Genomic DNA, 70,388 nt, shown 5'->3' with positions numbered 1-70,388 from the left:
GGGGGGGGGGAGTGACTAGCACTGGGTGGCGTCCCGGTGCCGGGTCAGGATGCACATCCTCATGGCACCGTGGGAGGCAGATTTCCTCAATTCTGTGATGCAACCCGGCAGCAGAATTAACCCACATTGCCAGGGCAGAGTTAATGGAGTGGCTGGGCGCTTTGTAGAAAAATGCACAAACATCAGCACAGAACAGGGCACAGCACCCCTTCCTGAGTCACCCATCCCACTCTCTGCCCCCCAGCACCATGCTGGGGCATTTGGGTCAGCTCTGATTCCAAGGGTGGAATGCCCCCTACTGCATCCCCTCTCACCCTCTGCCAAGGCGCACCCCTTAGGGTTACTGATCCAAATTTGGGGTCATTTGACCCAGAGGTTCCTGAGATACAGGCTGCCTGGAAAAAAATACCAGCTTTTCTCACCGTTGATGTATTTTTGCAACTTATTCTTTTTTTGCCCAGACCTGGGGGGTTGAACCACAGCTCTGGTGCTGGCATGGTGGTCTCGCTCCTTTGAGGAATACCCCCTGTGAGTGCATGGCACCCCCCGCAGGTCTTTGGGGGAGCAGGAATCAAAGCCTAACCTGCGTGAGAGTTTCGTTCTCCGGGGAGGCTGGTCCCTTAACTCGTCAGAGGTGCCGGTTTTGCTGCAAGCGGTGTTCCGGAAGGGCGCCGTATACTGCCACGCAGCCGGAACGCTGCATTGCTGTCGGTTTTTTGTCAGTGAATATTTATCCTCTTCCCTGGCAGCTGCATCACCCCAGCGCAGGGAGAGGCTGAACTCTGGAGGGGCATCGGCATCCCCAAAGGAGCATGTCCTCCAGGGGCCATGTCGGTGATTAACTGATTGACACCGATCACCCGGACCCAACTGGGGAGTCCAACCCCGACCTCCAGGGCAGAGAAGAGTTTGGCTTTAGAAAACCTGAGCTCCTTTGCCGCGTAGATTCCAAGGCCAGACGGGACCATTGCGATCCTCTGGTCTGACCTCCTGTAGAGCACAGGATGGCGAGCTGCCCCAAATTGATTCCTGTTTGAACGAGGGCAGAGCTTTTCAAAAACCAGCTGCCAGGGACTGAGCTGCCACCGCAGCCCTTGGCAAGTGTATCCCTGGAGCTAAGTCCCACCAAGTTGTCTGTGGTCTACTAGAAGTTGCCAGGTCCCGTTAGGTTTTGGGTTGGACTATTCAAAGTACAGTGACACTCCTGTATAACTCTCCTGTCCAAGAGCCTATCCAGTGTCTTTTGTACAGCCCCGTAAGCAGCCCGGTACCCTGTACTGGCCCCCAAAACAGGCGGCGCGCCTGGTACTTGGGTTCTCTACAGCCAGAAGCGTCTTTTGCTGAGATCTCCTGGAATCGCAAGAGCAGCTGCTTGAACTCTTCCCTTTGCCGATCGTTTCCCAGGGCATCTGCCCGCTGAAGCGTGTGACAATGTAGGAATATTCTGTAATATGTTTATGAGGCCTGGCTGTGCCTCAGTTTCCCCTATGTGCTGTGTTGTTGCACCATGAGTGAAAGGGGACTGCTGGCTCCCTGGGCAGACTGAGACACATAAGTGTGGGTGTCCCCTAGCCATCTGACCCTAAGTCTCCATCTCAGGGGAGCATCTGAGAAGACAACCCCGAGGAGCCAACACCTAGCACCCAAGGACCGCGAGGGGCATGGACTGCCCCACCTCTCTGCAGGGAAGTTGAACAACCCCCCAGCAGGAGAAGAAAGGACTGGGAGGTGTGAGGTGGAGGATGAGAGCTGGGGCCTGGGAGAAGTCGGGGCTCTCACCTGGAGGTCAGGCAGCGCTTGAACCAAGGGGTTCCCTTCAGCTTGGCAGGGCTCTGGACTACCCAGCACGGTCTACACTTCACCCTTCATCTCTCTGTGCTACCCTAAGGACGTCCTAGTCTGTGTCCAGGTGACTCATGAACCCGACTGTTCTGACAGCGCCGTGTGACCGTCACTGCCAATGCTGGGCTAGGCGCGTTCATCCCGGCAGCGCGGCCAAGTCTCCGTCGGGGGCTGTCTCTCATGGACTTGCTGGGCAGAGCTCATGGGTTGCAGCAGGGGGGCTTCAGGCCCAGGGGTCCAGTCTAAGGAGATGGCGAAGCCACGTGGATTACCCTGGAGTAAGAGCTAGAGTCTGCGGGGGCCCTCAAATACACAGAGTTACTGGCCCAGCCATGAATGTGAAAGAAAAACCAGCTCTGTGTGCTTTTTATGGGGGTTATTAAAAATCAGTAAACAAGGAAGCCTTTAAAAGCAATTAAACTTCTCATTAAGGCTGGCTCCTTTTCAGCTTTATGAAACTAACCCAATATTAGAAGATACATTGCTCAAATTGGGAAAACAACTGGGGCTGAGCCAGTCAATGAACAAATGGACAGTCCTGTTATATTGAATCAGCAATTGAACAAGTCAGGAAGGGGCAGATTTTTAAAGGAATTTTATTGCCTAGTGGGATTTTCAAATGCACTCATTGAAATCAATCAGAATGAAGCATCCACATGCTTTTGAAAATCCTACTACAAGCCTAAATACCTTTAAAAATCTGGCTCTTAACGGACAGAGCAAGTGATCGAGCCATGAGGTTTGTGCAGGTCGTGGTTACTTCTTAGAGTTACTCATCCAGGAAATGTAAGGAGGCCTCATTTAGCTCCGAGCCCTTCGAAGTTACTGTACAATTGGGATCTGTCCAGAGAGCAATCGGGATGCAGCGTGTGGAGACACTAGCTTTGATCGAACCCGCTCGCTAAAGATAGCAGTGTAGCCAGGGCGCCATGGGCAGCCCCTGGCACAATCCCAGCTGGGACCCTGAAGACATACGCAGGGGGATAACCTCTCTGGCCGTGGCTACACTGATCTTTGCAGGGGCCCAGCTCAACCACAGCTCTACACGTACTGCCCCGACACAGGGCGGACGTCCCCTTGTACAGCTGGCTCCCTGCCCGGACTAATGCCCCTACTTTTGAAACAACAGCCGTGAGCAGCAATAAGTCCCCCGTTTCCAGAGGAGAGCGGGTTCCCCAGCAGGTGAGGATGCTCCGGTGCTCTGATGTGCACTAATAAAGGGCATGCAGGGAACGGCACCAGGCACACAGGGCTGCGAGCGGGGGAAGGAGCTGAGAACAGGCGTCATCGGTGCATGGAACAGGCCCTGCAGCAGTGCCACTGGGGGTGGGGAATGGGAACAACCGCTGAGCAGAATGGAGCCGTTCACATGTCTCAGAGCTATTGCTCCAGGCCGGATTATCGACATGGGGTGTCCACTCTGTGCTGCCCAATATACAGTATAGCCGTCCCTTCCCCACCCCCACCCTCTGCTGCCTCTCGTGCCCAATATATAATATAGCCGCCCCTTCCCCACCCCCACACTCTGCTGCCCCTTGTGCCCATTATACAGTATAGCCGCCCCTTCCCCACCCCCACACTCTGTTGCCCCTCGTGCCCATTATACAGTATAGCCGCCCCTTCCCCATCCCCACCCCCACCCTCTGCTGCCCTCTGCACCGTCCGGCCCTCTGCTGGTGAGTCCCCTGGCAAGGAGACCCCTGTACTCCTCTGCTGACGACACCTACGCAACACTGTGCTGGGACAAGGGGTTCCGGGTCCCTGGCGCTGCACATGCGCCTCTGTCCTGTGATCATGCACATGGCGAGGGACCTGAGGCCAGCCAAGATGGGCAGGGCCCCTCCATATTTTCTCCATCACCAAGCTCTGCCCCACTCCTCAAACTGATCTCCAGATCTCCTCATATCACAACCACCGCTCTGCCAAGCCGCTCCGTCTTACCTCCTCACCGTTCGGCTGCACCCAACCCAGGGACTGCAGCTGCCATGCACACGGCTAATTCCCTGTGGTGCTTGCCGATTCCAGGGGGGCAGCGGTAAAGTTGTGTGGGTGTCACAATTTGTGTCCCCCACTCCGTGGTCCAACAAGGACACCCACCCTCAGCCTTCTGGCTCCTCAGCTGTTGCCTCCCTTGGGCGGAGACCCACATCTCTCTCCCTCCTTTGCTAGCTCTATCCCCAGGAATGTCAGCCTACTTCACTGTGCTCCTCAGAGAGGGTGAAGTGTATAATTACCACAGTCAAACTACCGCTCCCTTCTTTCTAAGAAGCACCTTTATCCTTAAGGTCAAAGCATTCCAGAGAAAACAGATCGGAAACCCAAAACCTGCCCCACCAGCAGGTAGGCAGCAGCAGGTCCTGAGTAGCTGCACCCACCCGATGCTGTTAGGATGACCGGATGTCCAGATATTATTGGTGCCATCCCGCTATTCGGGCTGTGTCTTATATATGTCATTATTCCCCCGCCAGGAAAAACAAGTGTCCCGGCTTTGCACACATGCTTTCTGGGCCCCCTAAACATTACGTACACACCCTTTTCCCCTGCTGAAAGATACGAACCGCAACACTGAGTTCGGGGGTGGGAATCATAGAATCACTGAATCATAGAATATCAGGGTTGGAAGGGACCTCAGGAGGTCATCTAGTCCAACCCCCTGCTGAAAAGCAGGACCCATCCCCAATTAAATCATCCCAGCCAGGGCTTTGTCAAGCCTGACCTTAAAAACTTCTAAGGAAGGAGATTCCACCACCTCCCTAGGCAACGCATTCCAGTGTTTCACCACGCTCCTAGTGAAAAAGTTTTTCCTAATATCCAACCTAAACCTCCCCCACTGCAACCTGAGACCATTACTCCTTGTCCTGTCCTCTTCCACCACTGAGAATAGTCTAGAACCATCCTCTCTGGAACCACCTCTCAGGTAGTTGAAAGCAGCTCTCAAATCCCCCCTCATTCTTCTCTTCCGCAGACTAAACAATCCCAGTTCCCTCAGCCTCTCCTCATAAGTCATGTGTTCCAGACCCCTAATCATTTTTGTTGCCCTTCGCTGGACTCTCTCCAATTTATCCACATCCTTCTTGTAGTGTGGGGCCCAAAACTGGACACAGTACTCCAGATGAGGCCTCACCAATGTCGAATAGAGGGGGACGATCACGTCCCTCGATCTGCTCGCTATGCCCCTACTTATACATCCCAAAATGCCATTCGCCTTCTTGGCAACAAGGGCACACCGCTGACTCATATCCAGCTTCTCGTCCACTGTCACCCCTAGGTCCTTTTCCGCAGAACTGCTGCCTAGCCATTCGGTCCCTAGTCCGTAGCTGTGCATTGGGTTCTTCCGTCCTAAGTGCAGGACCCTGCACTTATCCTTATTGAACCTCATCAGATTTCTTTTGGCCCAGTCCCCCAATTTGTCTAGGTCCCTCTGTATCGTATCCCTGCCCTCCAGCTATCTACCACTCCTCCCAGTTTAGTATCATCCGCAAATTTGCTGAGAGTGCAATGCACACCATCCTCCAGATCATTTATGAATATATTGAACAAAACCGGCCCCAGGACCGACCCATGGGGCACTCCACTTGATACCGGCTGCCAACTAGACATGGAGCCATTGATTACTACCCGTTGAGCCCGACAATCTAGCCAGCTTTCTACCCACCTTATAGTGCCTCCACGGTGAATCCTGCCACTTGCAAAGCTGCTGAAGGAATTTGAAGGCCCAATGAGAATTGAGATTTTCAAATCCCTTTGAAAATCACAACCTGTAAATGGGAGGAGGAAGAAAAGTGCTTGTGAGCTGATGTTTCCAGGTAAGGAGGGAAGATGGATGCTTCAGGCACCAGGGCACAGGAGAGGGGCCGCTGGTCATGCCATGAAAAGGTTGTTGTTGGGGAGCCAGGGGAGGGGTGGGGGATTAGAGGGGTGAGGGAATGAGTGGCTGAGTACACTGGGGTGCAGTGCGGAGAAAAAAGAGGTGTGTTTGCAGGTGCCTGTGGGTCAGGATTGCATTAGCAGGAGCGTTGCCAGCAGATTGAGGGAAGTGATTATTCCCCACTCTTTGGCACTGGTGAGGCCACACCTGGAGTATTGCGTCCAGTTTTGGGCCCCCCCACTACAGAAAGGATGTGGACAAATTGGAGAGAGTCCAGCGGAAGGCAATGAAAATGATTAGGGGGCTGGGGCACATGGCTTATGAGGAGAGGCTGAGGGAACTGGGCTTATTTAGTCTGCAGAAGAGAAGAGTTAGGGGGGATTTGCTTGCAGCCTTCAACTCCCTGAAGCGGGGTTCCAGAGAGGATGGAGCTCGGCTGTTCTCAGTGGAGGCAGACGCCAGAACAAGGAGCAATGGTCTCAAGTTGCGGGGGTCGGTGTTGGGGGGAGGCCTAGGTTGGATATTAGGAAACACTATTTCTCTAGGAGGGTGGTGAAGCACTGGAATGGGGTTACCTAGGGTGGTGGTGGAATCTCCTTCCTTAGAGGTTTTTAAGGCCAGGCGTGACCAGGGCCGTCCCTACCCATACAGAAAATATGCAGCTGTGTAGGGCACCAAATTTCCTGGTGCCCTACGCAGCTGCATGCGGCTGCAGCCCTTGCTCCGCCTCTTCCCCATGGCCCTGGCCCCTGCTCTGCCCCAGCCCCACCTCTTCCCACCTCTGCTCCGCCCCAGCCCCGCCGCCACTCCACCCCTTGCACTGAGGACTGCAGCAGGGGTCGTGCCTGCCCTGCACTCGCTGGGCGGCGGTAATTGGAGCGACCCGGCCCCAGCCTGCTCTGTGCCGCTGGCTCCCAGCCGAGCTGCTGGTGAGTGCTGGGGGGCGGTTCCGTCTGCCCCCCAAACCCGAAGGCTGGGAACCAGGGGAGCAGATCGGAGCGGCCTGGGGCTGGGTCACTCCACTTCCCGCCGCCCCGTGAGTGTGGGGTCAGGCCCGCCCTGTACTCACCAGGTGGCAAGAAGTGGAGCCACCCGACCACAACCCGCTCCATTCTGCCAGCCCTGGGCTTGACAAGCCCTGGCTGGGATGATTTAGTTGGGGTTGGTCCTGCCTTGAGCAGGGGGTTGGACTAGATGACCTCCTGAGGTCCCTTCCAACCCTAATCTTCTATGATTCTATGATCTAGGGAATGACGGGGAAGAAGAGCGTTATGAAATAGTTTGGGTAGTGTTGCTTTTAAAAATGAGTACAGTGTGATTTGCTAATGCTTTGTGATGCATGCTGCATTTTTATGTGTGTCCAGAAAGGCAACGAGGCTGGAGCTAGCGTTCCTCTGTTTGTTTGTTAATTATGTGGTAGGGCTATATTTGTGTAATTATGTCTGTAGCTGTTATGGTTCAGAAGGAAACCTTCCAAATGTGACCTGAGAGCAACTGAGGCAGCCAAGTCTACTTGAGTTTGCAGAGAGCCTGAAACGATAGCTTGACGTGGGAACTCCCCGATTTATTTTAATGGGCCACAGCTGCAATATTAGCGAAGCACTCAGGGCAAAAGGAGCAACAGCTGCACATGCCATTCCTCAGTCCCCTCTGAGCTAGCCAATGCCACTAACACAGGGCCAGGTTGGAAGTGGTGCCTGTAAGAGGGAAGGCTCTGTATCCCATTCCTTGACACAAACGCTCCGCTGAGCCAGCACATCCTCAGCTGGGCTGGATTTCACTTGGCATCCTAGAGGTGAAAGGCTGCATAGTCTGCTGCCCAGTCTCTCTGGAGGAGCCTTTCACCCTGATCTGGAGCTAGGTTGGGGACCTAGAGATGAAAGGCTCCATATTCCATTCCCCAGATGCCCTGAGCTCTGAAGCTCATTGGAAAGAACCCCAAACTTGTCCTTCGTCCTGATCTCATTTCTCTTGCCTAGTGGACAGTTTTGCCCCACGTGCTGCAACGCATTGTCCAGTTTTTAGGAACGGAATTTATGAAGCCGGCTGGGCAATGAGTCCCGATCCCTCCCCTCCAGCACACCTCCCGTTAAGTAACATGCACACGAACAAAAGGAAGAAACACGGCAGGAGTCACTTTATTTTACGCTTCGGATAATTTTGTTGATACAAAGTTATTTATGTGAAATTGGAGTCTTTGGTCGCAGCTTCTAGTAAAGACGAGCCCTTGAGAAAACTGACTTGGCTAATTCATAGCCAGAAGTAACAACAGGCACAAAATAAAACTACACACAATCCTATGTGACTGAGAAAACACACTGAGGCTCTTCCCCCACCCTTTTCACCTGTGATCTGTGCAGATCACTGAAGGGTGGTGATCTCTGCCTGCTGTGTAAGGGTTACTTCCCAATCCCAGAGCTGATTTTATGTCTGGGAGTGAGCCATCGAACTCCTGCCTAAAATCCCAGCTTGCAGAGGCGTAATCACAGCGCTCCCTGAGCAAACCTCTTGATCCCATGTGACAGGAGAGTGGAACCAGAGCGACGGCAGCACTATGAGGTAGGGGTGTCATTTGCTCATGCACATATACTCCTGCGAGTGCAAATAGCAATGCACCTGTGTTAGCGCGGGGAGTAGCAGCGGAGGCACGGTGGAGCCCTGTTAAGTACAAACCCGCCTGAAACTGGTGTGTATGTTACTCCTGGGGGAATTCTGCACCACTGTGCAATGCAGAATTTGCACAAAAATTAATGTTGTGCACACAGAATTTCCTTTCCTCCCCCCGAGTAGAAATGGGCTGCAGAGCTGCTGGCCACCACTACGGGCTTCTGGACCCGGCAGAGCCCAGCTCGCACATAGAGGACATTGCTGGTAAGAGGTGGGGGAGGAACTGGAGGGTTCCCAGCAGCAGCAGTTCCCCGCACCCCATGTAAGAAGGAGGCAGCGTGCAGGAAACTCCACACAAGCTCGGGACCCAGCATCAGGCTGTTTGTTCCTCTGGATTCCTGGGCTCTGCGGGGAGGGGGTGCGAGTGTCTGGCCCCTCTCCTTGGCTCTGCCGGGAAGGGGGCAGAGAAACGGGGAATTTTTTGTGTGTCTGTGTTGTTACAGGTATTTTGAAATAAATTATGAAAATAATTGAAACTGGTGTGATTAAATCGTGTTATTTTGATAAATAATATATGTGATATTTTGCAGAATTTTAAAATATTCTGCCCAGAATTTTAAATTTTTTGGTGCAGAATTTTTAATTTTTTGGTGCAGAATCCCCCTGGGAGTAATAGTATGTGCTCAGCATGGCTCGGCTGGGTGGGGATGCTGCAGCGTTGATCCTTCTAGTCAAAGAGTGAAAAAATGCTCTGTCCATGCTGGCTCAGGAAATGCTTTTCCAGCCATGTTAGCTGCAAACCCGTTGGCAACCGGTTTTCTGGAAGCCCATGGTACGATCATTATGGTAGATTGCAGGGTTGTGTCTCTGTATCTTAATCCTAGTTGCTATTCCTAAGGGCAGACTGGGCCTCACTAAACACCCTGCACTGCAAAGCCACTACGACTACTGTAAAATACTAACCCTAAATATACCCCCGACAACCCCAATTCTTAGCAATACTGCAAGGCAGCGAGCGGGCCCTTAGGTATTCCTGGGAGCTCCCTATTTCAGATCACTGGTTAGAAGGCGGCAGGGGGACTTCAGTAGGTGGGTTTGGATTGTCGTTGAATTTCATGTCACGGCAGAACAAGACGCTTTTCTTGCCCAGGCCCAGCTGGTACTGCCATATGTAGATCTTCTCTCTTGGCTGCAGGGTCAGGCTGACAGACTCTTCCACGTCGGTGGCCTCGCTCCAGTTCTCCTTCTCCGTGTTGACGCTTTTCCCGCCGTATTGAGTAGTGAGGGAGAACTGGTACTTGGCAATGGCTTCGGTGAGGGCTCCTGACTGGTATGATGCTGAGATGCTCACGTTCCAGTTGTGCTCTATGCTGCTCATCTTCTCCTTGGCATAGCCCACCTTCCTGGTGATCTTCTTGTTCCAGGTGATGGGCGTGTTGGAATCATTGGAGATGGTCTTGATGGCCTCCCAGGTGCCGAAAGCTGAACCCTGGGTGATAGCCAACCCACCAGGGAGGAAGTTGACCACATCCGGGTGGAAGGAATAGGTTACGGCATCCACGTTCTCGTGAAAATTGGTGGTTCGATAATACTGGATCCCCCATTCGTCATGGGGCTTGACAAAATAATAATAGCCCCTGACACCCCAGTAATAGAGGCCATCTCTGCAGGACGGGTGGAGGCTGTATTCGACAGCATCAGAATCGGTGTTCATGTTGGTGACCTTGCGGTAGACACCTTTGCTCTGGAAGACAATGTAGAAGTGCCCAAAGGCTGAGAGATAGTGGTCTCCTCCCTGGCAATTGGGGTGGAGATTGTAGACTACGGCTGCTGTGTCCATGTTCATGTTGGACACACGGCGATAAGACCCTCCTTTGATGATGTAGAAGAGGTCATCCTGGTAGGCGAGATAGTGCTCCCCGCCCTGGCAGGAGGGGTGCAGACTATACACGTTCAGATCTTTTCCTTGGTTGAAATTGGTCGACCTCATGTAGCAGCCCAGGTCTGAGCGGACGATGTAGTAATACTCGCCCACTCCGCAGAAATCGACCCCCGGGGCTTTGCTCTTGGGGACTATTGCAGGCATGGTGTTCAGCACTAGAAGATAAAATAGTTTCTTCCCATTAATTATTTTGTATTGGAGTGGCACCTAGAGCCCGCAGCTGGGATCACAGCCCTGTTCTGCTAGGCATTTTACATACATGTGGTAAGAGAGGGTCCCAGCTGAGAAGAGATTACAATCTCCATAAGACAGCATGGTGGGGCCTATGGCTAGGGTGACCAGATGAAACGGAGAAAATATCGGGACACATGGGGGAAGCAAAAAAAAAAAAAATAATGGCCGGAGTTCCCGAAGCAAAAAACACCCAAAAAAACACCGGAACGGCCAAAGCCACAATATCGGGACAAATGGCATCCCGACCGTGCGTCGGTCGGGATGTGGGACAAAGACCTAAAAATCGGGACAATCCCGATTTTATTGGGATGTCTGGTCACCCTACCTACGGCTGTGATGAACAGGACCCTATCCCGGGATAAGGGCTGGGGAGCTGAGATCAGGGTGGGGAGGAGCAGCTCTAAACGATACCGTTAAGAACAAGACTTTGCCCTTCTTCAGTCCCTGACGCTTTAGGCTCCCAAACCCGCTGCAACATTCAAACCAAAGTTTTCAGAAATGGCCTCTGGGTGTGGGGGGGCCAGCTCAGAACTTGATTTTTGGAGGATAGTTGCACTCAAGGCTTCCCGATGCTAGCTGGAGAATGGGGGATCAGCGCTCCGAGAAAGCAAGCCAGGGTACTTAGAGCACCCCAATGGTCAGGAGTCAGGCTGGCAAATGTTCCCAATGAGATAAAGGAGCATTTTTCCCATGGTACAGGGCGATATGGGCAGCATGGGCTATGGCTTAACCTTTGTTCCCCCCTCTCTTGGGACCCCCCTACCCCCAGTCCCCTCAGGATCCCTGTTCCCCGGGAACCCCTTCCCCCAATCCCCTGAGGATCCCCCTTCCTGGGGACCGCCCTTCCCCCAATCTCCTTAGGGTCACCCCTTCCCAGGGACCACCCTTCGCCCATCTCCTCAGGATCCCCCTTCGCAGGAACTCCCCTTCCCCGTATCCTCTCAGGATCCCCCTTCCAAGGGACCCCCCCTTCCTCTCATGATCCCCCTTCCCGGGGAACCACCCTTCCCCCATTCCCTCAGGATCACCGTTCCCAGGGACTCTCCTTCCCCCCCATCCCATCAGGATCCCCCTTTCTCAGGGGGAGAAGGGGGTCCCAGGACAGAGGGGATCCTGAGGGGATTGGGGGAAATGCAGCCCCTGGGAACGGGGGATTCTCAGGAGGAGAAGGGGGACCCAGGAATCCCCCGTTCCCAGGGGCTGCACTTCCCCCAATCCCCTCAGGATCCCCTCTGTCCTGGGACCCCCTTCTCCCCCAGTCCCCTCAGGATGACTGACAGATATATAGCCAGTTGCTCTTGTGGATCAATATTAAAAATGTTCATGAGCCCAAACAGCCATGCTAACCAGCTAACCAGATGAGCTAAAGGAAAGCAGCACAGGGCAGGACGGAGACATACATACCCCCCTTCTTGGGAAGCAATTAATATGGTGGCGTGTGCACCGTCCACAGCAAATCTGCTGCACACACATTCATCTAGGAGGCCCTGTATTTATATCCACTAGCTGGAGGGAATGGCACATATCCCCCACCAGCCGTTACTTGTTGCATGCCTTTTTTGGCTCTGATTTGGTAACCACATTCCATACCAGTCTGGACGTGACAGCACTCCCTGCCTGTACCAGGACACAACCCCAGTGTATCTTGTCTTTGTTCCCTCCCGCCTTGTGAAATAGCTCAATGTGAGAGAACAGCACGGTGGGGGAAAGCAGACCAAAACAATGAGGTCAGCACAGCATTAAGGTTCCTTGGTGCTTTGTCGTCCTCTCGCAGTGACATCGCCTCTTTGTTCTACTGCCTGGGGACACACCGGGTAATAACCTCAGTCCCAATGGCCCGCCACTCCCACAGCTTGCGGCTATGCAATTCTCCATCGGGGTTCTCCCATCGCTGAAATTCATCCACCTCCCCAAAGGGCACAGCTAGGGTAGCGGAAGAATTCAGAATCCTCCCTGTTCCATCTGGGGATTTCGATTTGTGTGCAAATGCAAAGTCTTTGAGATTGCAATTCCATGGCATGGACAGGCGGAGTCAGACCAGTCCAACGAGGCAAACGAGGCCACTGCCTCATGCCTGTCAGGTTTAGAAAAGGGAGCCAACCAGCGGCGAGGGAAACCTGTAACGGAGGAGCAGCACTGCGTTGTTTCTAGTCACAACATCTATGTACATGTGACATCGCCTCTTTGTTCTACTGCCTGGAGACACACCGGGTAATAACCCCAGTCCCAATCTTTGACAATGACTCTACAGTAGACAGGAAACCAGATCCCCAGGAGAAGCTAGGAGAGTCTGTCTTTAGCAATCTTTAGTATACATATCAGCCCCTTAACTAGGCCCCGCTGACAGGGCGGGGCAAAGGGGGCAACTGCCCAGAGGCCCAGGCAATTTAAAAGGGCATGGGGGACCCCGGCTCAAGTCGGTGCAGAAGGAGCCAGGAATGGGCTGGGGGAACGAGGACCGGCAGGAAGAAAGGAAGCAGGAAAAAGAATGAACAGAGACACGGGGGTGGAGCTTTGTAGCCTCCAGGGGGAGCTGGGAGCCCAGGCTCAGCAGCTTCTCCTTCCCCAGCTGTGGCCTGCACCAGGGACAGACTTTCATTGAAAGTCTTTGTGTGCCCACCCCGGGGGGACTTTCTCCAGCTGGACCCAGCCCCGGGCTCTGCTGCCCCTGGCCCAGAGCTATAGGCCCAGCTGAGATCATGGCCCTATTCTGCTAGGCATTTTACAAACATGTAGTAAGAGAGGGTCCCAGCCGAGAAGAGATTACAATCTCCATAAACCAGCATGAACCTGCGATGAACAGGACTCTATTCCAGGAGGAGGGCTGGGGAGCTGAGATCAGGGTGGGGAGGAGCAGCTCTAAAAGATACCTTTAAGAACAAGACTTTGCCCTTCTTCAGTCCCTGATGTTTTAGCTCCCAAACCCACTGCAACGACAAACCAAAGTTTTCAGAAATGGCCTCTGGGTTTGGGGGGGCCAGCTCAAAACTTGAATTTGGGGGGGATAGTCGCACTCAAGGCTCCCCGATGCTAGCTGGAGAATGGGGGATCAGCGCTCCAAGAAAGCAAGCCAAGGTACTGAGAGCACCCCAACGATCAGGAGTCAGGCTGGTAAATGTTCCCAACAAGATAAAGGAGCATTGTTCCCATGGTACAGGGGGATATGGGCAGCATGGGCTATGGCTTAACCTTCGTTCCCCCCTCATGTGGGACCCCCCCTCCCCATTCCCTCAGGATCCCCCTTCCTGGGGACTGCCCTTCCCCCAATCCCCTGAGGATCCCCCTTCCTGGGGACTGCCCTTCCCCCAATCCCCTCAGGATCCCACTTCCAGAGGACCCCCTTCCCCCAATCCCTTCAGCATCCCCCTTCCCAGGGACCTCCCCTTTCCCCAATCCTTCAGGATCCCCCCTTCTTGGGGACCACCCTTCCCCCATTCCCTCAGGATCCCAAGTAGTCTTGAACAAGGGATGGGGGGGACCCCGGCTGGGATTCATGAGCCCTAGATTCTCATCCTGGCTCAACCACTGACCTCTTGTAGGCAGCTTCAGTTTTGTTTGCCTCAGTTTTCCCCCCTGTAAAACAACACCCACCTTCTTTGTACAAACCTTTGGAACGTATAGGAGAGAAGAGCCTTGTCTGAACTCCTCTTTGGTGCATTTCCTACCATTCCTCTCTACTAGCTAAACTGCTGAACAATCCTGCCTGGATTATACCAGTGCCCTTCTCCCATGCTCTCCCACTCACCCTAGTGCTGGTGCCTCTGTTTCCCCCGGAGAATTGATCCAGCTGTCTGCAGAGCTGGCCTCCCCCTGGCTGCATAAGAGTTAAAAGAAGAGGGAACTGGTGGCAGAGAAATATCTGATGTTAAGTATTTCATAATCCAGGCCCACAAGAAGCGGCAACGCCCCATCGAAAGGGGAAGCTTTGCCCTGACCCATGGCAGGGTGGTTGGGACATACTCTGCTCACACTTATCACAAAGACCTGCCCCTCGCTGTGCACTAGGGTCCCCATCCCAGTGCCCTCCGGGGTGCTGGGGGGGGGGAGTGACTAGCACTGGGTGGCGTCCCGGTGCCGGGTCAGGATGCACATCCTCATGGCACCGTGGGAGGCAGATTTCCTCAATTCTGTGATGCAACCCGGCAGCAGAATTAACCCACATTGCCAGGGCAGAGTTAATGGAGTGGCTGGGCGCTTTGTAGAAAAATGCACAAACATCAGCACAGAACAGGGCACAGCACCCCTTCCTGAGTCACCCATCCCACTCTCTGCCCCCCAGCACCACGCTGGGGCATTTGGGTCAGCTCTGATTCCAAGGGTGGAATGCCCCCTACTGCATCCCCTCTCACCCTCTGCCAAGGCGCACCCCTTAGGGTTACTGATCCAAATTTGGGGTTATTTGACCCAGAGGTTCCTGAGATACAGGCTGCCTGGAAAAAAATACCAGCTTTTCTCACCGTTGATGTATTTTTGCAACTTATTCTTTTTTTGCCCAGACCTGGGGGGTTGAACCACAGCTCTGGTGCTGGCATGGTGGTCTCGCTCCTTTGAGGAATACCCCCTGTGAGTGCATGGCACCCCCTGCAGGTCTTTGGGGGAGCAGGAATCAAAGCCTAACCTGCGTGAGAGTTTCGTTCTCCGGGGAGGCAGGTCCCTTAACTCGTCAGAGGTGCCGGTTTTGCTGCAAGCGGTGTTCCGGAAGGGCGCCGTATACTGCCACGCAGCCGGAACGCTGCATTGCTGTCGGTTTTTTGTCAGTGAATATTTATCCTCTTCCCTGGCAGCTGCATCACCCCAGCGCAGGGAGAGGCTGAACTCTGGAGGGGCATCGGCATCCCCAAAGGAGCATGTCCTCCAGGGGCCATGTCGGTGATTAACTGATTGACACCGATCACCCGGACCCAACTGGGGAGTCCAACCCCGACCTCCAGGGCAGAGAAGAGTTTGGCTTTAGAAAACCTGAGCTCCTTTGCCGCGTAGATTCCAAGGCCAGACGGGACCATTGCGATCCTCTGGTCTGACCTCCTGTAGAGCACAGGATGGCGAGCTGCCCCAAATTGATTCCTGTTTGAACGAGGGCAGAGCTTTTCAAAAACCAGCTGCCAGGGACTGAGCTGCCACCGCAGCCCTTGGCAAGTGTATCCCTGGAGCTAAGTCCCACCAAGTTGTCTGTGGTCTACTAGAAGTTGCCAGGTCCCGTTAGGTTTTGGGTTGGACTATTCAAAGTACAGTGACACTCCTGTATAACTCTCCTGTCCAAGAGCCTATCCAGTGTCTTTTGTACAGCCCCGTAAGCAGCCCGGTACCCTGTACTGGCCCCCAAAACAGGCGGCGCGCCTGGTACTTGGGTTCTCTACAGCCAGAAGCGTCTTTTGCTGAGATCTCCTGGAATCGCAAGAGCAGCTGCTTGAACTCTTCCCTTTGCCGATCGTTTCCCAGGGCATCTGCCCGCTGAAGCGTGTGACAATGTAGGAATATTCTGTAATATGTTTATGAGGCCTGGCTGTGCCTCAGTTTCCCCTATGTGCTGTGTTGTTGCACCATGAGTGAAAGGGGACTGCTGGCTCCCTGGGCAGACTGAGACACATAAGTGTGGGTGTCCCCTAGCCATCTGACCCTAAGTCTCCATCTCAGGGGAGCATCTGAGAAGACAACCCCGAGGAGCCAACACCTAGCACCCAAGGACCGCGAGGGGCATGGACTGCCCCACCTCTCTGCAGGGAAGTTGAACAACCCCCCAGCAGGAGAAGAAAGGACTGGGAGGTGTGAGGTGGAGGATGAGAGCTGGGGCCTGGGAGAAGTCGGGGCTCTCACCTGGAGGTCAGGCAGCGCTTGAACCAAGGGGTTCCCTTCAGCTTGGCAGGGCTCTGGACTACCCAGCACGGTCTACACTTCACCCTTCATCTCTCTGTGCTACCCTAAGGACGTCCTAGTCTGTGTCCAGGTGACTCATGAACCCGACTGTTCTGACAGCGCCGTGTGACCGTCACTGCCAATGCTGGGCTAGGCGCGTTCATCCCGGCAGCGCGGCCAAGTCTCCGTCGGGGGCTGTCTCTCATGGACTTGCTGGGCAGAGCTCATGGGTTGCAGCAGGGGGGCTTCAGGCCCAGGGGTCCAGTCTAAGGAGATGGCGAAGCCACGTGGATTACCCTGGAGTAAGAGCTAGAGTCTGCGGGGGCCCTCAAATACACAGAGTTACTGGCCCAGCCATGAATGTGAAAGAAAAACCAGCTCTGTGTGCTTTTTATGGGGGTTATTAAAAATCAGTAAACAAGGAAGCCTTTAAAAGCAATTAAACTTCTCATTAAGGCTGGCTCCTTTTCAGCTTTATGAAACTAACCCAATATTAGAAGATACATTGCTCAAATTGGGAAAACAACTGGGGCTGAGCCAGTCAATGAACAAATGGACAGTCCTGTTATATTGTATCAGCAATTGAACAAGTCAGGAAGGGGCAGATTTTTAAAGGAATTTTATTGCCTAGTGGGATTTTCAAATGCACTCATTGAAATCAATCAGAATGAAGCATCCACATGCTTTTGAAAATCCTACTACAAGCCTAAATACCTTTAAAAATCTGGCTCTTAACGGACAGAGCAAGTGATCGAGCCATGAGGTTTGTGCAGGTCGTGGTTACTTCTTAGAGTTACTTATCCAGGAAATGTAAGGAGGCCTCATTTAGCTCCGAGCCCTTCGAAGTTACTGTACAATTGGGATCTGTCCAGAGAGCAATTGGGATGCAGCGTGTGGAGACACTAGCTTTGATCGAACCCGCTCGCTAAAGATAGCAGTGTAGCCAGGGCGCCATGGGCAGCCCCTGGCATAATCCCAGCTGGGACCCTGAAGACATACGCAGGGGGATAACCTCTCTGGCCGTGGCTACACTGATCTTTGCAGGGGCCCAGCTCAACCACAGCTCTACACGTACTGCCCCGACACAGGGCGGACGTCCCCTTGTACAGCTGGCTCCCTGCCCGGACTAATGCCCCTACTTTTGAAACAACAGCCGTGAGCAGCAATAAGTCCCCCGTTTCCAGAGGAGAGCGGGTTCCCCAGCAGGTGAGGATGCTCCGGTGCTCTGATGTGCACTAATAAAGGGCATGCAGGGAACGGCACCAGGCACACAGGGCTGCGAGCGGGGGAAGGAGCTGAGAACAGGCGTCATCGGTGCATGGAACAGGCCCTGCAGCAGTGCCACTGGGGGTGGGGAATGGGAACAACCGCTGAGCAGAATGGAGCCGTTCACATGTCTCAGAGCTATTGCTCCAGGCCGGCTTATCGACATGGGGTGTCCACTCTGTGCTGCCCAATATACAGTATAGCCATCCCTTCCCCACCCCCACCCTCTGTTCCCCCTCGTGCCCATTATACAGTATAGCCATCCCTTCCCCACCCCCACCATCTGCTGCCTCTCGTGCCCAATATATAGTATAGCCGCCCCTTCCCCACCCCCACACTCTGCTGCCCCTTGTGCCCATTATACAGTATAGCCGCCCCTTCCCCACCCCCACACTCTGTTGCCCCTCGTGCCCATTATACAGTATAGCCGCCCCTTCCCCATCCCCACCCCCACCCTCTGCTGCCCTCTGCACCGTCCGGCCCTCTGCTGGTGAGTCCCCTGGCAAGGAGACCCCTGTACTCCTCTGCTGACGACACCTACGCAACACTGTGCTGGGACAAGGGGTTCCGGGTCCCTGGCGCTGCACATGCGCCTCTGTCCTGTGATCATGCACATGGCGAGGGACCTGAGGCCAGCCAAGATGGGCAGGGCCCCTCCATATTTTCTCCATCACCAAGCTCTGCCCCACTCCTCAAACTGATCTCCAGATCTCCTCATATCACAACCACCGCTCTGCCAAGCCGCTCCGTCTTACCTCCTCACCGTTCGGCTGCACCCAACCCAGGGACTGCAGCTGCCATGCACACGGCTAATTCCCTGTGGTGCTTGCCGATTCCAGGGGGGCAGCGGTAAAGTTGTGTGGGTGTCACAATTTGTGTCCCCCACTCCGTGGTCCAACAAGGACACCCACCCTCAGCCTTCTGGCTCCTCAGCTGTTGCCTCCCTTGGGCGGAGACCCACATCTCTCTCCCTCCTTTGCTAGCTCTATCCCCAGGAATGTCAGCCTACTTCACTGTGCTCCTCAGAGAGGGTGAAGTGTATAATTACCACAGTCAAACTACCGCTCCCTTCTTTCTAAGAAGCACCTTTATCCTTAAGGTCAAAGCATTCCAGAGAAAACAGATCGGAAACCCAAAACCTGCCCCACCAGCAGGTAGGCAGCAGCAGGTCCTGAGTAGCTGCACCCACCCGATGCTGTTAGGATGACCGGATGTCCAGATATTATTGGTGCCATCCCGCTATTCGGGCTGTGTCTTATATATGTCATTATTCCCCCGCCAGGAAAAACAAGTGTCCCGGCTTTGCACACATGCTTTCTGGGCCCCCTAAACATTACGTACACACCCTTTTCCCCTGCTGAAAGATACGAACCGCAACACTGAGTTCAGGGGGCAGGAATCAGCCAAGAAACAGGAACAGGAAGGTAAGACGTGCACCAGTTCACGTCTTGCTCCGACCACGATGTGAGCCGGGGAACAATCTTTGGATTCCCTCCTGGGGGTTTCTGTGCTCACCGCTTTTGCTGAGAACCAGCACACTCGTGCTGCTGAGAGTCCCTCCTTTGTCCAGGGTGAGTCTGGGAAGTGCCTGTGAGGCTGTGATCAGCCAGACCTTGCGTAGCCAGAGCAGGTGCATTTGCTTCCATCGCCTGGAACCAGAGCGACGTCTGCACCACCAGGAAAAAGTGCTTCACTTATCACTCTTATCTTAGACCATTGGTGGTCTTTGCCACTCCTAGTGCTTCTCAAGGTTTGCAAGCTCACCCCAGAGTGAGGCACTGCACAGACCCTGACCAGAAGAGGGCCCCCCCCTTGTGCTGGGTGTTGCTATGATGACCAGATGGCAAGTGTGGAAAATCAGTATGTGTGTGGAGGGGTACTAAGTACCTATATAAGTCAAAGCTCTGAATAGTGGGATGGTCCCAATAATATCTGGGACCCTAGGTGCTGAGTGAGTTTAGGGCCTATAGGGTTTGGAGGCAGCTGAGTGGGGGTTTTGTGCCTGATTTTGGGGCCTGATTTTGGGATTCAGGCACCTGACTACCTCTGATGTACCTAAGTCCCTTTGTGACTCTAGCCCCAGGAGACCAGCCTAACCAGGGGCTTTGTTCTGGGGCCTTTAAGTTTTGGATATGAGCTGAGGTGAGGACCTTATGACCTGTTCATCATTACTCCACTCCGGAAGCTGAATTACCCGGGGGACATGTTAGTTTGTTTGTACGTGTTGGTCCTTCCTTGCCCCGGGCTGTGAAAGTGACCCTATTACTGCCCCAATTGGCAGAGATTAAAGCGTGTCACACTTGGAGCACCATGCCTGGCTACAACGGGGTGCACAGAGATGGCTCACACCTTACTCCGGAGAGGGAACGCCGTCCCTCAGAAATTGCAAGCAATTATACCCTCTACGGTTGGTAACACCGCCCTCACCCATGTCCAAAGTCCAATCCCCTAATTTGAGTAGGGGTCTCTGCTCTTTTCCATTGGACAGTTCTGTTGCTGAGTGGACAGTCCATTGTCGGGTGCTGGATTTGCTCCGGGAGACAGTTAGTTCTACTCCTTGCATTTTTCTTTATTTTCAATGATAACGGGCAATTTCAACTGGTTTTGCAGCTGCTTTTTTAGCCTTCCTTTCAGGTCAGCTTGACCTTGGCCTAAGGCTTCAACTACTTTAATTACTTATGCTAAGCTAGTAACTTATGCTAAATTATAAGAACAAACTTATTAAACATTCATATAAAATAGCATATAAGCCCTTTCTTGTAACAGTCCCCCCTTTGATTTTGTAGGCATCCCTGCCTACTTATTCTACAATTTATTTTGCATAAGCATTTTGCGATAGCCTTGAAAAGAATGGATTAACATATTCTGCAAAAGCTCCCTAATACATGACACTGTATAGCATAATATTATTAGTACAATTAATACAGGAAGGAGAATCTTAAGTAGTAAACTGAATAAACTACTAAGGCATGATGATAAACCTCACCCCGAAAATAGAGTTTGCAACCAATCACTTTCAGGAGCGGTGTAGGCAGCTTGTGCCCCGACTTGGGCATGGGCCTCTGCCCGTACCACTTCCTTATAGACTTTATAGCTATTATTATTTACATACACATAACAACGGGACCCAATGAGAGCGCAGACCCCTCCCTGGGATGCTAAAAGGTAGTCTAAGGCCAACCTGTTTTGGAGGGAATACGTTCTGAGTTGTTGCACTTTCTTATTTAATGTTTTTACCGCTGATTCCAAACCACTAATTGAGTCTTTTAACTCCAAGGCAACCTTTTTAAGTACCATTTGAAGTCTCACGGTGTAACGGCCTATGCATGTCATGTCTGGCCCTGTTAGTAGTGGTACTATCCCCAGAATGGAACACCCTATGAGCTTCCCTGTCGTGAGGGGATTCTTTGCGTTGCCCTCCAACGCAGCATTTAGCTGTTGAAGAGTTTCCCCCCGTGATTCAATAGGGGTATTCCGGATGTTTCTAATTTTGCCTTTAGGTAACTAGTAGTAACATAAAGATGGGGAATTCCATGGGCTATATAACAGCTACCAGTTAGCTGGTAACACCTTATAAGCTTTCTGGCCACACCCAAAATAATGACCCTGTAGGGCCCAATAAGGACTGGTTCTCAGGGAAATTCCTTCACTGTTTAATGCTGCTTTTCCAAACAGCTTATATGCTCCCAATGGGGCTTCCCATCCTCCTTGTTGACTATGGGTAGGGGTGTTTTTGGTTGTACCATTTAAATTATACTCTTTATAGGGACTACTACAAACCCACTATTGGCCTGATATATCAGAGACATTAACCAAACGACAAGTTATACCTGTCCGACTCCCTATTGTGGAGAGGTCATTTGTAAGAGTCTCTTTGAAAGGGGAAGAATCACTACTCCCACATTGCCAGCCTCCTCCCTCGGTCTTTATTTAATACCCATTTGCCCACTGAATGATAATACAAGAACTCTTCCCTACAGGACGCGCATACTGGTCAGATTGATTCCAGGTAAAACAAAATACTCCCTTAGTTAGTATTGCAATTGAATACTCCCGATCCTGATAGGTGGCTTGCTGTAAAGACGTTCTATCCCAAAAGGGCGAGTCTGTTTGATTAAGAGGGATAGGTACCCCTATCAACGGGACCCCCTGACCCAAATCTGTGGGGGTATGAATACAAATCCAACACTGTGTTCGATTTACACCCTGTTTTATGGCGCGGGTTAAATTCAAAAAGCTATTGCCCTCCCATCCTTGTACTGGACTTGGGAATAGGGAGAGGACCCCCCAGGCAAACCATACCAATGTCGGCATTCTCCTCTATACCATACAAAAAACAAAACCACCAATGTAAGTCCAATAAACAGGAACACAAGAAGTCCTGGTGGGCTGTAAAGGTCCCAATAACTGGAAAGCTCAGTCCATGGGTTGGTAGTGGCGTTCATTCCTGAAGTGGCTTGTCCGATGGCTTGTCTGGGTCAGGTGGGGGTCCCAGCGCCAACTTAATGTAGCTATGATGGATCCAGGAACCTTTACCTGCAAAGGAGTGGTGGCAGATGGTGGGAGTAATGTTCGTGGCTGTAAGGTGTTTTTGGTATTCATTATCCGGAAAACAGTTAGGGAGGACAGTGCATTCTGATGGTACTTGCCCACAAGCACAGATTCCAGCTCCTGGAATAAACTCACCCCACCACTTCACTCCACATTCGCAAGAATACATCCCGCAGCTCCCTCCCTGCCAGTGTACAATGCTCCGTCTTTGCCACCAAGGCCAATTCTTAGTGTCTTTTTCAGTCAGGAATCCTTGGATCTTGGTGGTTTCAGCAGAGCAGGCGTTCCTTCTTCTCTCTTGGAACAGGCATGATTTTGTATTATACAGGGGAGAGGTTACTAGCATGTCACCCTGTAGTGCTTTGGTTTCTTTAGCAAATACTGAATGCAGGTTAGCTCTGTCAGTGGACAAGGGAGAGGTTACTAGCACTTCACCTTGTCCTTTCCCCTGCTGTCCAAAAGGAGGAAAGAAAAATCCCAGAAGGAGGGACAGGTTGATCAGTAGTCGAAGTGAAGTCATCTCGAGGCGGAGGGGTCTTTTTGCAGTAAGAAGAATGGGTCCAGGCAGTCAGTCCTTGGCACTTCACAGCAGTGTTGGTAGTTAGCAGGACTTAATAAGGGCCTTTCCAGCGTGGGGCCAAAGTAGCCTTTTGTTGATGGACCTTTATGTAGACCCAGTCACCTGGTTTTAACAAATGGCAGGTTTGCTCAGGATCCTTGGAGCGGGACTTCTTTCACCTGTAAATACAGAGACCTAACACATTTCGTTACTGTCTGGCAGTGTTTTGCAGATTTCACAGGTGCTTGGGCATATTCAAGCCCCCCTCTTTCTTGGCTGTCAGCCAAATCCTAGCTGTGAGTAGTGTCCTTGGGCAGGCCAGCATCTTATCTTTGGACCGAGCCTGCCAGCTACAGAGTTAAATTAGCTCATTTTTTGTTCTTTTTCTTTTCTCTTCTTGGCTTCTATTAACCTGCAAAGGAAACTTTTACTTTTTACTTACACACCTTTTTTTAAAAATGAACACATATACATTGCCCATTATACAGCACTTTAGTCTTATTGTTTAATGTATGCCACATACACCCTTCTAGGAAAATGACTTTATTACGGAGCTTTGGAGCAACAAGCCAGGACAAGCACACTCACTTTTGAGGAGTCCACTTGGTACAATCTCTGGTGTCCAATAGCTTTCCTCCCTCTTCAGCCCTCTGGCTAGAAATTTGAGGTAGCCAGAAGGATCTCATGTATAATATGGGGAGTGGGTTAACCTTTCATGTCCTTGCTTCCAAAGACTGTTGGTGTGCAAATTTTAACAACAATTTTTTAATTAAAAGATCTGACCAATGAAATTTCTTTTTTTTTACTTAAGCAAATGTATTAAACTTTAGTATATCACATTTTCCTGATATTATCCAAACACTTTGTAGTCCAAGTTGAATAAAACAAGTATTTGCATTTTGATTTAACCCTTTTATTTAATTTTAAATTAAACTGTCCTATGAAAAATTATACACAGCAATTCTGGCCACAAGACAAACACAAGACAGAACATAGAACATAGAACATAATTCCTATTGTGCCAGTAAATTCATGATATGTTGAATTGCTTTTTAGCTGGCATCAGTTTTCTCTGATTTTTTGAAAGACAAAAAGAACACAGATTTACCCCTTCTGGGCAGTCAGTCATTGCTTAAAATATTTCCTTTTTATACAAATACCCTTGTTAATTGCAGGCAAAACAGAGGAATTACACATATTTTCTTGTATTTGTTTCATAGGCAGCTCAGGTTTCAGTGGCTTTTACCTTATCAGTGAGCTATAGCTCACGAAAGCTTATGCTCAAATAAATTGGTTAGTCTCTAAGGTGCCACAAGTACTCCTTTTCTTTTTGCGAATACAGACTAACACGGCTGTTACTCTGAAACCTACATTAAAACAAATGCTTTCCAGCTTGCTTTTGGATCTACAGCTTGGATCTATTTTTGGATCTATCAGTAAAGATTTTTACTTTAAAAAGGGCACAATAAACTTTACCAAACTTTTGATTGACTTTTACTTTTAACTCCAGCTGTTAAACATGCAGCGACCTTTTCTTTCACTATGGCCTCCAAGTTTCCAACCTGTTTTTCAATCTCTCTATTTGTTGCCTGCCCGCTTGGGCCCGATCCTGTTTTTCTCTCTGAACTGTCCCTTCCATGAGCACTAGCTTTGTCCCACTACCAATTTAACAAGGAGGGTGGGCTTCTTAACTAGCCCCCAGCCCTACTGGTCTCTTCTCTTAAATATTCTCACTTACAAGGGCTACCCGAGTCCTCCCCCGTGAGGCTTGTCACCTGGACAGAATGCATGGCCAATTGGCAAGCAAGGAGGTGAGGGGCATAAGTCAGAAAGTCGAGGGTAAGCCAGAGGAGGGGCAGAATCAGGCATAGCACAGAGTGGAGCTGGAGACCCCGGAGATGAATAAGAAAAGGAGGAGGAAAGAGGACGTCCTTTCACACGCGCATAAGCCCAGTTGTCCCACACATACCAATAATCCATCCGTTTAGGAAACCTATCTTCCAATTGTTGGCATAAAAAGGTTAATTCTTGTAAATCAAAAGTCCCTACGCCTGGCCATCGCTCCGCAGGATTACCGCCGTTGGTTAAAAGCGGCCAGTCCTCCTGACACAGGTGTACCAATTTCTTTTTCCCTAGCCCCTTGGTACCATCAATCCTCCTCCAATTTTCCAGCACTTCAGACAAGGGCATCCCCTTTTCTACGCCTGAAGAATTACCCATCCTATATTTTCTCCTTGGGCTGCGCCTTATGCTGATCAGGCCACACACCCTTCCCAAGTGCACTTTAACCAGAAACCAGATTTTGGAATTTAGAATGTGGGAAATTAAGGCTCACCCTTCGGTGCCTCCTGCTGCCAAAGGTCCCAGGTGAACTCACCCGTTGGCGCCAAGTGGATGTTTGGAGGCGAGAGGCCCCGACGATGGTCGCCTAGAGTCCTGCCGTGGTTGCCAAACTGTTAGGGAAAAAAAACAATTAGCCCCCTCTCATACCACTTTAGGTGCTTGATTCGACTCTAGGATCCCACAGAATTCTAGATTCAGAGTCCAGTTTATACAGGCATCTTTTATTGGTGTACAGAAATACAGCTCGAGCTGGGTGCCTCTGGAGAGGGAACCCCGCCCCTCAGAAATTGCAAGGAATTATACCCTCTACAGTTGGTAACACCGCCCTCACCCATGTCCAAAGTCCAATCCCCTAATTTGAGTAGGGGTCTCTGCTCTTTTCCATTGGACAGTTCTGTTGCTGAGTGGACAGTCTATTTGTCGGGTGCTGGATTTGCTCCGGGAGACAGTTAGTTCTACTCCTTGCATTCTTCCTTATTTTCAGTGATAACAGGCAGTTTCAACTGGCTTTGCAGCTGCTTTTTCAGCCTTCCTCTCAGGTCAGCTTAACCTTGGCCTAAGGCTTCAACTACTTTAATTACTTATGCTAAGCTAGTAACTTATGCTAAGTTATAAGAACAAACTTATTAAACATTCATATAAAATAGCATATAAGCCCTTTCTTATAAAAGATGTCAGTTTCCACCCTATGGTGCTGATTTACAAATACACAACAGCTTGAGTTAACCAGAGCACAAACCCCGCCCTGGTTTGCAAGGAGATAATCCAGGGCTAGGCGGTTTTGCAATGTAGTTTGGGATAGCTGATTTAGTTCAATTTGAAGGGCAGATAAGGCGTCTGCAGTAGCATTTGCCATTAATTCCAAAGCAGCTGGAATGTTAACTATGGCTTTTTCTAGCTCGCTTACTCCTAACCATGGCAGAAACCAATGCACAAAAGAGTGAAAGCCTGTGGGCCGTTGAGAAAGAGGGTTTAAAGGAATACTTCGTCGGTTTCTCCCTACTAGATTGCGGATCTCTTCCTGGGTCAGGGTTTGGTGTACTGTCACGGCGGGTACTATAGCCCTGAAGGTACATGTACCACACCATCCTGTCGGGAGAACCTTATAGGCCATGTGATTGCATAACCAATACCAGCCAGCCCCCTCAGGGACTAGCCATGGGGCCCCGGAGTAGGTGGAGGGGCCTGCTGCACCAGAGCTGACCTGGGTGGTGTCCTTGCACCCCACAAAATTCCCCACAAAAACTGTATTTTCCATGCCCTTACGTTGTGACACACATAAAGCATAATTACCCTGGGCCACCATATCAATAGACCATCTTTGGATCGTAACATTCCAGTTAAATGTAGTGTTTGCCCATAAGCTTAGCTTGGAGTGTTCGATTAAGAGGGATAGGTACCCCTACCAACGGGACCCCCTGACCCAAATATGTGGGAGTATGAATACAAATCCAACACTGCGTTCGATTTACACCCTGTTTTATGGCGCGGTTTTGCATTATACAGGGGAGAGGTTACTAGCACATCACCCTGTAGTGCTTTGGTTTCTTTAGCAAATACTGAATGCAGGTTAGCTCTGTCAGTGGACAAGGGAGAGGTTACTAGCACTTCACCTTGTCCTTTCCCCTGCTGTCCAAAAGGAGGAAAGAAAAAACCCAGAAGGAGGGACAGGCTGATCAGTAGTCGAAGTGAAGCCAAAGTAGCCTTTTGTTGATGGACCTTTATGCAGACCCAGTCACCTGGTTTTAACAAATGGCAGGTTTGCTCAGGATCCTTGGAGCAGGACTTCTTTCACCTGTAAATACAGAGACCTAACACATTTCGTTACTGCCTGGCAGTGTTTTGCAGATTTCACAGGTGCTTGGGCACATTCAAGCCCCCCTCTTTCTTGGCTGTCAGCCAAATCCTAGCTGTGAGTAGTGTCCTTGGGCAGGCCAGCATCTTATCTTTGGACCGAGCCTGCCAGCTACAGCGTCGTGTTAACTCGTCCTCCATTCTTTTTCTTCTCCCCTTCTTGGCTTCTATTAACCTGCAAAGGAAACTTTCACTTTCCACTCACACACCTTTGTTCAAAAATGAACATTATACAGCACTTTAGTCTTATTGTTCAATGTATGCCACATACACCCTTCTAGGAAAATGACTTTATTACGGAGCTTTGGAGCAACAAGCCAGGACAAGCACACCCACTTTTGAGGAATCCACTTGGTACAACCTCTGATGTTCAGTAGCTTTCCTCCCTCCCCAGCCCTCTGGCTAGAAATTTGAGGTAGCCAGAAGCATCCCATGTGTAATATGGGGAGTGGGTTAACCTTTCATGTCCTTGCTTCCAAAGACTGTTGGTGTGCGAATTTTAACAACAATTTTTTCAATTAAAAGATCTGGCCAATGAAATTTCTTTTTCTTACTTAAACAAATGTATTAAACTTTAGTATATCACATTTTCCTGGTATTATCCAAACACTTTGTATTCCAAGTTGAATAAAACAAGTATCTGCATTTTGATTTAACCCTTCTATTTAGTTTTAAACTAAACTGTCCTATGAAAAATTAAACACAGCAATTCTGGCCACAAGACAAACAGAAGACAGAACATAGAACACAGAACATAATTCCTATTGTGCCAGTAAATTCATGATATGTTGAATTGCTTTTCAGCTGGCATTAGTTTTCTCTGATTTTCTGAAAGACAAAAAGAACACAGATTTACCCCTTCTGGGCAGTCAGTCATTCCTTAAAAATATTTCCTTTTTATACAAATACCCTTGTTAATTGCAGGCAAAACAGAGGAATTACTCTTGTATTTGTTTTATAGGCAGCCCAGGTTTTAGTGGCTTTTACCTTATCAGTTAGCTAATTAACATTAAAACAAATGCTTTCTGGCTTGCTTTTGGGTCCACAACTTAAAGATTCTTACTTTAAAAAGGGCACAATAAACTTTACCAGACTTTTGATTGACTTTTACTCTTAACTCCTGCTGTCAAACACACAGTGACCTGAAAAGGAAGACACCACCTATTGTAGCCCCTAGGAGCCTAATAAGATATTAATTAAGTGGCACTGTATAATTGCATTCCTTTGGACAAGGGCCCATTTTCCTCAAAATGGCTGCAAAGAAACCAAGAATTCTTTTTCTTTCTAGTATTTCACAAAGTTCAACTGATTAATTCCCTCCAGCAACTACAGAGTTAACTTCTCACTTTCCTTTCTTAAATCACTTGCTTATCTCCCAAAACTACACCCAATCAACTCAGATTTTACCATTCCAAGCATTATTCCGGGATTTACGTTTCCCATTCCTGTAATTATTTACTCCTCTTTTTTTCACTATGCCCTCCAAGTTTCCAACTTGTTTTCCAATCTCTCTATCTGTTGCCTGCCCGCTTGGGCCCGATCCTGTTTTTCTCTCTGAACTGTCCCTTCCATGCTCACCAGCTTTGTCCCACTACCAATTTAACAAGGAGGGTGGGCTTCTTAACTAGCCCCCAGCCCTCCTGGTCTCTTCTCTTAAATATTCTCACTCACAAGGGCTACCCGAGTCCTCCCCTGTGAGACTTGTCACCTGGACAGAACTTGGCAGTTTAACTATTTAATTTCCTCTTATGGCAGACACACTGTTGTTATGGCATATGCTGAGCACAAATGGTTAAATTTTGACAAGTCTCTGAAGGATTGGTACTTGCTTAGCCAGTGCTTCCTTTTCTGCCTGGAAGTCCTGTCTTAAGGCTTGCAACTGGTTCTGGGCATAGGTCAGAAAGCCGAGGGTAAGCCGGAGGAGGGGCAGAAGCAGGCATAGCACAGAGCAGGGCTGGAGACCCCTGAGATTGGAGAATTGCTAACATAGTTCCTATTTTTAAGAAAGGGAAAAAAAGTGATCCAAGTAATTATAGGCCTGTTAGTTTGACATCTGTAGTATGCAAGGTCTTGGAAAAAATTTTGAAGGAGAAGGTAGTTAAGGACATTGAAGTCAATGGTAAATGGGACAAAATACAACATGGTTTTACAAAAGGTAGATCGTGCCAAACCAACCTGATTTCCTTCTTTGAGAGAGTAACAGATTTTTTAGATAAAGGAAACGCAGTGGATCTAATTTATTTAGATTTTAGTAAGGCGTTTGATACTGTGCCACATGGGGAATTATTAGTTAAATTGGATAAGATGGGCATCAATAGGAAAATTGAAAGGTGGATAGGGAATTGGTTAAAGGGGAGACTACAACGGGTCCTACTGAAAGGTGAACTGTCAAGTTGGAGGGAGGTTACCAGTGGAGTTCCTCAAGGATCAGTTTTGGGACCAATCTTATTTAATCTTTTTATTACTGACCTGGGCACAAAAAGTGGGAGTGTGCTAATAAAGTTTGCAGATGATACAAAGCTGGGAGGTATTGCTAATTTAGAGAAGGACAGGGATACCCTACAGGAGGATCTGGATGACCTTGTAAACTGGAGTAATAGGAATAGGATGAAATTTAATAGTGAGAAGTGTAAGGTCATGCATTTAGGGATTAATAACAAGAATTTTAGTTATAAGCTAGGGACGCATCAACTAGAAGTAACGGAGGAGGAAAAGGACCTTGGAGTATTGGTTGATCATAGGTTGACTATGAGCTGCCAATGTGATATGGCTGTGAAAAAAGCTAATGTCGTCTTGGGATGCATCAGGAGAGGTATTTCCAGTAGGGATAAGGAGGTTTTAGTACCGTTATATAAGGCACTGGTGAGACCTCACCTGGAATACTGTGTGCAGTTCTGGTCTCCCATGTTTAAGAAGGATGAATTCAAACTGGAACAGGTACAGAGAAGGGCTACTAGGATGATCCGAGGAATGGAAAACTTGTCTTATGAAAGGAGACTCAGGGAGCTTGGCTTGTTTAGCCTAACTAAAAGAAGGTTGAGGGGAGATATGATTGCTCTCTATAAATATATCAGAGGGATAAATACCAGAGAGGGAGAGGAATTATTTAAACTCAATACCAATGTGGACACAAGAACAAATGGATATAAACTGGCCACTAGGAAATTTAGATTAGAAATTAGACGAAGGTTTCTAACCATCAGAGGAGTGAAGTTTTGGAATAGCCTTCCGAGGGAAGTAGTGGGGGCAAAAGATCTATCTTGCTTTAAGATTAAACTCGATAAGTTTATGGAGGAGATGGTATGATGGGATAACATGGTTTTGGTAATTAAATATTCATGGTAAATAGGCCCAATGGCCTGTGATGGGTTTTTAGATGGGGTAAGATCCAAGTTACCCGGGAAAGAATTTTCTGTAGTATCTGGCTGATGAATCTTGCCCATATGCTCAGGGTTTAGCTGATCGCCATATTTGGGGTCGGGAAGGAATTTTCCTCCAGGGCAGATTGGAAGGCCCTGGAGGTTTTTCGCCTTCCTCTGTAGCATGGGGCACGGGTCACTTGCTGGAGGATTCTCTGCTCCTTGAGGTCTTCAAACTACAATTTGAGGACTTCAATAGCACAGATATAGGTGTGAGGTCTTTTTTAGGAGTGGTGGGTGAAATTCTGTGGCCTGCATTGTGCAGGAGGTCAGACTAGATGATCATAATGGTCCCTTCTGACCTAAATATCTATGAATCTATGAATCATATGAATCTATGAGATGAATAAGAAAAGGAGGAGGAAAGAGGATGTCCTTTCGCAGCGCATAAGCCCAGTTGTCCCATACATACCAATAATCCATCTGGGCTGGAGCTTTGTCCTCCAGCCTTTTCCTATGTGCTGTTAATTTTTCCCCAGCAAAAGACCCATCTGATGGCCATTCGAAAAATGTTTGAGTTGTTAGTGCTGGCCACTCAACCTTGCACAAGATTACAGCTTTCTTTTTACCTAACCCATGGGTACCAGAAATATTCCCCCAATTCTTGAGAATTTCAGTCCCCTTACTTACACTCTGCCTAGAATCCATAATGGGCTACCAAAAGGACACCAAATGTGCCACCTTATCGCCTAAGCGACGGCTCACACCCCCGCTCCTCGGAGTTCTCAAAGGTGAACTCACCCTGTGCCGGCTGGAGCTGTCCGAGAGGAGGAGTGTAGTCTCACTTGTTGGGGTGAGCCTAGAGTCCCTTCGTGGTCGCCAAAACTGTTACGAATTACACCTGATAGGTCACGCACAAGAACTGCTACGAATTATACCTGATAGGTCACGCACAGTTCGAGTCTAGGCTGAGTCACACGAACAAAGTCCACAACTGCAGAGTTTCCAGAGACACTAAGTTTATTACGCTTGAGTGTGGTGCCCCCCTGCTAGTCAGGAGGGGACCCCGAATGCAGGTTATACAAAGATTACATATCTTTTAGCAAAGCATGTTGCCCTTGTGCATCGGAAACCTTAGCCAATAGACAAACCCTTCCCTTATCTACCACCTATCCCTGCTAGGTACATTCCCCTTGCTAAACCATTACTTCAACTAAAGCAATGCATCAGTAGCCTTTCTTATCAGGATGGGAGGCTCACATCGAGGCCAGGAGGCAGGGAGTTAGGAACAGACAAAGAACAGAAACCGGAAGTCGAGACAGGCTGGAAACAAGGGGGGGGGGGGTCCACAGGAATGCAGTATCTAAGGAACACTCCTCCTGGTGCATGATATACTTGCTTTTAAACAATGGTGGGCCCGAAACCAAAATGGAGTCACATATGCTAACTTTTCCTTAACAGGGGCAGCAGGGGTAGATCAGGCTGGCTGGGCTGAGGGGCCAATCGGGGCGGGGGGGAAGGGGCAGGAGATAAGTCTGGCTGGGCCGTGGGATGCAGCTACCCACGTGGCAATGGGCTGGAGAAGCTAGGCTGCAGGAGGGAGGAGTTGGATGGAGGCCCCTGGCAGTCAGTCTGTGTGCACAGGGCTGGCATACCCAGCTGCTGGTCCAGCGTCTCTGTAACTAGTTCCCTGAGTAAAGAGCCTGTGCAGTGTTAGGGACACTGTGTCCTTGTGTTATCAGCTTACAGTTCATGAACCAAGGCAGGGAGAGGATGGACAAACTGGGCCAGTGGTCCAACCAGTGGGCCAGTGGGGAAGGGAGAGGCCAGGCTGACTGGACTGAGGGCTGCTACATTTCTAGCAGCCAGGCCTGCCCTACCCTGTGGCTAGGGTCTCTGCTCCTCTCGCTGCATGTGTGTGTGTGTGTTTGTGTTTGGGTGGGGCTGAGGGTGGGTATGTAGATGGGTGTGTGTGTACTGGTGTGTGGCATACGTGGATGGGGATGTCTGGGTGTGTGTCTAGATGGGTATGTGGGTGTTAACCTCGCATCATTCCTTCCTCCACAACCATAACGACACCCCACATGGGAGCAGGGCTCTATGGATAACAGCGGGGAACGAGCAGCCATTGGCACATCCTGTGGCCTGGTGGAGTCACCAACCGTTAGCCCATTGCCCAATCCCGGGTTGGGAAACTTCCCCTGTGTGTGCAGGGTTTTCCCCACCGTCCCGGGGAGAGCAGCCTGCCCCAGGCCACAGGCAGGGATCCAGCAACGTCCCAACCACCAACCGAGCCCCGGTGAGCCACAGGGCTGGGCAATGCAGGACCAGGGAGGGATAGCTCAGTGGTTTGAGCACTGGCCTGCTAAACCCAGTGTTGTGAGTTCAATCCTTGAGGGGGCCATTTAGGGATCTGGGGCAAAAATTGCAGATTGGTCCTGCTTTGAGCAGGGGGTTGGACCAGATGACCTCCTGAGGTCCCTTCCAATCCTGATATTCTATGATTCTATGACAGGTCCTCGGGCCTTGCTCCCTGCCTGGGATGGGCTGGGTCTGGTCCAGGCTGATGGAGTTGGGGGCAGCCCCGTTAGGGCCAGATCTGGGCCTGCCCTGGGACTGGGAGGTGTCAAATCCCTGAGCCCGTGAGCACCGGGGGACACTGCACGGTGAATGGGACAGGGCCCTCATAGCCGGTGCCAGTGGAGAGAAGTGGCTGAGAACCAGCCCCTGGACTCAGACCCTCCCCGGTCACTGTCTGTGGGGTCCGGGCTGGTCAGGGGGAAAACCAGAAGAAACAGAGTGTCAGACTGGACAGTTTATCCACCCAGCCTGGTCTGCCCCAGATCCCCCTGGGCCCAGCCTGCCCGGCCTGCCCCAGAGACCCCTGGGCCAAGCCAGCACGTCCCACCCTGGATTCCCCTGGCCCAGCCAGACTGGCCTGTCCCGGATCCCCCCTTGGCCCAGCCTGCCCAGTCCTCCTACTCCAACAGGACACATCAGGGGATCAGATGGTGACGAGGTCAGATGGTGAGAAAGGCCCAGATCAGACAGACACAGGGACCAATGTACCCCCGACCACAGAGTGACACAAACACAATGAGAGCACACCCCCCCACACACAGACACATGCATTCACACATGCATACACACGTGCTTTGCAGACGTGCACACGCACACACACATGTACCCTGCACAGATATACACACTGCTCACAGATATACACACAACACATACAGACTTGTCAGACAAACACACTCCTACACACTGCAGGGAGCATGACAGAAACCCAGAAGAGATGCCAAGAAGCCGCAGGCAGTTCCTAGTCATACATGTTCCCTCCAGTCCTTGCCCTAACCCCAGGCCCTGGGGCTCAGAGGGCACTGGGGGGTAGGACCTGTCTCCCACTGGCTCCACTGGGCATGGGTGTCTCCAGCAGCCAGGCCTGCCCATCCCCTGGCTGGGTTGCTGCCCCTTGCTATGCCCAGGGACCGGAGCAGGGACCTGGGCAGGGACTGATTGGGGCAGGGGATTTTGGTTATGGGGTACCCAGGGCACCCAATAAGGGGATAAACCTGTAGCAGGGTAGATTCACTGGGGAACCTGGGTCAGAACTCCTGGTTCCATCCCCAGTCTGGGAGGGGAGTGGGATCTAGTGGGTTAGAGCAGTGGGGGCTCAGAGTCAGGACTCCTGGGTTCCATTCCCATCCTTGGGGAAACACTGGGCTGAGGATCACAGGGGGAGGTGCAACAGGCACTGGGGCTGGGGGGTTCTCAGTGTCTCAGCATCCTGCCCTGTGCCCGCTTCCTCCCTAACTCCCTGCCCCACCTGGAGAAGGAGACTCAGGGACACTCATCTCTGACAGGAGCCCCAGGATTTGGGTGAGCTGAGAATGGAGCCCAGTTAGGGGGGAAATGCAGAGGAAGGGTCACTGCGGATTGACCTGGGGGGGGGGGGGGCTGGAAGCAGAAGCGGACCCTGACTCACTGCACTCAGGGGGTGACTCTGGATTGATCCCCAGGGCAGCTGAGATCACATTCTTGGCAAGAGGGTGAAAGGCAGATTGGAGAACAGCTGGAACTCGGACTCCTGGGTTCTAACCCAGATTCCGGCAGAGGAGTGGGGTCTAGTGCTTTGAGGAGGGTGGCGGGGGGCGGGGAGTCAGGACATTGGATGCATTATAGACAACGCAGTAATGCTGACAGTTCAGTTTGTGGCTGGATGCTCTGCTAGGCGTGGTTCTCCACAGGGGTTTAGGAGCCCTGGGTTTCATTCCCTGCTTTTTAGAATGAGGATTTCCAAGGGCCCCCCCTCCACCCCCACCCCACATGCAGGCCAAATCCTGGGGTGTGTCCATGGGAGTTGGCCCCCCAGAGGGAGCTGAAGAACTTAATTGGAACTTCTCTCTGCTCAGTTTCCACACCTGTAACAGGGGGAGAAGAAACTTTTCCTTCCCTGCTTCCTGTGTAGGGCGAGCTCTGCCTGCATTTCACTCTGTGTCTGGGACACTCAAAGCTGAAAAAAGAAAAGTACTCCTTTTCTTTTTGCGAATACAGACTAACACGGCTGCTACTCCGAAACCTGTCAAAGCTGAAAGGGGCCCTGATCTCAGTCAGGGACTGTGCAGCACCTGGCACAATGGGGCCCTGATCTCGAATGGGGTAATGAGGCTTTAGGGGTAGAATGGGCTGGCAGGGGGAGGGGTTGAGGCCTAGGAGGTTCCATGGAGGAGGCAGATCCCCACCATCGTGTCTCCATCCATCTCCCCCCTCTCCCCAGTGCAGGTCCATCCAGTGACAGACACGGCAATGGCCCTGAGGGGACCCCACTGCTTGCTATTCCTGACCGTCCTCCTGCTGGCCGCATGCCTGGCCCACTTCAGACTGCCCAACAGCTTCCAGTGGTTCGTGAGAGAACATGTTGATTTCCCCAAGACCAGCACCACTAATGACCATCGCTACTGCACCCTCATTATGCTGGAACCTGACCACTCCCTTCTGCAAACCCTCCCACACGTTCATCCACGCCCCTGCCAGCCAGCTCCCACACGTTCATCCACGCCCCTGCCAGCCATCCACACCCCTGCCAGTCATCCACGCCCCTGCCAGCCTCTGCGGCCACGGTGGGACATGTGACAGATGCTACCACTGTGACAGTAAGGCAGCCTTCTGCCTCACCACCTACTGGGTGGAGCCCGGCTCCCACCCGGGCGCTGCACATACCAAGGCAGAGCCCACACCAGCAGGATCAGCCTGACCTGCAGCCAGGAAAGGCACGTGCACTTTGACAGAGTCCGGTAGAGCCCAGGTGCTGGCCATGCGCAGGGGGTCCCCTGCTGCCCCTTTTGCTCCTGGGAAGCCTTCTGTTCTTGGGGCTCTCCTGTCCCATCCCTGCCCCTCCTGGGCAGCACCCACGATGAGTGTCCACAGAGACATTCAGCATCTCCCCTAATCCCACAGGCCGGCAGCTTGGGGCCTGCGGAGGGTGGGGGTTCCCACCCTGGGTGCCCAGTTTCCATCCACACGAGTGAAAATCCAGACACCCAGCCCCCCTGACTGGCACTGGGACTCTCAGCCCAAGCCCAGAGCCCACCTCACTGGGTGCCCATCATACAGTACAGCTGCCCCCTCCCACCCTGCATCCAGGGGGTATCAGAGGCAGGTTGTGGGCAGAAGATTGTCCCAGGTGGGGCCCTGGAAGCTCTCACTGAGTTTTGTTTCCTTGCTCCTTCTTGCAATAAAACACTTTCCTGCCAATGCAGAACGAGTTGGTGTGTTTGGAGGTTTGGGGGCATTTTCAGGCTCTCAATGAGGCCTGTTTGCCTTGCTGAGCCTGACGCTGAGCTGTGGAGTGACAAGGAAAAACTCCAGGAAGAAACAAAACCCGCAGGGGGAGGGGTGCCCTGTTTAGGTACGGACAATGTGGTCAGAGGGTGTCATGGGGGGACTGAGACGCACTCTGATCCTACCCAGGGGGGACACACCTCAGCTTGGCCTGTCTCTGAAAGGAGGGTCCCAGCCAGCTTGGCTGGAGATCACTACAAAGGCTGCGGGTGGGCAAACTTCATCAGCCCGGAATGTGTCCTCTTAGCTCGCTCTCGGCTCTACCAGGTGGACTCTGGGTTTAGTTCCCATGTAGCCATTTGCTGCCAGTATTTTCCCTTGTGAGTTCACCAATGACTGTTAAATAAATTTCCCCTGGATTTCAGTGCACCCCAGGCCGGTGCTGTGCGTCCAGGGGGGTGGTGACCGCAGAGGAACCTGGGGACCTGGGGCCCCATCCCTCTGCCAGCAGCGAGTCTGTGAGTGCCGTGTGTGCTGGGGAGCCGGGGCTGGGCACCGCAGGGGGATGCTCGGGGGTTGGCATGTGCCTATTGCTCCAGAAGAATGGCCATCCCGGGTCAGACCAATGGGCCAGTGGTCTGTCTCTGAGAGCGACCGGTACCAGTGATCCATCCCCTGCCAGCCAGGCCCCATCTTCTGGCTTCTGCTCACCTGCGGAGGGCGCCCGCGTATGCCGAGAGGGGCAGGTTTGTGTCGCTTGTGACTGGTGGAGTTGGGGACCTGCCCCCAGCTGGCACAGACATTCCCAATAAGGGCAGGCGGTGGCTCATGGCCCTGGGCACCCTGAAAAGGCATCACCCCCGGGTATGGGGCAAAGTGGGAACAGAGGTGCACACAGCACCTGGCATAAGTAGGGAATGGGGGACCCTGGTGTGGGAAGGGGGCAATGAGGGGGGGCACATGGAGACCCTGGAAAGGAAGAGATTGGGGGGAGATGTGAGGAGCCCCTTGAGGGTAAGGGCTCCAAGATTGTGAAAGCTTCCCTTGTGTGTGCGGGGTTTTCCCAGCCGTCATGGTGACAGCAGCCTGCCCCAGACCACAGAGTGCTAGAGGGGATCCTGTCCGACACCTGCAACATCCCAACCAACACCCGAGGAGCCAGCGCGGAATGGACACTCAGGCGTCGCGCCCTTCCCTTTATATTTATGACATATACGTAGGGGCATTGCCAGCAGATCGAGAGACGTGATCGTTCCCCTCTATGCGACATTGGTGAGGCCTCATCTGGAGTACTGTGTCCAGTTTTGGGCCCCACACTACAAGAAGGATGTGGAAAAATTGGAGAGAGTCCAGCGGAGGGCAACAAAAACGATTAGGGGACTGGAACACATGACTTATGAGGAGAGGCTGAGAGAACTGGGATTGTTTAGTCTACGGAACAGAAGAATGAGGGGGGATTTGATAGCTGCTTTCAACTACCTGAAAGGGGGTTCCAAAGAGGATGACGCTAGACTGTTCTCCGTGGTAGCTGGTGACAGAACAAGGAGTAATGGTCTCAAGTTGCAGTGGGGGAGGTTTAGGTTAGATATTAGGAAAAACTTTTTTATTAGGAAGGTGGTGAAGCACTGGAATGGGTTACCTAGGGAGATGGTGGAATCTCCTTCCTTTAAAAAGAAAAGGAGTACTTGTGGCACCTTAGAGACTAACCAATTTATTTGAGCATAAGCTTTCGTGAGCTACAGCTCACTTCATCGGATGCATACTATGGAAACTGCAGAAGACATTATATACACAGAGACCATGAAACAATACCTCCTGCCACCCCACTCTCCTGCTGGTAATAGCTTATCTAAAGTGATCACTCTCCTTACAATGTGTATGAAAATCAAGTTGGGCCATTTCCAGCACAAATCCAGGTTTTCTCCCCCCCCCCTCCCCACCTCCCCCCCAAGACACACACAAACTCACTCTCCTGCTGGTAATAGCTCATCCAAACTGACCACTCTCCTTACAATGTGCATGATAATCAAGGTGGGCCATTTCCAGCATAAATCCAAGTTTAACCAAAATGTCGGGGGGGGGGGTAGGAAAAAACAAGGGGAAATAGGCTATCTTGCATAATGACTTAGCCACTCCCAGTCAAGCCTAAATTAATAGTATCCAATTTGCAAATGAATTCCAATTCAGCAGTTTCTCGCTGGAGTCTGGATTTGAAGTTTTTTTGTTGTAAAATAGCGACCTTCATGTCTGTAATTGCTTGACCAGAGAGATTGAAGTGTTCTCCGACTGGTTTATGAATGTTATAATTCTTGACATCTGATTTGTGTCCATTTATTCTTTTACATAGAGACTGTCTAGTTTGACCAATGTACATGGCAGAGGGGCATTGCTGGCACATGATGGCATAGATCACATTGGTGGATGTGCAGGTGAACGAGCCTCTGATAGTGTGGCTGATGTTATTAGGCCCTGTGATGGTGTCCCCTGAATAGATATGTGGGCACAATTGGCAACGGGTTTTGTTGCAAGGATAGGTTCCTGGGTTAGTGGTTCTGTTGTGTGGTATGTGGTTGTTGGTGAGTATTTGCTTCAGGTTGGGGGGCTGTCTGTAGGCAAGGACTGGCCTGTCTCCCAAGATTTGTGAGAGTGTTGGGTCATCCTTCAGGATAGGTTGTAGATCCTTAATAATGCATTGGAGGGGTTTTAGTTGGGGGCTGAAGGTGACGGCTAGTGGCGTTCTGTTATTTTCTTTGTTAGGCCTGTCCTGTAGTAGGTGACTTCTGGGAACTCTTCTGGCTCTATCAATCTGTTTCTTCACTTCCACAGGTGGGTATTGTAGTTGTAAGAATGCTTGATAGAGCTCTTGTAGGTGTTTGTCTCTGTCTGAAGGGTTGGAGCAAATGCAGTTGTATTGCAGAGCTTGGCTGTAGACGATGGATCGTGTTGTGTGGTCAGGGTGAAAGCTGGAGGCATGTAGGTAGGAATAGCGGTCAGTAGGTTTCCGGTATAGGGTGGTGTTTATGTGACCATTGTTTATTAGCACTGTAGTGTCCAGGAAGTGGATCTCTTGTGTGGACTGGACCAGGCTGAGGTTGATGGTGGGATGGAAATTGTTGAAATCATGGTGGAATTCCTCAAGGGCTTTTTTTCCATGGGTCCAGATGATGAAGATGTCATCAATATAGCGCAAGTAGAGTAGGGGCGTTAGGGGACGAGAACTGAGGAAGCGTTGTTCTAAATCAGCCATAAAAATGTTGGCATACTGTGGGGCCATGCGGGTACCCATAGCAGTGCCGCTGATCTGAAAGTATACATTGTCCCCAAATGTAAAATAGTTATGTGTAAGGACAAAGTGACAAAGTTCAGCCACCAGGTTAGCCGTGACATTATCGGGGATAGTGTTCTTGACGGCTTGTAGGCCATCTTTGTGTGGAATGTTGGGGTAGAGGGCTTCTACATCCATAGTGGCCAGGATGGTGTTATCAGGAAGATCACCGATGGATTGTAGTTTCCTCAGGAAGTCAGTGGTGTCTCGAAGGTAGCTTGGAGTGCTGGTAGCGTAGGGCCTGAGGAGGGAGTCTACATAGCCAGACAATCCTGCTGTCAGGGTGCCAATGCCTGAGATGATGGGGCACCCAGGATTTCCAGGTTTATGGATCTTGGGTAGTAGATAGAATATCCCAGGTCAGGGTTCCAGGGGTGTGTCTGTGCGGATTTGATCTTGTGCTTTTTCAGGAAGTTTCTTGAGCAAATGCTGTAGTTGCTTTTGGTAACTCTCAGTGGGATCATAGGGTAATAGCTTGTAGAAAGTGGTGTTGGAGAGCTGCCGAGCAGCCTCTTGTTCATATTCCGACCTATTCATGATGACAACAGCACCTCCTTTGTCAGCCTTTTTGATTATGATGTCAGAGTTGTTTCTGAGGCTGTGGATGGCACTGTGTTCTGCATGGCTGAGGTTATGGGGCAAGTGATGCTGCTTTTCCACAATTTCAGCCCGTGCACGTCGGCGGAAGCACTCTATGTAGAAATCCAGTCTGCTGTTTCGACCTTCAGGAGGAGTCCACCTAGAATCCTTCTTTTTGTAATGTTGGTAGGGAGGTCTCTGTGGATTAGTATGTTGTTCAGAGGTATTTTGGAAATATTCCTTGAGTCGGAGACGTCAAAAATAGGATTCTAGGTCACCACAGAACTGTATCATGTTCGTGGGGGTGGAGGGGCAGAAGGAGAGGCCCCGAGATAGGACAGCTGCTTCTGCTGGGCTGAGAGTATAGTTGGATAGGTTAACAATATTGCTAGGTGGGTTGAGGGAACCATTGCTGTGGCCCCTTGTAGCATGTAGTAGTTTAGAAAGTTTAGTGTCCTTTTTCTTTTGTAGAGAAGCAAAGTGTGCGTTGTAAATGGCTTGTCTAGTTTTAGTAAAATCCAGCCACGAGGAAGTTTGTGTGGAAGGTTGTTTTTTTATGAGAGTATCCATTTTTGAGAGCTCATTCTTAATCTTTCCGTGTTTGCTGTAGAGGATGTTGATCAGGTGATTCCGCAGTTTCTTTGAGAGCGTGTGGCACAAGCTGTCAGCATAGTCTGTGTGGTATGTCGATTGTAATGGATTTTTACCTTCAGTCCTTTTGGTACGATGTCCATCTGTTTGCATTTGGAAAGGAAGATGATGTCTGTCTGTATCTGTACAAGTTTTTTCATGCAGTTGATAGATTTCCACTCCTTTTCCTTCCTTTGAGGTTTTTAAGGTCAGGCTTGACAAAGCCCTGTCTGGGATGATTTAGTTGGGGTTGGTCCTGCTTTGAGCAGGGGGTTGGACTAGATGACCTCCTGAGGTCCCTTCCAGCCCTGTTATTCTATGGTTCTATGATTCTACACTACGCCCCCAGATGCGTTCTCACGTGCGTACACACTCTGCTCACCCACATACTCATACACACTGCTCAGACACACACACACACAAACACACTCGTCCACTGCTCATGTACTCGTACACACTGTACAGACATTCCCATTCATACGCTGGCTCTGGCTCTCTCTCACTCTCACACACACACACACACAACTGCAGGGGAAGGACACACACCCAGGCGAGATGACCGCACCCCATGTCCCTTGCCCTTCCCCCAAGCCCTGGAGCTCAGGTGGTGCTGCAGGGGCGGGAGCTGGCTTCCATTAGCTTTGTTGGGCATCAGAATCTCCAGCACACAGGCCTGTCCCCCCTTTGGCTGGGTCACTGCCCCTCTCGATGGCCAGGAACCTGGGCAGGGACTGATTGGGTCAGGGGGTTGTGGTTCTGGAGTATCCAGGGCTCCAGTATGGGGGTAGATTCACTGGGGCTCCAGGGCCATGTGGTTAGAGGAGAGTGGAGCCAGGACTCCTGGGTTCTATCCTCAGCTCTGGAGGGGGAATGGGATCTCTTGGCTTAGAGCGGGGGAGGGGGGGCGGCTGGGAACCAGGACTCCTGGGTTCCATTTCCATTCTTGGGGAAACATTGGGTTGAGGGTCACAGGGGCAGGTGCACAAGGCACTGTGGCTGCAGAGTTTTCAGTGTTTCAGGACCCTGCCCTGTGCCTGCTTCTCCCCTAACTCCCTGCCCCACCCAGAATCTCTGGGGCCTTTGGTAAGAAGAGCTGCCCCACCCCAACCCCAGCTGCCTTGTTGTGCTCTATATAACAACAACCGAAGGGGAAGGAGGCTCAGGGGCTCTCAGCTCTGCCGGCAGCTGGATCCATCTCTGACAGGAGCCCCAGGAGTTGGGTAAGCTGAGCACAAACCCAGCCAGGGGGGAAATGTAGAGGAAGGGACACTGTGGATTGACACCAGGGGAGCTGGGAGCAGAATCTGGGCTGGACCCATTGCAGATGGGGGTGACTCCAGATGGGGTGGGATGCGGGGGAGCTAGGCGCAGATTCCTTTCCACCCCATTGCAGAAAGGGAGTGCCTCCAGATTGACCCCGGATAAGAGCAGATCACAATCTTGGTAAGAGATTGAAAGGAATGTTGGGGGACACCTGGAACTGGGACCCCTGGGTTGTATCCCCAGCTCTGAGAGAGGAGTGGGGTCTAGTGGTCAGAGGAAGGGGGATATGGTAGTCAGGACAATGGACACATTACAGACAAAGTAGTAACACTGACAGTTCAGTTCCTGTCTGGCTGGTCTGCTAGTCGTGTGCCCCCAAGGGGGTTTAGAAGCCCTGGGGTTTCATTTCCTGTTTCTGAGGATTCAGATTTCCAAGCCTCCCTACCCCCACCCTGGATGCAGGCCAAACCCTGGGGTGTGTCCATGGGAGTTGGGCCCCCCAGAGGCAGCTGAGGACCTCAACTTGAACTTTTCTCTGCTCAGTTTCCCTACGTCTAATGCAGGGAGAAGAACCCTTTCCTTTCCTGCTTCCTGCCTTCTGTCTGCATTGCATTCTGTGTCTGGGACACTCCAAAAAGTAAAGGAGTACTTGTGGCACCTTAGAGACTAACCAATTTATTTTAGCATAAGCTTTTGTGAGCTACAGCTCACGAAAGCTTATGCTAAAATAAATTGGTTAGTTTCTAAGGTGCCACAAGTACTCCTTTTCTTTTTGCGAATACAGACTAACACGGCTGCTGCTCTGAAACCTGTCATTATCCAAAAGGAAAGGGGCTCTCATCTTGGTTGGGGTCTGTGCAGCGCCTTGCATAATGAGGGCCCTGATCTCAGTCAGGGTCTGTGCAGTGCCCAGCAGAACGGGGCCCTGATCGTGGTCGGGGTAATGAGGCTTTGGGGTAGAAAGGGCTGGTAGGGGGAGGGGTTTGGGCCCAGGAGGTTCCATGGAGGAACCAGATCCCCACCCCACCCTGTCTCCATCCATCTTCCCCCTCTCCTCACCGCAGGTCGATCCAGTGACAGATGCAGCCATGGCTCTGAGGGGACCCTTCCCTTTGCTCTTCCTGACCCTCGTCCTGCTGGCCACCAGCCTGGCCCAGCACAGGCCAAGCAACCGCAACCAGCGATTCCTCAGATGCCACATTGATTTCCCCAAAACCAGTGCCCCCAATGACCAAAGCTACTGCAACACCATGATGCAGCGCTGGGGTCTGACTCACCATTTTTGCAAAATCACCAACACATTCATCCATGCCCAGGCCCCCCTGCTCCAGGCCATCTGCATCCTGGGTGGGAGATGCAGCTCAATCTGGCATTGCAACAGCAAAGTACCCTATGAGATCACCACCTGCTGAGTGGTGCCCGGCTCCCACCCAGGGCGCTGTGTCTACAGGGTGTGACGTTATTGACTTGAACTGGGACCATATAGAACATTGTTGCAGCCAAGGTCCTGTGGTGGCACCAAATCTTGTATAAAGGGGGCCAAATAAGGTGTCTAAGACAAGGTTATGGTTTGCTAGTTAGGATTGTGCTGTCTATATGCATGTATCATTTTTGTATTTAAAGTTATAAGTATTGGCTCTATACTGTCTGTAGTTCAAACTTATGCTATGCTTCTGGGTGACACCCCAGAGAAGTTGGTGTCAGCTCTGCCTAGCCTGCTTGATGGCCCATTAAGGACCATCAGCTATACAAGTGACCCATTGAGAGAAGGCAGACACGCCTGGGGACTCAGCAAGGTGTGCGGGGACCTGCCTATGGAGAGAACTCTGAGGTGTTTCCAGGCCATGTGAGGGACAGCTTGTCTTTGGGAGAAAGAAAGAGAGACCACATGGCAAGAGACTATAAAAAGCTGCTGCAGCTCCTCCATCTGGTCTTCAATCCTGCTTCATACCTCTGGAGGGACTTTGCGACACTGAAACTTTGAACGAAGGACTGAATGACCCATCCCAGCAGTGGATGTGCTCCAGAGACTTGATTTGAACCTGCAGTTTATTCCATCACTGCTGCAAGCCTGAACCAGGAACTTTGCCATGACTATATGTAATTGTTTCCATTTAACCAATTCTAGCTCTCATCTATAGCTTTTTCCTTTTATGAATAAACCTTTAGGTTTTAGATTCTAAAGGATTGGCAGCAGCATGATTTGTGGGTAAGATCTGATTTGTATATTGACCTGGGGCTTGGTCCTTTGTGATCGAGAGAACCCTTTTTCTTTCCCTGCGGTATTGGTTTTCATAACCATCTGTCCGCATAACGAGGGGCACTGCTGGTGATACTGGGAAACTGGAGTGTCTAAGGGAATTGCTTGTGTGACTTGTGGTTAGCCAGGGGGTAAAACCAAAGTCTTCTTTGTTTGTCTGGTTTGGTTTGCCTTGGTGTGCATTGAAACCCCAGCCTTGGGCTGTAACTGGCCTGCTTTAAGCAATTTGTCCTGAATTGGCACTCTCAATTGGGTCCTGCCAGAACCAGCCTCGTTACACAGGGCCAGATCCTGGACCCGCAGGATCCTTGTGGGCTGTAACCGGCAGCAGCAGCCCGGGCACTTCATCAGAGTCCTGTAGATTCCAGGCGCTGTCCATGGGCTGGGAGCAGGGAGGCCCCTGCTCCCTGCTTTTGCTCCTGGGCAGCCCTCTGTCACTGAGGGATCTCCTGCCCTATCCTTGCCCCTCGTGGGCAAAGCCAGTCATTGGTCTCCACAGGGACATTTAGCATCTTCCCTTATGCAACAGGCCGGCAGTTTGGGGCCTGTGGGGGGATTTCCCACACTGGGTGCCCAGTTCCCATCCACACGAGTGAAAATCCAGGCACCCTAGCTGGCACTGAGACCCTCTGCCTGAGCCCAGCGCCCGCCTCGCTGGGTGCCCATTATACAGTACAGCCACCCCCTCCGACCCAGCATGCATTAGGTATCGGGGCAGGTTGTGGGGAGAAGATTGCCCCAGGCGGGGCCCTGGAAGCTGTCCCTGAGTTTTGTTTCCTTGTTGCTTCTTGCAATAAAACACTTTCCTGCCAATGCAAAAGGAGTCAGTGTGTTTGGGGGGCTGGGGGCATTTTAGGGCTCTCAGGGGGGCCTATTTGCCCTGCTGAGCTTGATGCTGAACCTTGGGGTCTGAAGTCACAAGGAAAAGCTCCAGGAAGAAACAAAACCCGCAGGGGAAGGGGTGCCCTGTTTAAGCAATGGACAATGGGGGCAGGGGGTTTCACGGGGGTACTGAGACACACCCTGTGCTTAGCTGAAGGGTCTCTGCCAGCTGGCGGCAACTTCCCGACTCTGCCGGCCATGGGTGACACAACCCCTCCTCTCTCGGCCACACAGACGCCACTGTCCCTCTGCGGCTGGGCAGAAGCCAGAAGCAGAGCCTTGCAGGCAGGGGATGGATCACCTGATAATTGCCCTGGTCTGTTCATTCTCCCCGAACCATCTGGCACTGGCCACTGTCAGAGACGGGCCACTGGCCCATTGGTTTGACCTGGTGTGGCTGTTTTTCTGGAGTACCACGCACATGCCAACCCCTGAGCGTCCTCCTGCGGTGCCCAGCCCTGACTCCACGGCACACACGGCCTTCACAGACTCACTGCTAGCAGAAGGACAGAGCCCCCCAGCTCCCTCTCGGGTCACCCCCCCGCCCCAGACACACAGCACCGGTGTGGGTTACACTGAAATCCAGGGGAAGTTTATTTAACAGCGCTTGGTGGAGTCGCAAGGAAAAGACCGTGAACACCCCGGGGAGGCTCATGACCAATGTTCACTCTAATTTTTGTCAGGCTGTGTGCACAAAAAAATTCTTCTGTGCAAATTGTTGTGCTTCTGTGCAAATTGTTGTGTGCGTGGTGTTTTGCCGTGTGCGTGCAGTTTAGGAACTGTGTGCTCGTGCACACGTGCACAGCTTAGAGGGAACAGTGCTCATGACTCTGGGCACCCCAGGGAGGCGTCACCCCCTGGAGTGGGGGAAAGTGGGAACAGAGGTGTACGTAGCATCTGGCATGAGGGGGGGCATGGGACCCTGGTATGGGGAGAGGGCACTGGGGGCACATGGAGATCCTGGAAGGGAAGGGATTGGGGGGAGTTGCAGGAGACCCTGAAGTAGATTTAGTTGGGGCTTGGTCCTGCTTTGAGCAGGGGTGTCATAAATATAAAGGGAAGGGTAAACCCCTTTAAAATCCCTCCTGGCCAGAGGAAAAATCCTCTCACCTGTAAAGGGTTAAGAAGCTAAAGGTAACCTCACTGGCACCTGACCAAAATGACCAATGAGGAGAAAAGATACTTTCAAAAGCTGGAGGGGGGAGAAACAAAGTCTCTCTCTGTCTGTGTGTGTGATGCATTTGCCAGGAACAGAAAGGAATGGAGTCTTAGAACTTAGTAAGTAATCTAGCTAGATATGCGTTAGATTATGATTTCTTTAAATGGCTGATAAAATAAGCTGTGCTGGAGGAAATGTGTATTCCTGTTTTTGTGTCTTTTTGGAACTTAAGGTTTTGCCTAGAGGGATTCTCTATGTTTTGAATCTAATTACCCTGTAAGGTATTTACCATCCTGATTTTACAGAGGTGATTCTTTTACTTTTTCTTCTATTAAAATTCTTCTTTTAAGAACCTGATTGCTTTTAAGATCCCAGGGTATGGGTCTGTGTTCACCTATGCAAATTGGTGAGGATTTTTATCAAGCCTTCCCCAGGAAAGGGGGTGTAGGGTTTGGGGAGGATTTTGGGGGAAAAGACGTTTCCAAGCGGACTCTGTCCCGGTTATATATCTGTTAGATGCTTGGTGGTGGCAGCAATAAGTCCAAGGGAAAAGGAAAATAGTTTGTACCTTGGGGAAGTTTTAACCTAAGCTGGTAAAAATAAGCTTAGGAGGTTTTCATGCATGTCCCCACATCTGTACCCTAGAGTTCAGAGTGGGGAAGGAACCTTGATAAGGGGGTTGGACTAGATGACATCCCGAAGTCCCTTCCAACCCTAATACACTGGGGGCACATGCAGAGCTTGGGTGGGGGAACGGGGAGATGCAAGGAGCCCCTGGAGGATGCCCTCTTCTTGCTGGGACACATCACTCTACACCGAGGCACTTTCTGCTGTGACATTTCCCATCACCTCCCCCAGCTCTTAAGTGCCTTGGGTGGAAAAGTTTCCCCCCTAAAGTCAGACACCTCCAGCCCCGTCCCTTCACCCATTTCCTCAGCCACAATCCATGGGCCCAGGGGTTGTGAAAGCTTCGCCTGTGTGTGGAGGATCTTTCCAACTGTCATGGTGACAGCCGCCTGCCCCAGACCACAAAGAGCAAGAGGGGATCGTATCCGACGCCTGCGACATCCCAACCACCAACCGATATCCGGGGAGCCAGTGGGGCTGGGCAGTGTGCAGGGGTGCCATTTAAGATTTTGGTTGTGGGGGGAGGGGGACACAACTGTAACCATGATTACAGGGGCTACTTAGGCACCTGAAAAGTCTAGTTATTTTGCAGACAATACCTTGGAAATTAGCTGACTATGTTTATAAAGAACCTCCAATACTCAGCTCTAACACTAACATGTTCTGACGTCTTGTGTCACATCACTTAAGGGACACTGGTTAGGTTTAAAGTTTTTAAAGTATATTCTTACTCTTAAACAACAATTGAAACAATTGTAGAAAAATCTACAATTACTTTCCATCATTTAGGCTATTTTCTTTTTGCAGTTCACCAAGGTGTTGGGATAGATCATGTAACTTTTGGAAACATCCTACTTGGGCAAGACCCTGTGAGTTTATGCTACACCTGCCTGGGGCTGTAGGAGTGTTACCACACTGCAAATAATAGACTAGAAACTGACTTTAAATAGGAGTGAAACTGACACTTTCAAGTCACTTTCACAGTATTGCCAACCACAAATGTTCCAAAGTCGTGAGTCAGGCTCACCAAAAATCATGAGATTATGTACAAATAACAGATTTGGGGGGCTCTTTTTATTTGCCTTCTGCTTTTTGAGCCTTTAGGGGGCACTGGGGTCACATTTTGAAGCTTTCTCCACAGGCATGAGGGCTAGAAACTCCATTTTTCTTTAAGAATGAAGGCTGAAATCACCACATATCCACTGGACTCCAGGAGCTGGGGTTTTAAGGAAAACAATAATTATCATGAGTGAGACTCATGACAAAATCATGAGTTGGCAACACGGCTTTCACTTCTGTTTAAAGCAGGGGTCTCAAAGTCCCTGCCTGTGGGCTATCTGTGGCCTGAGAACCTCCCCACTGTGACCCAAGGAATCTTTTTAATAAAGTTCTTTCATCCGCCCCTTGTGGCTGCCTGCTGTGGGGGAGGTGTGGCGGTTCAATGACAAGACAGCACAGAGCTTTTAGCAAGCAAGCGGCTGGTCTGCTAACAGGCTTCTGCCTGTCAGCTTTCCACCTTCCCCTTTATTCTTTCTCTCCTCCTGCGCATTACATTCTCCAACAGATAAAAGGAATACACTGGCTTTGTTTACCATTCTTTCTATCTACCGCATTCCTTGCTCTCGGGCCTTGAGCCCAGTCCTGGGAGGCTTCCCACGATTCACGACATCTGGGTGAGATTCCAAGGTTGATGCCCTTGAGAGGAGCTGTGTGTGCACAGGTCCAGCACAACACTCCGGGTGTGCCCTGAATGTTGCCAAGCGCATGAACCTTGTATGAATCCTACATCCCCTCCTTTTTTGTTTATTTGTGCTTGGCCATCTCATGGTTGCCATCAATTTGCTTTTGCAAGCCAATTAACTCCCAGACAGACAAGGACATAACTTGTGGAGCCTGCCAGGGCGGGTCTTGACAAAGCCTTAACAAAAAGGAAATACATTGCACACAGCAACAGCAAAAAATAAGCTTAAGAAGGTAAAATGTAATTGGCCGGGCCCCAATTAGCCATGCTAAAGTACTGGGAAGAGAGGTTCGCGTAAGCAGCGAGCATCATCTCATTTCCAATTTCCTCAGGGTGATGACATACTGGAATAAGGCACGTACCTAACAATTCTTCAGCTGCTACAAAATCAGATAAACAGAAGTGGGTAACATTTGCTATTGAAGCCAATCTTTCCCATAGATTATATGTCATTCGGGCCCGTAACGGAGAAAGCGCTCCCGAGCCAACCCCTACAGGAAATAGCAGGCACAAAAGACATACAGTCAATACAGAATTAGCAGTAATTTGGGTGAGAATTGCCACAAACAAAGTCTCAGGAGTCTCTGGCTGTTGGTTTGCTGCCAGTCTTCATTGAGCCGCGGCGACCAATGCTTTTACTGCTCCCCATGTCACGGGCTGGCTTGGGACGCTACTCCTCCTCTCTTTCCGTCCTGGCGTTGTCGACCCGGGAGGCACCGCGTTCTCCTCCAAGGTCAGCTGAAACTCCGATATGGGGTTTGACAGCCCCTGGTGCCACGCCATGCTGTTTCAGTGCTGGTCGCACACACCGGGCCGGAACCCACAACGGTCCTGCAGGGAGAGACACAGCAGCATATCTCCGACCCCAAGTAATTAAAGGCACTGGGCCCAGCCATTGCAGATCGGGCAGCTAACGGTAATAGACACGCGGTCTTTCCAGTACCTCGGACTTATGAAAATGCCAATCCGTGGGGGTCTGCTGATCTGCTTTCAGCGTTAAATTATTTAAAATAAACAAAAGGACATGCAATTGTTGCTGAATGTCTCCTAAGGTTCGGAGACGCAGCTCCCCTTGTTTTAATTGTTTGTCGAGCAAGATTTTTAGTGTGCAATTTGCACGTTCAACAATAGCTTGGCCCGTGGAGTTATAAGGGATCTCGTGTGTGAGACAGATGTCCCATTGGACACAAAAGGCGGAAAGGGCTGTGGAGCAGTAGGCTGGGGCATTATCTGTCTTTATCTGGCTCGGCCGACCCATAACAGCAAAACGGGCTAGCAAATGGTGAACAACTTTGGGAGTGGCTTCCCCAAGCTGTGGGGTCGCCCAGAGGAATCCCGAATAGGTATCAATGGAAACATGTAAAAATGAATAGGGGCGGAATTGTGGCACGTGAGTGACATCCCTTTGCCACAGCTGATTCGCTGTGGTACCTCTGGGGTTAACGGCATAAGAAAAGGTAGGGGCAGCAGCGGCACAGTGGGGGCAGGAACGAACAATGGAACGTGCATGATCAGCAGGAATGTGAAACTGCTGGGCCAAAACAGTCAGACTGATGAAAAAAGGCCTGGCTTTCAGTGGGGTCAGGAAAAAGGGAATTTACCTGACCACGTAACGTGCGATCAGCGCGCGCATTGCCATCAGTAAGCAGTCCAGGCAGAGGGGTATGACTGCGAATCTGAGCAACAAAATAAGGGAAATTACGAGTGGTGATGAGATACTGTAAGGACAAAAACAGGCGAAGAAGGTCCGCATCGACCTGAGGGGTAATAAGGGCAAGGGGTAAATGATCAATTACCTGATAAACATAATGCATGTCCACAATCAAATTAAAGGGACAATCAGCAAAAAGTTGAAAGGCCAAAATAACAGCAGCTAGTTCCAAGGACTAGTGAAGCTCTCCAAGCGCTGTGCATACAAATATTGTTGTACAAGTGAATGAAGCGCTTTCAGTTTTTCTAAGGGGAGGGGCCACTGGTCAATCCATAAGGGCTCTAAGGATTGGCATACCAATGGTAATGTGGATGGCAAGGTGGGTGAGGGAGGATTTTGGGCCATTCTATATTAATATCGAGGGTGGTGTCCAGCTTTGCAAGTAAGTCACGGCCCCAAATATTGAGGTGGACAGGGAGTACAAAAAGATGGATTGTAGCAAGAGCACGGCCTCCTAGTTTGGAGACCGTGACCCAAGACAAACTTTGGCGCCCGGGTTTGCTACCCCCAATCCCCCACAACTCTTTAGAAGGAACTGTTGGCCAACCGACCAGCCATTCCAGATCATGAATCACCGTAACGTCAGCTCCAGTGTCCACCAGCCCTGTAAAAGGAACATTATTTAAGAGAAGTGTTAACTGAGGTTTCGAGGGGCGGACCGACATTGTTAGAGCAACAAGTGGAGAGGACGTGTTGTGAGATGGCGACTGAGCCAGCGTCGATCCAAAGCCGCCTCCGCCCCAGGCTCGATCCTCTGCAGCTGGCACCTGATTGGGGACTAAAATCAATTGCGCAATTGACCGTCCACGCGGGAGCGACTGTGGAAGATGAGTCCACACCTGAACCTTAATAATGCCGGTGTAATCGGCATCAATGACCCCTGGAATGACAAAAAAGCGCTGTTTCCCAGCATGTGAGCGAGGGAGAACGAGACCCACAAAGCCAGCAGGGAGAGGTCCCGTCAACTGCGTAGGTATGGCGCAGACCTCCCTTGGCAGCCGAAAATCAGTGTCCTCCTGCATGACCAAATCAAGCCCTGCACTTCCAGCAGTCGCCGCCCTCATAGAGTCTACAGATTTTAAGGCAGAGGAATGGTTGTCTGAGTGGGAAACACCCCCATTTGGCCCTGGGTTCGGGGGGGACCCATTGCGCGGTTTCCCGACCTGCTACGACACTGATTAGCCCAGTGATAACCCTTCCGACACTTGGGGCACTTCTTTGAGGGTCGGGCAGGTGCCTTTGAGGAGCAGCACTCCCGCTGAAAGTGACCCTCCTTACCACAGCGGTAACAACGCTTCCCCTCCTTCCTGGTTTTTCTCAGGGCGGCAGCCAGAACTCCAGCCTTGTGGGCTTGTATGCCGATGTTCTGGCACGCCCGCAGCATGTCTGAGAGCTCTAGAATTCCAGAGGCTTTTGCCGCCTGGAGAGCACGGCGGCAATCCTCATTCGCATTCTCAACTGCCATTTTTAACAGGATCTCCTGAGCTGATCTCAGGTCTCCTGAGCTGCTGCAGGGCTATCCACCTGCTGGAGGATAGCCTCCTGCAATCTGTTGGTAAAATCCATAAAGGACTCTGATGCACCCTGATGGATACTGGCAAAGCTTTTGGTAGGCTTGCCCGAATCCGGGACCTTCTGGAAAGCATGCTGGGCGCAGGCGGAAATAATGGGGAAGACGGCCTGAGGGAGTTGAGACTGCATCTGAACAGTAGCAAACTGGCACTCCCCTGCCAAATGCTCATAAATGATACCTTGCTCTCTATATACCTGGGCTTGGCGTTCTGCCATCTGCCGATACTCACTAATCCAAATAACATACTGACTGGGTGTTAACATCATGCGCAACAGCGCCTTCCAATCTTCAGGGATTAGGTACCCAGTACCTATCCCTTCAATGAGACCACGCACAAAGGTGCTAGTCAGGCCAAACTCACGAATTGCTTTCTTTACCTCTCTAACCACCGAATAAGGCAAAGTGACCCAGGTTCCAACGGGGTTGCCCTGGTCATCATTCTGCCAGGTCATCGGACAAACTGAGACCAAGATCAGCCAGCTCCTCTGCTGTAAGATCTGAGCGAGTCTTCGCTGCATGAACCATTTGTTGCACCAGCGAAAGCCGCTGAGCAGATGTGTTCGACCCCCCAGGGGGCCCCGGAGCATGGTGGGGATGGTGATCACACACCGGCTCTGGTGGGGAAGGCCAGGGAGGCGGTGGTAATAGAGGCACTGGGGGCAAAGCAGGGGGAGGGATGGTTGCAGGAGTAGACAGGGGTGGCAGGATCGGCAGCCCCTCTGTTGGCGCGGGAGAGGGTCTTTCCGAGGCGACACACTGTGTCGCATCGCCAGGAGGGGGGATGGCTGCAGGAGCGGACGGGCGTGGCGAGATCACCAGCCTCTGAGGGAGGGCCTGTCCGAGGCGACACGCTGTATCGCGTCGCGGCAGAGGTGCCAGGCTTGTAAAGCCTGCACGGGCGCCCGAGGCTCTTTGTGCAATGTCTGGCCCAACCGCTCCCAGTCCGCTAGCTTAAGGGTTCCAGCTTCAGGGTACCACGGGCATTGGGCACTCACCTCCTGTAGCAGGAGAGTGAGTTCTCGAGTGGGGCAGTCGTGCTGAGCCTTACGCAGCAAATACTGTAGCTCACTGCGGTGTTGCACTTGCAAAGCAGAGAGGGAGCTTCCTATACTTACCACAACGAAAAATACTCACCGGGATCCGTGAAGCGGATGAGTGATGCGTCTGAAACCCTTGCCGGGCGAGGTGAGTGCTGAGGGCCCCACGTTTGGGCGCCAGTTGTGGCGGTTCAATGACAAGACAGCACAGAGCTTTTAGCAAGCAAGCGGCTGGTCTGCTAACAGGCTTCTGCCTGTCAGCTTTCCACCTTCCCCTTTATTCTTTCTCTCCCCCCGCGCATTACATTCTCCAACAGATAAAAGGAATACACTGGCTTTGTTTAACATTCTTTCTATCTACCACATTCCTTGCTCTCGGGCCTTGAGCCCAGTCCTGGGAGGCTTCCCACGATTCACGACATCTGGGCGAGATTCCAAGGTTGATGCCCTTGAAAGGAGCCGTGTGTGCACAGGTCCAGCACAACACTCCGGGTGTGCCCTGAATGTTGCCAAGCATATAAACCTTGTATGAATCCTACAGGGGAGGTTTGGGGGGCGGGAGGGGAACAGATAGGAGAGATTCATATGCTCCTCCCCCCAACATTGAATGCTGCTCATTCACTGCAGGCAGCTCTGCTCCCTGCAGGCGGTTCCCTATCCCTGCTGTTGTGAGCGGAGCTGCAGAGGAGAGACCGATGCAGCCATGCTGCCGGCTGTCTGCTGCAGGCGCTGCCCCCTGCAGCTCCCATTGGCTGGGGTGGAGAGGGATGGAGATATCATAACTTGTCGCTGGGCAGAGTCAGCCGGGGCAGCATGAGGCCAAGGGAGTGAGGGAAAAGGGTGGGAAATGGGCTGGGAGGTGGTGTGAACACCATCTTCAGTAGCATCATTGGCCCACTGGGAGGACTTGAGGACTGGCACTGGCCCTAAGGTAAAATGAGTTTGAGACCCCTGGTTTAAAGACTAGTTACTTTCCAAAAGCTCTTAAGAAAAACACGCAGTGATTGAGTTGCAGTTCTCACAGGACAATATTTAAAACCAAGCACCAAGAAAATTCCACGTTTTAAAGTTGAGAAAAAATTGACTCTTCTGAGGCATATCAGGGCTACTGAAGGCAGGAAAGGAAAATAAACAGGCACAGGAGCTCTGGGCAGCTCTTCCTCTTGAAAAAAAGTTGGAGGGTCAAATCTTCCAGCCCTTAATCAGGTAAAACGTCCATTGCTGTCAGCGCCTGCACTCATAGATATTAACATGTGCTCAATAATTATACACTTCATACTTAAATATCGGAGCCATCTTAACCAGCGCTACACATGTGATACACGTTGGCTCAGGGACTATATTTTCTGGCATATCTGAACAGTGCTGAGCACACAGATGGTGTCAGCCATACCGGGTACCAGGAAATGGCCCACCTTGATTATCACTACAAAAGGTTCCCCCCTCACCCCCCACTCTCCTGCTGGTAATAGCTTACCTTACCTGATCACTGTTGTTACAGTCTGTAGGGTAACACCCATTGTTTCATGTTCTCTGTGTATATAAAATCTCCCCACTGTATTTTCCACTGCATGCATCCGATGAAGTGAGCTGTAGCTCACGAAAGCTTATGCTCAAATAAATTGGTTAGTCTCTAAGGTGCCACAAGTACTCCTTTTCTTTATGGGAAGGTTGTTGTTTGCTGCTTATGATTATACTTTCTGTATGTGTTTATCATTTTTGTATTCGAAGTTATGAATCTTGGCTATGTACTTGTTTGATTCTCAGCAGCCTCAGTGAAGCATTTTGTCAGCTTCTTGAGAAAGGACTATTCTCAGTAAGTGCCCAATCAAGAAACACTTAACTGACAATGACATTGCGAGATGTCAATCCACATCTGAGCTTTCCTGGGAACGTTCAAACTAAACTAACATAAATACAAAGAAATCTGATGAGGTTCAACAAGGACAAGTGCAGAGTCCTGCACTTAGGATGGAAGAATCCCATGCACCACTACAGACTAGGGACGTGCAGAAAAGGACCTAGGGGTTACAGTGGATGAGAAGCTGGATATGAGTCAACAGTGTGCCCTTGTTGCCAAGAAGGCCAATGGCATTTTGGGATGTATAAGTAGGGGCATTGCCAGCAGATCGAGAGACGTGATCGTTCCCCTCTATTCGACATTGGTGAGGCCTCATCTGGAGTACTGTGTCCAGTTTTGGGCCCCACACTACAAGAAGGATGTGGAAAAATTGGAAAGAGTCCAGCGAAGCGCAACAAAAATGATTAGGGGACTGGAACACATGAGTTATGAGGAGAGGCTGAGGGAACTGGGATTGTTTAGTCTGCAGAAGAGAAGAATGAGGGGGGATTTGATAGCTGCTTTCAACTACCTGAAAGGGGGTTCCAAAGAGGATGGCTCTAGACTGTTCTCCGTGGTAGCTGATGACAGAACAAGAAGTAATGGTCTCAAGGTTCAGTGGGGGAGGTTTAGGTTGGATATTAGGAAAAACTTTTTCACTAGGACGGTATGAAACACTGGAATGCGTTACCGAGGGAGGTGGTGGAATCTCCTTCCTTAGATATTTTTAAGGTCAGGCTTGACAAAGCCCTGGCTGGGATGATTTAGTTGGGGATTGGTCCTGCTTTGAGCAGGGGGTTGGACTAGATGACCTCCTGAGGTCCCTTCCAACCCTGATATTCTATGAATTGCGTCGGCCTGTGTCATAAATATAAAGGGAAGGGTAAACCCCTTTAAAATCCCTCCTGGCCAGAGGAAAAATCCTCTCACCTGTAAAGGGTTAAAAAGCTAAAGGTAACCTCGCTGGCACCTGACCAAAATGACCAATGAGGAGACAAGATACTTTCAAAAGCTGGGAGGAGGGAGAAAAACAAAGGGTCTGTGTCTGTCTGTATGCTGCTTTTGCCGAGGACAGAACAGGAATGGAGACTTAGAAGTTTTAGTAAGTAATCTAGCTAGGTATGTGTTAGATTATGATTTCTTTAAATGGCTGAGAAAAGAACTGTGCTGAATAGAATGACTATTCCTGTCTGTGTGTCTTTTTTGTAACTAAAGGTTTTGCCTAGAGGGATTCTCTATGTTTTGAATCTAATTACCCTGTAAGGTATCTACCATCCTGATTTTACAGACAGGATTTCTTTACTTCTATTAAAAGTCTTCTTGTAAGAAAAGGTTTCAGAGTAACAGCCGTGTTGGTCTGTATTCGCAAAAAGAAAAGGAGTACTTGTGGCACCTTAGACTAACCAATTTATTTCATAGAATCATAGAAGATTAGGGTTAGAAGAGACCTCAGGAGGTCATCTAGTCCAACCCCCTGCTCAAAGCAGGACCAACACCCAACTAAGTCATCCCCGCCAGGGCTTTGTCAAGCCGGGCCTTAAAAATCTCTAAGGATGGAGATTCCACCACCTCCTTAGGTAACGCATTCCAGTGTTTCACCACCCTCCTAGTGAAACAGTTTTTCCTAATATCCAACCTAGACCTCTCCCACTGCAACTTGAGACCATTGCTTCTTGTTCTGTCATCTGCCAACACTGAGAACAGCCGAGTTCTTTGGAACCCCCCTTCCAGTAGTTGAAGGCTGCTCTCAAATTCCCCCCTCACTCTTCTCTTCTGCAGACTAAACAAGCCCAGTTCCCTCAGCCTCTCCTCATAAGTCAAGTGCCCCAGCCCCCTGATCGTTTTCGTTGCCCTTCACTGGACTCTCTCCAATTTGTCCACATCCCTTATGTAGTGAGGGACCCAAAACTGGACGTAATGCTCCAGATGTGGCCTCACCAGTGTCGAATAGAGGGGAATAATTACTTCCCTCGACCTATTGACAATGTTCCTACTAATACAGCTCAATATGCCGTTACCGTTCTTGGCGACAAGGGCACACTGCTGACTCATATCCATCTTCTCGTCCACTGTAATCCCCAAGTCCTTTTCTGCAGAACTTCTGCTCAGCCAGCTGGTTCCCAGCCTGGAGTGGTGCATGGGATTCTTCCTTCCTAAGTGTGGGACTCCACACTTGTCCTTGTTGAACCTCATCCAGTTTCTTTTAGCCCATTCCTCCAGTTTGTCTAGGTCACTCTGAATCCTATCTCTACCCTCCAGTGCATCTACCTCTCCCCACAGCTTAATGTCATCCATGAACTTGCTGAGGGTGCAATCCATCCCATGCATCCATATCATTAATGTCAGCAGGGAGCTGTGAAACCCACTGGTAAAGTGTCTCCATCCCTCTCTAGTGGTAGAGCCACCGAGAACGTGAAAGCTTTCTGTTGCTACCAGTTAGCTAGCTAGCTCAAGTGTCTGAGGACTGTGTGTGGCACCAGAGAGCTCAGCCTTGCTTTGCTCTCAAAAGCTTATGTTCAAATAAATTGGTTAGTCTCTAAGTTGCCACAAGTACTTCTTTTCTTCTTGTAAGAAAACTGAATGCTTTTTCATTGTTCTAAGATCCAAGGGTTTGGGTCTGTGTTCACCTATGCAAATTGGTGAGGATTTTTATCAAGCCTTCTCCAGAAAGTGGGGTGCAAGGGTTGGAAGGATTTTTGGGGGAAAGACATTTCCAAACAACTCTTTCCCAGTAACCGGTTAAACGTTTGGTGGAGGCAGTGGAAGTCCAATGGCGAAGTGTAAAATAGTTTGTAACTTGGGGAAGTTTTAACCTAAGCTGGTAAAAGTAAGCTTAGGAGGCTTTCATGCAGGTCCCCGCATCTGTAACCTAGAGTTCAGAGTAGGGAAGGAACCTTGACACCACCCCAAAGAGATGCCTGAAAGAAACTGGAACAAAGGACAGTAACTATGGGGGGTGTGAGTGATTGCTGGACCCAAACGAGGAAGGAGTCTAGTCTGTGAAAGAAGCTTATTGGAACATCTCTGAGGGTGAGATTTATCTGCATTCAGTTTCCTACTGTATTAGACTTGTGTGTTTTTGTTTCATTTTGCTTGGTAATTTACTTTGTCTTGTCTATTATTACTTGGAATCACTAAAATCCTACTTTATATTTAATAAAATCACTTTTTACTTATTAATTAACCCAGAGCAAGTAATTAATACCTGGAGGAGCAAACAGCTGTGCATACCTCTCAATCAGTGTTATAGAGGGCGAACAATTTATTAGTTTACCTTGTATAAGCTTTATACAGAGTAAAATGGATTCATTTGAGGTTTGGATCCCATTGAAACTGTGTGTCTGGGTGCTAGAGATAGGAGCACTTCTTAAGCTGTTTTCAGTTAAGTCTGCAGCTTTTGGGGACGTGGTTCAGTCATAGAATCATAGAATAACAGCGTTGGAAGGGACCTCTGGAGGCCATCTAGTCCAACCCCCTGCCCAGAGCAGGACCAATCCCAACTAAATCATCCCAGCCAGGGCTTTATCAAGCCTGACCTTAAAAACTTCTAAGGAAGGGGATTCCACCACCTCCCAAGGTAACACATTCCAGTGTTTCACCACCCTCCTAGTGAAAAAGTTTTTCCTAATATCCAACCTAAACCTCCCCCACTGCAACTTGAGACCATTACTCCTTGTCCTGTCATCTGCTATCACTGAGAATAGCCTAGATCCATCCTCTTTGGATCCACCTTTCAGGTAGTTGAAAGCAGCTATCAAATCCCCCCCATTCTTCTCTTCCGTAGACTAAACAAGCCCAGTTCCCTCAGCCTCTCCTCATAAGTCATGTGTTCCAGTCCCCTAATCATTTTTGTTGCCCTTCGCTGGACTCTCTCCAATTTTTCCACATCCAGAAAGGGTAGGGGCCCAAAACTGGACACAGTACTCCAGATGAGGCCTCACCAATGTCGAATGGAGGGGAACGATCACGTCCTTCAACCTGCTGGCAATGCCCCTACTTATACACTCCAAAACGCCATTGGCCTTCTTGGCAATAAGGGCACACTGACTCATATCCAGCTTCTCATCCACTGTCACCCCTAGGTCCTTCTCTGCAGAACTGCTGCCTAGCCATTCGGTCCCTAGTCTGTAGCTGTACATTGGGTTCTTCCGTCCTAAGTGCAGGACTCTGCACTTGTCCTAGTTGAACCTCATCGGATTCCTTTTGACCCAATCCTCTAATTTGTCTAGGTCCCTCTCTATCCTATCCTACCCTCCAGCGTATCTACCGCTCCCCCCAGTTTAGTGTCATCCACAAACTTGCTGAGAGTGCAATCCACACCATCCTCCAGATCATTTATGAAGATATTGAACAAAACCAGCCCCAGGACCGACCCTTGGGGCACTCCACTTGACACCGGCTGCCAACTAGACATGGAGCCATTGATTTCATTCCTACATGCCCGAGCAATATTTTTATACTCTTCCCTGGTCATATGTCCAACCTTCCACTTCTTGTAAGCTTCTTTTTTATGTTTAAGATCCGCTAGGATTTCACCGTTAAGCCAAGCTGGTCGCCTGCCATATTTACCATTCTTTCAACACATTGGGATGGTTTGTCCCTGTAACCTCAACAGGGATTCCTTGAAATACAGCCAGCTCTCCTGGACTTCTTTCCCCTTCATGTTAGTCCCCCAGGGGATCCTACCCATCCGTTCCCTGAGGGAGTCGAAGTCTGCTTTCCTGAAGTCCAGGGTCCGTATCCTGCTGCTTACCTTTCTTCCCTGTGTCAGGACCCTGAACTCAACCAACTCATGGTCACTGCCTCCCAGATTCCCATCCACTTTTGCTTCCCCCACTAATTCTTCCCGGTTTGTGAGCAGCAGGTCAAGAAAAGCTCCCCCCATAGTTGGCTCCTCTAGCACTTGCACCAGGAAATTGTCCCCTACGCTTTCCAAAAACTTCCTGGATTGTCTATGCATCGCTGTATTACTCTCCCAGCAGATATCAGGAATATTAAAGTCACCCATGAGAACCAGGGTGTGCGATCTAGTAGCTTCTGCGAGCTGCCGGAAGAAAGCCTCATCCACCTCATCCCCCTGGTCCGGTGGTCTATAGCAGACTCCCACCACTACATCACTCTTGTCGCTCACACTTCTAAACTTAATTCAGAGACATTCAAGTTTTTCAGCAGTTTTGTACCGGAGCTCTGAGCAGTCATACTGCTCCCTTACATACAGTGCTACTCCCCCACCTTTTCTGCCCTGCCTGTCCTTCGTGAACAGTTTATAACCATCCATGACAGTACTCCAGTCATGTGAGTTATCCCACCAAGTCTCTGTTATTCCAATCATGTCATAATTCCTTGACATCACCAGGACCTCCAGTTCTCCCTGCTTGTTTCCAAGGCTTTGGGCATTTGTGTATAGGCACTTGAGATAACCCGCTGATCGCCCCTTGTTCTCAGTATGAGGCAGGAGCCCTCCCCTTTCGCATTCTCCTGCTCATGTTTTCTCCCGGTATCCCACGTCCCCACTTACCTCAGGGCTTTGGTCTCCTTCCCCTGGTGAACCTAGTTTAAAGCCCTCCTTACTAGGGTAGCCAGCCTGCTCGCGAAGATGTGGAGCCCGTCTCTGCCTAGCACTCCTCCTTCTTGGAACACCATCCCATGATCAAAGAATCCAAAGCTTTCTCTCCGACACCACCTGCATAGCCATTCCTTGACTTCCACGATTCGACGATCCCTACCCCGGCCTTTTCCTTCCACGGGGAGGATGGACAAGAACACCACTTGCACCTCATACTCCTTTATCCTCCTTCCCAGAGCCACGTAATCTGCAGTGATCCGCTCAAGGTCATTCTTGGCAGTATCACCGGTGCCCACGTTGAAAAGCAGGAAGGGGTAGCAGTCCGAGGGCTTGATGAGTCTCGGCAGTCTCTCCGTCACATCACAAATCTTAGCCCCTGGCAAGCAGCAGACTCAGTCCCCCTGAGGAGAGAGTCCCCGACCACTACCACCCGCCTCCTTCTCTTGGGAGTGGTGGTCGTGGAACACCCAACCTTAGGACACTCTCAGCAAATTTGCGGATGATACTAAACTGGGAGGAGTGGTAGATATGCTGGAGGGCAGGGATAGGATACAGAGGGACCTAGACAAATTGGAGGATTGGGCCAAAAGAAATCTGATGAGGTTCAATAAGGATAAGTGCAGGGTCCTGCACTTAGGACGGAAGAACCCAATGCACAGCTACAGACTAGGGACCGAATGGCTAGGCAGCAGTTCTGCGGAAAAGGACCGAGGGGTGACAGTGGACGAGAAGCTGGATATGAGTCAGCAGTGTGCCCTTATTGCCAAGAAGGCCAATGGCATTTTGGGATGTATAAGTAGGGGCATAGTGAGCAGATCGAGGGACGTGATCGTTCCCCTCTATTCGACATTGGTGAGGCCTCATCTGGAGTACTGTGTCCAGTTTTGGGCCCCACACTTCAAGAAGGATGTGGATAAATTGGAGGGAGTCCAGCGCAGGGCAACAAAAATGATTAGGGGTCTGGAACACATGAGTTAGGAGAGGCTGAGGGAACTGGGATTGTTTAGCCTGCAGAAGAGAAGAATGAAGGGGGATTTGATAGCTGCTTTCAACTATCTGAAAGGGGGTTCCAGAGAAGATGGTTCTAGACTATTCTCAGTGGTAGAAGAGGACAGGACAAGGAGTAATGGTCTCAAGTTGCAGTGGGGGAGGTTTAGGTTGGATATTAGAAAAAACTTTTTCACTAGGAGGGTGGTGAAACACTGGAATGCGTTACCTAGGGAGGTGGTAGAATCTCCTTCCTTAGAAGTTTTTAAGGTCAGGCTTGACAAAGCCGTGGCTGGGATGATTTAATTGGGGATTGGTCCTGCTTTGAGCAGGGGGTTGGACTAGATGACCTCCTGAGGTCCCTTCCAACCCTGATATTCTATGATTCTATGGTACTGAAGTCCCAAGCTGCCAGGGAAAATGGGCTCAGAAATAATCTCAGCACATCAGGTGGCAGTCACAAGGGGGTTTCTGTGACCCAACACATCATAGCCTGACTGCCAGTGGATGCATGGGTTGTGGGCAAGAAGTCAGAAGATGCCAAAGACAAGTGAGGAATATGGTCCATAGTAGACCATATTGGAGGATTCTTGGTGGCCTGAAAGGGCAGTGAACTCTAAGGGAGCCATCTTGTGTGTGACTGGTCCGGGCGAAATGAGGGACCCCTCTATGGACTCCACTAACTCTGGAAGTCCATGCACTGGGTGGGGAAAAGATATGCTTGGGTGGGATCCACATCCATGGAATTGCTTGAAGGCACCCGAGTCCACCAGTATCTCTAAGTTAGTGCTGGGCTTTGCAAAGTGCCAGAGCTGGAGAGGGAGTTGGAGATGTGTTGGTTGCTGATTGGCCATCACCAGGGTACTGGCAGATGAGTGTCGGTGTGCGCTGCTGGGGAGGGAGGAAGGGTGCCAACACAGCCTGGACGACCTTATCAGGGCTGGTGTCTGGCATTTCCTGACCTGGGCACAGCTTGGGCCCTGGGAGGGCAGCTTGTTGCAAAATATCCTGGTTCCCCACAGTATAGGCAGAGGCCCAATGCCAGATGTCCATTCTTTTCTATGTTGGAGAGGTGGGGCCAGACCTGAGTGACTAACATCCGTTTGCCAATAGAAAAGGGACCGGTGATGGCGGAGCTGGAGCTGGCAGGAGCGAGGCAAACCATCTTACTTCTTGGAGGCCTTTGGTCAGTTAGTTGTAGATCTTAATGAAGGCCGGATGTGGATTCCACCCAGACCAGTTTATTTTTCACATTGTTGTTTAGGTCAAGCTGACTCTAATTTAGGAATCCACTAAATTTATCATGATTGCTATGGAATGCATCAGCTAGGTAGAGCTTGAGTTTGTCGGAGTCAGAGCTGAAGGCAGCTTGGCTTGAACTTGCGCCTCCAGGGTGGCAACTTGGGCTTTGAAGATCAGTAATGGACTCAAGAACAGCTCTGGTGACTCTTGCAGCAAATCAGACAATGTAGCCAATCAGGCAGTGTGCTGTTGACACCAATCAGCTCTACTGGTACAAGCTTCTTTCCACTGGTATTACTGCCCCAAAAGGAAAATCCAAAATTCTTGCTTTTGTGAGTCACATCTGTCCATGTTCGGGATTGGTCCTGCTTTGAGCAGGGGGTTGGACTAGATGACCTCCTGAGGTCCCTTCCAACCCTGATATTCTATGATTCTATGTGTCATGTTTGGGCTTGTATCTGCGTTTGTGTGGGTCGGTCTTGTGTGTTTCATTTTTTTGTCTGGTGTGGTTTTGTGTTCTGTGTGTTTGAATCCCTGGCTTGTACTAGTGTTGTGTGTCTCATATGAGGTTCTTCTGTGTGCGTTTGTGCTTTGTGCATGGGTGACTCTTGCTTGGAACAATCTTGCATGGCTTCTCTTCCAACTTGTGTGCACGTTTTTATCTTATGTTGGGGTGTCACAGGGCGAGTACACCCCGTCCCCCCTTTGGGTAGGGCAAGAGTTTTACAGCCCTGTGGCTAAGTCCACTTGGCCGCCCTTTACCTCAGGAAAGCCTGGCCTAGTGTCCAGAGTCAATATAGCTGTCTTCTCCCCCAGGGAAGTGTGGTCTAAAGGCCAGAGTCAGGATTGGGGCCCTGTCCCTGAGGACTGAGTGGCCAATGGCCAGAGTCAGTATAGAGGGCTCTGCCTCGCAGGATATATGCCCTAGTAGCTAGAATCAATATAGATGCCCTCTCCCTTGGGGCCGTGTGACCCAATGGCATTGCTTAATGGCTGTAAGGGGGGGATGGGCCACCACCAAGGGGGGGGTTGCTGGCGGGGGTAAGGGGATCTGGGCCCTCCCTACTCCATGAGGCCCCAGCCCTGGGCCCTGTCAGCGGCGAGTGTACTCATCACTGAGTCAGCGAGGATCCTAGCAAAACACACTGACTTATCACTCAGTTCCATTACCAGATCAATGTATAGTCCCCCTGGACTACTTCCTACCCTGTGTCCGGATGCGGTGGTCCTGGTGTCTCTGGGTTCCTCGGCCTGTGCAGCTCTCTGCAGCTCCGCTCGCCCTCAGGCATCCTCAGGTAGGCAGGTAACAGCCTGGGTCTCAGCGGGTCTGGCTTCCACAATTTGGGGCTTCAGTGGCTCCCAGGCTCAAGCTGGCAATGTGTGTCCTCTCTCTCTTTGGTGGACAGCCCTGACTGAGCTAAGCTGCTCCCTTTTATACTGGTGCTCCAGTTGGAGCATGCCCAGCAGGGGCGAGGGGGTATGGCTTTCTTGGCCCACAGTGCGGGGTTAACACTTCCCTGTCCAGTGTGAGGTGAGTACACCTGGCTTGGGTCAGTCAGATCCTTGTCTGTCTCCAGTGTTGTGCCCTGTGTGTTCTTGTGTGTCTATCTGCATGCATTCCTCCAAGTGTCTCTTTCCACATACCATCTTCCTTCCCTTGCCCAGAGCCGATGGGTGAGCAAGCCGAAACGCCAACCCCGCCCTACCCAACCTGTTCCTTTTGAAACAGGGACGTGACTTCGGTCCCAAGAGAAAAAAATTACAACACTCCTGTGTCACTCTCTCTCTCTCTCTCTCATCATGTTCTTCCTCATCTCTCTCTCTCCTTTCATTATTAAAATTCCAAGCACACATTTCTTCCCCTCACAAATAGGGCAGACACCCAATGGCATCCAATAGGGGGTTCTTCTTCCTTCAGAGAATCATTCTTATCCTGAAGGGAAAGAATCACTTAGCTGCAGGTTGGCCATGTGTCTGGTTTTGAACCAGACGCCTCTTTTTAGGTGGTTTGTCCCCAGATACAATGGGATGTGCTTTTTTCTGGTGTTGGACAAGGGACGCCTTTTGGAAGAATGCGCAGTTCTGCCACAGCCAGCGTGACCTGGCACTCATGGGGATGGAGTAGCATGCTCTTTGAAATTGCATCCTCCGTATGGCATGACCTCATACGTACCATGTCTACTAGGTCACGCCGGTGGGAGTGGGGTCACCCCGTTCCCAGAAGTACCATCGTTTCTGGGATTCTGGGAATGCGTGAGTGGCCACCGTACGTGGATGTGTGAGGTGTGCTGTCACACCCGGCCCTTAAGACTGAGTTTGATCTCCTCTCTTCCTGTTCTGACAGCACGATAGCCCCAGGGATACGTGTGCTGTAACTGCCATCTTCAAATCACCCAAGGGATTTAGATGTCCAGTTTCCAGCTAGTTCTCATGGCCTCCAAATTCCTTATGTGCCTGAGAAAATCTCAGACCTCAGTGTGCTTGGATGCAGAGCTCTGCCTCCCACTCTCTTTCCGCTGTGCTTTTGGAGACATGATGGCCTGCTGATGTAGAACGGATGAATGAAATTGGTTTTAATTGTTCACTTTATTAATATAACTTCATAAGCAAAGTTTTATGAATGAAACAACATTCATTCATAAAACCAGTTACCCCAATAACTGGTTAATTGAGTTTCACTTTCAATCCAATTGCTGCTTAAATCACTGAAACTTGCACTGCTTCAACATTGTAACGCAATAAATATATAAATAACAAATAAATTTGTTAGTCTCTAAGGTGCCACAAGTCCTCCTTTTCTTTTTGTGAATACAGACTAACATGGCTGCTACTCTGAAATTGTAACTTTGTTCACTGTTTGCCATTCCTTACACTTGTCCATGTTGTAACCCAAACTCCATTTTAACTTGTCCCAAACTCCATTTTAAAATGCTCACTTCATTTTTGCAAAACCCTGCTGTAATCTTATTAGTTTAGTTTAGATGTGTGAATGAGGTATGTATGGATGATGGAATCAACCTCCAGCCCCAGCCTGTCCTGATGAAATAAAAGTGTAAACACCAATGGCTGAAGATGCAGACAACAGCCCTGACAAAGCAAGGAGAGTCCACCCTAACAAGAAAAGAACAAAAGTACAACTGAAGAAACATCAAAGCCAGGTCCCAGGCTGAAAATCATGTCTGCAATTGACGGGTGATCAATCACACCAAACCCAGAGGCAGCGTGACACAGCACGATCTATAGACTCTGGATTCAAACTAAAGCCTACAAAAAGGATGGGTGAGAGGGAAGACTTTGGAGGGTAACATTCTGCTGCCAACATGGAAGGGCATCCGTGCATGCCCAACAGAGACCCAGCCCTTCCTTGTGCCCGGCTTTCTTGGCCAGTTAGCCGCCACAAGCTACGAACCCAAGCCACGAACTCAAGCTACATACAGGACTGGTAACTATACAGCAGCTGCAGAACATTTGGGGGGTGTGTGGATGTGTATGTGTATACATAGGTATTAGATATTAGTTATTGGTCATAAATCAAATTGTGTTATAATAAATGTGACGTCTTGTCCCCTGAAACGATCCTGTGCAGTTTTGTCTGTATAACACTGATCAGATGAAGAGAAACCATTATAGTTCCTCATTAAGGTCCAGAGCTGCCTGAGGAAAGGAGAGTGGTGATGCTGCTGGTCAGAATTGAAGGACACGGGCATGAATGTGTTCATGGGGAACCCAGGGCAGAGAGAGAGTAGGGGGCTGCAAGCTGAGATTGAGGTGCATTAGCAGAGCTCGGTGTGGGTGGGGAGAGGCCAGGGCTGGGACAGCAGAGGCTGTGGGTTGGGAGTGAGGGGCAGCGGCAGAGCTGTGAGTTTCCAGGTTTGGGCTGGATTAGGAAGGTGCCAATGGGTCAGGACTTAGGCTCTGTCTGCAGCAAATGAAGAGTATTTGTAGCACACGTCAGCACTGCTATGCTAGCTTTAATCTAGCTAACACAGGTTAAAAGGGAAGTAGAGACATAGTGGCATGGACTTCAGCATAGGTTACCAACCAGAGTAGCTTCTGGCGGTCTGGAACTTGATTGATTAAAGCTGGCCCAGCTCTGCCCACCCATGCTACAATCACACCTTTGCTTGCTGGGTAGACACACCCTGAGATGTTTCCATGAAGCCCAGGTGTCTAGCAGGACATGTGCTATTTATTCCCCACCCATGCCCTTCCTGCCAGGTCAAAGCTTTTAATTGCCAGGTATCAGGAAGTCCTGCTGACACAATTGTTTACTGGATTTGCCCTCTCACTCCATGTTTGGCTGGGCTCTATATAACCCATGCCAAAATGTGCAGGAGGATCAGGGTGAGGTTCAGCTCTGCAGAGGCTGGGATCCATCTCTCTGATAACAGCAAAGGAACAAGGACTTGGGTAAATTGCAGGAGATTCCACCAGCTGGGAGACAGGAGAGAACAGTGTCACATGGGGCTGCAACTTCAGGATTTGTTTCTGTGATGCAGCATGACCTAGTGGTTAGAGCAGGTGGACAGGGAGTCAGGACTCCTGAGTGCTATCTCCCCTCTGGGAGGGGAGTGGGGAATAATGGGATAGAGTGGGGAGGCCCTGATTTCAACTGGGGTCTGTGCAGCACCTGACATAATGGGGGCCCAGATCTTCGGCAGGGTATTTAGGTGCCATGTGATAAAAATAATAACTCTCTTATATTTGGGCAAGAGTTGGGTGGGAGGTGAGGGGCCCTGGGGCTAGAGTGGGATGGGATCATGGGTTGTGGTGGTTTTTGGGGGACAGAGTGGGGTGCGAGGGTATAATGGTGGGCTTGGGGTTCAGGCCCTGGAGGTTCCATGGAGGAGACAGATCCTCCCCCGCCATGCTGTCTCCATCCATCTCCCCCCTCTCCCCACTGCAGGTCGATCCAGTGACAGACACGGCCATGGCCCCAAGAGGACCCCGCCCCACGCTCCTACTGCCCCTCATCCTGCTGGCTGCCGGCCTGGCCCAGCTCAGTGAAGGTGCCAGCTACCAGCAGTTTGTGACACAACACGTCAACAACCCCAAGACCAGTGCCTCCAGCAACCGGCTCTACTGCAACCTCCTGATGCAGCGCAGGGGCCTGACCCGCCGCCAATGCAAACCAACCAATACCTTCATCCACGCCCCCACCGGCCAGCTCCGAGACATCTGCGGCAGCAGAGGGAGACCCGTCAGCGGCAACCTCTATGACAGCAACAGATCATTCAGAGTCACCACATGCCGGGTGCTGCCTGGCTCCCGACCAGGGCACTGTAGATACAGGGCTGCAACCGGAGTCACCAGGGTCCGTGTGGCCTGTGTCCAGGGGCTGCCTGTGCACTTAGAGCCAACGTACCTGCCATGAGCTGGGAACAGGGGATCCCCCTGCTGCCCCCACGCCCCTTTTGCTCATTGGCATTCTTCTTTCGCTGGGGACTCTCCTGCCCTATCCTTGCCCCACCTGGGTAGCGCCCGCCATGAATCTCCACAGGGACATTCAGCATCTCCCTTTATCCCACAGGACAGCAATTGGGGCCTGTGGGGAGATTTCCCACGCTGGGTGCCCACTTCCCATCCACGCAAGTGAAAATCCGGGCACCCAGCCCCCCCCAGCTGGCACTGAGACCCTCAGTCTGAGCCCAGCGCTCGCGTCGCTGGGCAGGATCCAAACACAACTGGCCTGGACTTGGGCTGGGCTGCCCCGAACCACCAGGAGTGGAAGAGGCCAAACAGCTCTGAAATCCCAGACTGATTTGGTTCGGGTCCCCTACTTTACTCTCCCAGGATAGACCAAAATTCCCATGAACCCCTTGGTGGCCACCCCTCCCCCATCCCCTGCTCCCTGCTGCCCCTAGTGCCCATTATACTGTACAGCCCTTTCCCATCCCTGATCCACTGGATGCTGTGTGGATGTTGTCTCAGGGTGAGCCCTGGGGAAGCTGTCACTGAGTTTCATATTCTCGCTACTTCTTGCAATAAAATACTTTCCTGCAAATGCAGAACAAGGGGGAGTGTTTTTGTGGGGGCTGGGTGCAGAATCACTGGTTATCCGGAGTTATTTAACCCTAGCAGCATGCCAGGAATACAGCTAGATTGCTCAGAGGGATCAGGGAATGGAATAAGGTGCAGAGGCTCCGATCCAGCCCTAGGTCAGGGGACCAGCTGGCTCAGGGGGCGGGGGAGTGCAATCTGGGGCTTTTCCTCTTTAAGGGGCACTGGCTCTGATCTGGCTCCAGAACTGGCTGGCTCACGGGGGTGGGGATTGGATATGGGGCCTTTCCCTTTCAGAGGCCCTGTCCCTAGTCCCTGTGTGGCCACAGGCTGGGTGGCTTGGTGGCAGTTGGGGAACATGGTACAGGACCTCTTTGTTTGAAGGGCACCAGCTGCAATGTTGACCCAGAGCGGTAGGGTCTGGCTGGGTCTGGGTCCATATCTGGGAGGGGGATCCAGGAATAAAGAGGCTTCCTCTGAGATTTGCCAGTGAATGGCTCATCTGCTCGCAGCCACAGGCTCCATGGCGATGGAACGGTGCTTGGTGCTGAGTTGCAGCAGGCATTGGGCTCTATCCTGCCCCCTGGAACCAGTCTGATTTGGGTGTGGAGGAAAGGGGGAGTTGGGATCAAACTGGGATCAGATCCCGGGCTTCCAACATCCAGTACAGGCAGAGCCAGTGTGAGCTCTTTAGCACAGCCACCGTTGCAATTGTCTACAGCTTGGACAACTGGCGGCCTGCACTATTAGCATCTTCCAGCAGACCAGCACCTCTGCCCGCCCTCACAATAGTATGAGATACATTGGCACCACCTGACCCTAGGGTTGCCAGGTGTCCGGTTTTGCTACCGGAACGCCCGGTCGAAAAGGTAGCCTGGCGGCTCTGGTCAGAACCGCAGACTGGGCCGTTAAAAGTCTGGTTGGTGGTGCTGTTGATTTAAGACAGACTAGACCCTACCTGTCCCGGCACCATGCTGCACCCTGGAAGTGGCTAGCAGGTCCGGTTCCTAGGCAGAGGGGCCATGGGTCTCCCCGTGCTGTCCCTGCCCCAAGCACTGGCTCTGTGCTCCCATTGGCCAGGAACCGTGGCCTATGGGAGCTGGGGGGGTGGTGCCTGCACGTGAGAGCAATGCACAGAGCCTCCTGCCCCACCCCCAGCTAGGAGCTAGACCTGCTAGCCATTTCTGGGGTGCAGCACGGAGCTAGGACAGGCAGGGAGCATACCTTTGCCCTGTTATGCTGCTGACTGGGAGCTGCCCGAGGTAAGCCCATGCCCGAACCCCAACCCCAGCCCTGAGTCCCCACCAAACACAGAGCCCCCTCCTGCACCCCAACTCCCAACCCTGGGCCCACTACAGAGCCTGCAACCCCAGCCGGAGCCCTCATGCCCCCCATCACCTCAACCCTCTGCCCCAGCCCAGAGCCTATCCCACACCCTAAACCCCTTATATCAGGCCCCACCCCAGAGACCACAGCCCCAGCCCAGAGCCTATACCCCCTCCTTCATCCCAACCCTCTGCCTCAACCCACAGCCCCCTCCCGCACTCCGAATACCTTGGTCCCACCCCCCATCTGGAGCCCCCTCCTGTACCCGAAATCCCTCACCCCAGAGCCTACACTCCTAGCTGGAGCCCTCACCCCCTTTAAGATCTTTTAAATACCTTTAAAATCCCTCCTGGCCAGAGGAAAAATTGTCTCACCTGTAAAGGGTTAAGAAGCTAAGATAACCTCGCTGGCACGTGACCAAAATGACCAATGAGGAGACAAGATACTTTCAAAGCTGGAGGGGGGAGAAACAAAGGTCTGTGTGATGCTTTTGCCGGGGACAGAACAGGAATGGAGTCTTAGAACTTAGTAAGTAATCTAGCTAGGTATGCGTTAGAGTGTTTTGTTTAAATGGCTGATAA

At 50.9% G+C, this 70,388-nt stretch overlaps 2 protein-coding genes and 1 long non-coding RNA gene across 5 annotated transcripts; 1 reads left to right on the top strand and 2 right to left on the bottom strand.

Moving 5' to 3' along the window:
* Nucleotides 1-7,828: 7,828 nt before the first annotated feature.
* On the bottom strand, nucleotides 7,829-14,353 carry LOC140896609 (uncharacterized). 3 transcript variants are annotated; one of them, XM_078848210.1, is made up of 2 exons: nucleotides 14,239-14,353; nucleotides 7,829-10,414 (listed from the first exon to the last, which is right to left on the bottom strand). In XM_078848210.1, exon 2 carries the CDS (start codon nucleotides 10,401-10,403, stop codon nucleotides 9,372-9,374), a length of 1,032 nt encoding a protein of 343 aa, XP_078704336.1. In that variant the 5' UTR covers nucleotides 10,404-10,414; nucleotides 14,239-14,353; the 3' UTR covers nucleotides 7,829-9,371. The 3 variants fall into 3 exon arrangements, with proteins under 3 accessions (XP_078704336.1, XP_078704334.1, XP_078704335.1); XM_078848208.1 differs by lacking the exon at nucleotides 14,239-14,353 and adding an exon at nucleotides 14,085-14,232; XM_078848209.1 differs by lacking the exon at nucleotides 14,239-14,353 and adding an exon at nucleotides 14,100-14,232.
* A 33,892-nt stretch (nucleotides 14,354-48,245) lies between these two features.
* On the bottom strand, nucleotides 48,246-52,929 carry LOC140896606 (uncharacterized). Its single transcript, XR_012154588.2, has 2 exons — nucleotides 50,127-52,929; nucleotides 48,246-49,356 (listed from the first exon to the last, which is right to left on the bottom strand). It is a non-coding gene; the product is annotated as an uncharacterized LOC140896606 (long non-coding RNA).
* A 14,482-nt stretch (nucleotides 52,930-67,411) lies between these two features.
* Nucleotides 67,412-68,397, top strand: LOC140897099 (ribonuclease). The gene has a single exon (XM_073309405.2). The coding sequence runs from the start codon at nucleotides 67,412-67,414 to the stop codon at nucleotides 67,853-67,855; it is 444 nt and encodes a 147-aa protein (XP_073165506.1). The 3' UTR covers nucleotides 67,856-68,397.
* Nucleotides 68,398-70,388: the final 1,991 nt, after the last annotated feature.

The sequence above is a fragment of the Lepidochelys kempii genome, chromosome 13 (genome assembly GCF_965140285.1).
Source record: "Lepidochelys kempii isolate rLepKem1 chromosome 13, rLepKem1.hap1, whole genome shotgun sequence".
NCBI classification, from domain to species: Eukaryota; Metazoa; Chordata; order Testudines; family Cheloniidae; genus Lepidochelys; species Lepidochelys kempii.
The sequence above is the reverse complement of the archived record's forward strand: the minus strand, read 5'-3'. Positions and strand labels throughout refer to the sequence as shown.

Excerpts from the sequence above, each read along its gene's own strand:
- LOC140896609 (XM_078848208.1), bottom strand. The coding sequence starts at position 14,151 with ATGCACCAAAGAGGAGTTCAGACAAGGCTCTTCTCTCCTATACGTTCC. Across the intron at positions 10,415-14,084 it reads CAAAGGTTTGTACAAAGAAG|TGCTGAACACCATGCCTGCA; the intron begins GTGGGTGTTGTT and ends TTTATCTTCTAG.
- LOC140897099 (XM_073309405.2), top strand. The coding sequence starts at position 67,412 with ATGGCCCCAAGAGGACCCCGCCCCACGCTCCTACTGCCCCTCATCCTG.